Raw genomic sequence first — 72,089 nt, 5'->3', positions numbered from 1 at the left:
CAGGTAGCAGCAGAAAAAGGATCTGTCCAGGGTTTTGAACACCTGACCCCCTAACTATACTGTTTCTACTGGAACTTCTAAACTTCTGTACCAGCGCCTACAAGACTAATTCATCTCCGTGTGCCTGTCCCATCATAGGAGTCATCGCTACTGGGGAAGTGGATTATCCAGCATCACCTTCAGCCTGCCGACCCCTGCGAAGGAATACACCCTTGGGCTTTTGGTTCTGGACTCTGGACTCACATGAAACAATAATTCTTATTTTGTCTGTGGTCTTTGCCCTGTACCTCTTTCTTTCTCTTATCCCTCTTTTATTGCGTGAATGTACCAGGGCTACATAGCAACACCCCACCCACCCCCATTGGGAGTGTGTGTTAAAATAAATTAACCCTTTTAGTTCACCCTAACTCAAGTTTGCTGTGGGGTTTATCAATAGAGAATTGGATCACACCAGAACTGAGAAGTTGGGAAAAAATGTCACCACATACAAAAGAGGAAAATCAAAAATACTTTTCTGTTTTTGATGGGTGGGGTGAGATGAGAAATCAGGGCTGTTTAAATTAATCCTCCTCCGATCCATAATGGAAATTGGGAGCTCAAACCTGGGAAAATACAATTTGAATTTGACCAGAGGCCCAAGTTAAGAGAGGAACCAAATCTTATAAAAAATAGAGCCAATTAGAAGCTAAGAGAAACTCGGTGGCTGGGACAAATTTTGAAATGTAAGTAACTTATCACAAAATGGCAGCGTTTGATACCCAGATATTTGTTCAGTAAAAACAGTGAAACTCTGGTGGCCCTTAGCACTGAACAGTGGAAAGCTGTAGCTAAGGAGGTACAGTTAAAATTACCCAGAAACATCATTGGATGTGGATTGATCCAGTCGTTTGGATGGCTTGGATCTCATGTCACCGCGAAAGCAGTTAGCTGTAGAGCTCAATCCTGGCTCTGAATCCCCTCCCCCAGCCAATTTCCAGCTGGAAAAGTCCAGGTTATAGCTAGAATTTCAGGTGAGAGAAAAAGAGGGAGAGAGAAGCCCAGGAGAGGGAAAAATATAAGGGAAAGAGAAGCTCAGGAGAGGGAAAGAATGAGGGAGAGGGAAGCTCGGGAGGTAGAGAGAGAAAGAGATAGAGAGAACAAGGGGAAGAGAATTCCAGCTCCAAAAATTAGTAACGGAGCTAACAGCTCAGCAGGAGAGAGAGAGAGAGAGCAGACAATTGGAAGCTGTGAGGGAAAATCTCTCTCTCCCCAATAGCACCCCTACCCCTCTAACCCAGAACCACTCTCTGATTGCCCTTAAATTTGCCAGATCCATTCCCAAATTTGAAGGGAGCGACGCAGAGTCATTTTTTTGCCACTTTTGAGAAAGTAGCAGGAAAGCTAAAATGGCCTGGGCGATCTGGACATTTTTAATTCAAGGGCAGCTATCGGGGAGAGCCCAAGAGGTTTACTCCATGCTGCCTCCCAACGTGTCCATGAATTATGAGCAGACCAAGGCTGCCATCCTAACTGCCTATGAGTTAGTCCCACAGACATATCGCCAGCAATTCTGGAACACGCGTAAGAAGCCAATCCAAACCTTCATCGAGTTCGAATGGCTGAAGCAAATCGCGTTCAATTGATGGGTAAGATCCTTAAGAGTCCTACACACCTATGAGGGGTTGCGTGAGCTAGTATTGTTGGAGAAATTCAAAAATTTCTCACCCTCCAACCTGCGGATATACTTAGAGGAGCAGAGAATCCTCACAGCCAGGGATGCAGCAGTCACAATAGACAGCTATGATCTCACCCATAGGCCTGGAAACTCAGGCAGACCCTTTCCAGACCATTCCCATGAGCGTTGGAAGGAGAAGCAGGGTGATGTAACGAGGAAAGGGGCCCCCACCCGGTAAAGAAAGCACAAAAGAGGATGTGAGAGGCCCCCCTCCAGGCTGAAAGGAGAACTCCCGGAGGCCGGTGTGTTTACATTGCAGCAAAATCGGCCATTCCAGACCCGAATGCCGGAGGCTGCGAGGCAAGCTAGTTGGCCTAGGAGGGCTTCACATGAGTAGCCCCCCTCCCCAGTGGGTAGTGCAACAGAGCCTCTTGTTACAGAAACTTACCAATTGGCACGATGCGTGTCTGAGCTGGACAAACTCCCAGAGAGCTTCTGGAGTTGTGTCCCGTCAGGGACAGTGTCCCCCTGCCCGGCCCAAGATGTGGGCAAGTCCAAGGTGCTGCTCCAGGACACAGGGGCCAGCCAGTCCTTCATGTTAGAGGGAAACTTAAACCCCACCCCCGAGTCCTCCCTGAAGACCAAAGCCCTGATCAGTGGAGTGGGAGGAGAATCTGTGTTTTCATCCCTTCATAAGGTCCACCTAGAGTGTGACCTTGTCTCAGGCCCTGTGACAGTCAGAACTGTCCCTACGTTAACAGCAGCAGGAATCGGTTTCCTCCTTGGGAACCATTTGGCTGGCACCCAGGCGCTAGCCAGCGAACAAAAAGAGACCAACGCCAATCAGCAGAAATCTGCAGAAGATCCCGAGGCCCCAAAAGGTGAACTAGCACCCACAGACCTCGAGCAAGAGCTGCTCGAAGATAGCAAGGCCAAAGCCAGGCCGGTAAAATTAAAAGAGGTCCAGAAAAGGCCACAAGAACCTAAAATAGATCCCCCCAAGTGTCACAGAATTAAATAGGGACCAGAGTAATCCTAGAGCTGGGAAAGAAATAGTGAGGGTGATGCCCCATATAGTCAAAGAGCCTGAGGGAAGGTAGGTTATTAAGCCGGGAAAGGAAGAGGGTAAGGACTTGCCCAAAGTATGACTAGCAGGAACCTTCTTTCCAACACTAAGTAGGTACAAAGGGATTCCCCAAACAGGTGAGCAGATAGGGAGCAAAATGCCTCCCCCAGTCGAAAAACCACAAAGGGAGTTTTGCTGAGGCTGTACCTCAACTGAAGGGCAGAGGTTTTCAAAGGGACATGGAACAAGTTAGGAGAGTGCTCACTCCCAAGCTAAAGGCCCCAGCTAGGAAGTCATTGGTTGGTCTGGCCAGTAGCTTTATGGCAAATTTAAATGTGGACCAGAAAAGTTCCCAAATTGGCCCAGAAAGAGGTGATGCCTTACTTAGTTGAAAATCCACCAGGAGGTACAGCATGAGCTGCTCATCCACCAGAGGGCAGTCGTGTCACAAAAGGCACAGAACATAACACACAGCTGACCAGCAGAGGGACCTCAACCAGGCTGACCTCTGGCTCACCCACCATAATACAGAACCACAAGGTAACCAGACAGAGTTAACCGCCTGCTTTAGAATGATCCGTAACCACCCCCCCCCGCCCACCCCCCCACCACCCCACCTCCTCACCAGGCTACTGCACTGTAGCCATGTCCGGCATGGGTGCAGGAGAGACCCCTGCCTGAAGGCCACTTTCCTGTCACCCAAGAACAAAGAGACTGGTCCTTCCTTGGGGATCACCCAGAGCAGCGTGACCATCACTCACCCCCTGAAATCTAACCACCCGGAAAAACCCACAGGCTCTTTTGAGGAAAATTAATCGGGAGGCTGGAATGTCTGATCCCCAACAGAAAGAATTTAGACCTCTAGCCCCAAATCAACTCCCCCAAACAGATGAATTTCGAATCCTCCCAAGTCAGTTAACCAGAATCACAGGAGGCGGCCATTCAGCCCATCGTGTCTCCACCGGCTCTCCAAATGAGCATTATGGCCCAGTGCCATTGTCCTGCCTCTTCCCTGTACCCCTGCACATAGTTTCTATTCAAGTAATCATCGAATGCCCTCTTGAATGCCTCGATTGAACCTGTCTCCCCCACACTTCCAGGCAGTGCATTCCAGACCCGAACCACTCGTTGTGTGAGAAAGTTTTTTCTCATGTTACATTTGCTGCTTTTGCAAATCACTTTAAATCTGTGCCCTCTCGTTCTTGATCCTTTTACGAGTGGGAACAGCTTCTCCCTATTTACTCTGTCCAGCCCCCTCATGATTTTGAACATCCATATCAAATCTCATCTGAGCCTACTCCTCTCCCAGGAGAACAGTCCCAACCTCTCCAATCTATCCTCATAACTGAAGTTTCTCATCCCTGGAACGATTCTTGTAAACCTCTTCTGCACTCTCTCCAATGTGTTCACATCCTTCCTATAATGTGGCACCCAGAACTGTACACAATACTCCAGCTGAAGTGTAATGACCATCTTATATAAATGCAGCATAACCTCCCTGCTCTTGTACTCTATGCCCCTATTAATAAAGCCCAGGATACTATATGCTTCATTAACTGCTCTCTCCACCTGTCCTGCCACCTTCAATGATCTATGCACATATACACCCAGGTCTTTCTGCTCCTGCACCCTCTTCAAAATTTCACCCCTTACTTTATATTGTCTGTCCATGTTCTTCCTACCAAAATGCATCACCTCACACTTCTCCGCATTGAACTTCATCTGCCACCTATCTGCCCACTCCACCAAGATGTCTATGTCCTCCTCACAGTTTACAACACTCCCAATCTTTGTATTGTCCGCAAACTTTGAAATTGTCCCCTGCACACCAAGATCTAGATCATTAATATATATCAGGAAAAGTAAGGGTCCCAATACCGACCCCTGGGGAACTCCACTACAAACTTTCCTCCAGCCTGAAAAATATCCACTGACCATTACTCTCTACTTCCTATTACTCAGCCAATTTTGAATCCACATTACTATTGTCCTTTTTATTCTGTGAGCAATAAATTTTCTCACAAGTCTGTTGTGTGGCACTGTGTTAAATGCCTTTTCAAAGTCCATGTACACCACATCAACAGTATTACCCTCATCGACCTTTTCTGTTACCTCTTCAAAAAACTCCAGCAAGTTAGTTAAACACGATTTCCCCTTTAGAAATCCATGCTGGCTCTTCCTTATCAATCCATATTTTCCCATGTGATTGCTAATTCTATCCCGAATAATTGTTTCTAGATTCTTGTCCACCACTGAAGTTAAACTGACCGCTCTGTAATTGCTGGGCTTATCCTTACAACCTTTTTTGAACAAAGGCGTAATGTTTGCAATTCTCAACCCTTCAAAACAATTGAAAAATGCAGCAGGGGAACTGCCATTGCCCCTGTTAGCTGTGTACCACTGTCAATGAGAGAATGCATGGATACTTCTTCACTCCCTATTCTTCCTTCATAAGACCATATTTTAAAAAATGAAATAGACTCATTTTTCCCCCCTCCAAGGTGGCAAGGGGTACCAGGGGACTAATTGATAAAACTGGACAAAGGCTTTAGACGGACTGAAGCCATGGCTGGCAGTGACTCACACAAAAGGATTGTCTGGCCTTCCAAACAACAGCGACCTCGTTATCTCTAAGGAGGCGCTATTGCCCCTGTGACTGCAGAGATCAAATCCAAAGAAGCTGTACTAAGACCATTTACATTTCTAAGGCCAGGCTCTGGGCCAATGGAGGATAAAGCTTCTTTATTTTTTTTGAAACTCTTAATGATGAAACATTAACCATAACAAGAATCTGGACAAGGAATATGCGTCCTTTGTCCACCCAGAGGTGGAGAAGTGAGGGTCATGTCACATGACGCTGTCTCCAAGCTGCTAGAACCTGCCTTGTGGAACTGAGAAAAGGCAGATTGCCATTGGCTATGTAGCAACACCCCCCTCCCCCCAACCTGTGTGTAAAAAATAAACTAACCCTTTTAGCTCAGCTTACCTCGAGTTTGCTGTGTGGCTGTTGATAGAGAATTGGATCGCACCAAAACTGAGCGGCTGGGAAAATACGGCAACACATAAATAAGGGGAAATCAAAAATCAAACGCACCTTTCTGTTTACGGACAGGGACAGGGAGCTGAGAGGAAAAAATCAGGGCTGTTTAAATCATACCGCCTCCTCCCTGTAACAATAGGAACAGAGGAACATAGGAACAGGAGTAGGCCATTCAGCCCATCGAGCCTGTTCCACCATTCAATTAGATCATGGCTGATCATCCACCTCAATGCCATTTTCCCCCGTGCTATCCCCATATCCCTTGATGTCATTAGTCTCCAGAAATCTATCGATCTCTGTCTTGAACGTGCTCAGTGGGGTACAGAATTCCAAAGATTCACCACCCCCTGAGTGAAGAAATTCCCCCTCATCTCGATCTTAAATGGCCTAGCCTTTATTCTGAGGCTGCGTCCCCTGGTTTTAGACTCACCAGCCAGTAGAAGCATCTTATCCACATCCACCCCGTCACTGACCTGTAGGAATTTTCTAAGTTACAATGAGGTCACCCCTCACTCTGATAAAAAGCAAAATACTGCGGGTGCTGGAAATCAGAAACAAAAACAGAAAATGCTGGAAAATCTCAGCAGGTCTGGCAGCGTCTGTGGAGAGAGAAACAGAGTTAACGTTTCGAGTCTGTGTGACCGCTCTGAAGGAGGGATATACGGACTCGAAACGTTAACTGTTTCTCTCTCCACAGATGCTGCCAGACCTGCTGAGTTTTTCCAGCATTTTCTGATTCCGTTCCACATTGTCCCCGGCCGGGATTTTCCGTGCTCGCTGGTGTTGAGCGCGTTTGGTGGCGTGTGCGGACAATATGGCGCGATCGGTTTCACGACGGCGTGAAATCAGTTTGCGATCGTCCGCTCAGCCCTCCAAGGGCGGGACTGCCTTTCTCCCCATCGGACATTGGGAGCCTCATTGTAATATGTAGGGTATCATTATCAGGCCAGCCCACCAGAATCGTCTCCCCTGGCTGCATCATCCACTCACGTCAGCGGGAAAGCGCGTCAGTGTACGCCACAACAGCGTATAAAAGGCGTGTGCTTGGCGGGCTGCACTTTGAGGGGAACACAGAGGCTGGTGCACAGCAACAATGTGCAGCACTCACCAGGGTCACCTGTTGGACTTCAAGCTTGAGGCACGATTTTGGGGGGTGGGGTGGTCAAGGGCTGCCCTGCACTTCAGGTGACTTGGCGGGGGCGGGGTCAGCTGCCTTTCGGTTGAGGTAACTCGGTGGGGGGGGGGGGCGGGGTCAAGGGCTGCCCTGTGGTTGAAGGTGGCGCACAAGCACGTGAGTGGCTGGGGGTGGGAGTGGGCGAGGGAAGCGGCCACTCATTAGGGAAACCTTGTATAAAGTGACCATTGCTCTGCAGCTGAAACAGTTCAGGCGCAGCCACATTGATATGATTGGAGCCTCTAGCTTCTCTGCCCACTCAAGCAACACAGAGGCATCAAAGTGGACCAAGTGTTCCAGACGTTTTCACCCTTTGGGCACAGACTGAAAACTAATGAGCATTTTAGTGGACTGCAGAACAGTTGGACGACTGAGCACATTGTACAATCCCCTTGCTAAAGCTGGCCATGGACCAGGCACTGGTAGAAGGGCTCACAGCCCCTTGCAATGTCATCATCCCGGTTTGGACCAGTCTCCCCATGGTTCAAGCTAACAGGGCAGCCTTGCAGGGTGGGTTAGGAGAATGCCTGTGCCTGAGCTGAGAGCACAACATGCAGTCCAATGGATAAAGCTACCACCAATCGGTCGGGTGGAGTGGGACAGAGATGGGTGGGGTCTCGGGCAGCCAAGCAGCGCACTAAACTCTGGTCATCCAAGTGGTGGTCAGCACTCTACGGGATGCATTAAGGGACCTTCAGAATTAACCAAGGCAGGTTCTTAGTACACCCATGCTAACCCAAGCTCTCTTTCATCCTGCAGGAGGAGTGCATCAGGATCATGGAGCCTGGTGACCTAGCTGTGTGCCTCGTGGCTTACAGAGAGTGAAGACGATGGGGAAGAGAGCGACGGAGGTGCCTGGCTGCGCAGAGGGAGGAGCAGCACCCTCTGGAAGAAGGGGCAGCTGGGGCTCCCGTACATGCCACCTAAGAGCCACAGACAGCCATTGTTGGTCAGTGCCTAGTTAGACCTAGGGTCTATAGACACCGCCTTTCATTCCTGCGGTTGACCGAGAACCAGTGTCGCCAAAGACTAGGCATGTCTAAGAAACTGGTCAATCACATCTGTCAGCTCCTGCAGGATTTGGCGCCACGGGGACAGGGAGGGTATCCACTGCCAGTGACTGTGGTGCTCAATTCTACACGAGTGACTCTTTTCAGGGCTCCACAGGTAACCTCTGTGGGATCTCACAAGCCACAACCTACAAATGCATCCACGAGGTCACGGACGCCATCTTCACGAGGGCAACACAACTTTGTGCATTTCGCCTGGGACCAGACAGCTAGGATACAGCAGCAAGTGGGTTTGCCCAGATCTCAGGTACATGGTGCCATTGACTGCACTCACTCAGATCTCCATCACAACACACGGTGACTACATCAGCTCCAAATGATTCCATTGGCTGAATGTGCAGCTGGTGTGTAGTCACCAGAAACACATCCTGCAGGTCTGCGCATGGTTTCCAGGGGGTGTGCACAACACCTACATCCTCAGTCGGTCACAGATCCCTGAAATCTTCCAGGGTCCACAGAGGCTGCAGGGTTGGCTCCTCAGGGACAAGGGCTCCCCACAGAGGCCGTGGCTGATGACACCCGTGCAGCAGCCTCAGACTGCAGCAGAGCGACGCTATAATGAGGCTCATCCTGCAGCTCACAACTTGGTGCAGCAGACCATCGGGATGCTGAAAATGGGGTACCAGTGCCTGGACCGGTCTGGTGGGGCCCTGCAATACAGTCCGCAGAGGGTGTCATGCATCATCGTCACCTGCTGCCCCCTTTACAACCTGGCGCTGCGATGGGGAGAGGAGTTGGCTGAGGAGGAGTTGGAGGAGCTGGAGGTCTCCTCCAATGAGGAGGATGCCGATGGGGATGAGGGTAAGGAGGTCCTCGAAGGTGACAATGACGGGGATGAGGCCCTCGCACTGGCCAGACGAGGCAGGTGTGCTTGGGAGGCCCTCATAGCTGCTAGATTTGTGGAGGATGACGACGACATGCAGTGAGAAGAAACCGTAGATCCTCACATTGCATCTGTGAATGTTTGACTCCAGTCTGGCTTATGACAGTGCACATGCCCTCTGTGATAATGCTCCTGTCATGGAGACGCAGTGGAGGCCCTAATACTCGCTCGATTGCCGGAGGATGATGATGACATGCAGTGAGGACACTCCATAGATCTTCACATAGCCTCTGAGAATGTCTGACTCCTGTCTGGCCGAGGGCAGCTTGCTTGCACTCTGTGATCAGGGTCATATCATAGAGACACAGCCATGAAACTTTAAAAGCATTTAATCCTTTGTCCACCTTCAGCACCTGTTCCCTTCAGGAGCACAGTGTCACTGGTCACAGATGCTGAAGAGATGGGGGCCAGTCCCACCTTAAAGGTGCTGAGTGCACACAGAGAGAATGAGGGAACTCTGTGGTGCCTGCCCACAACATTCTGACAGCAATGACCAGCACTGCCGAGGTACAGACATTGGTAATGTGTCCAGGGAATGAGAGGCTGGACCGTCACTTTGGTCTGAAGGCTGCACAGACACAGGGAAGAGGCCCTGGACTGAGACACCTGCCTTTATCTTGTGCAGAAAGGTTTCACATCTGAGTGACATGAACACTGCTCATCAGAACAAGGAGCCATAGGCAGGAAGACATTCTTGGGAGTTTATTGACAATACTGAACATTGTGTACAAGTGATTAACCTGTCTGTGATGACCTTGGCGGGCATTCTCTGGAGGGCCTAAACCTTGAGGGCCCCGGCCTGCTTTCAGGGTCCTGCTGTGTGGCAGTGACACCCTCCTCGGCCTGTGGAGCTGGAGCTGCTAAGGTTACAGTAAGAGGGGCTTTGGATGGGCCGGACACTCCCAGAGTCACCTGGGTGGATGACCCTGGGGGGTGCACCTGCTGATCCTTCTCCCTCTGGGTGCCCGAGGACCCCTGGCTGACTCCATGAGGAGCAGGGGAAGCTGGAGTGAGATCGATCTGCCCAGCACCCGTCTCGCGTACACACTGTTGGAGGCCAACTATGGCATCAGTGATGGAGCCCAGCCCACGCAGCAGTGCTGGAGTGACGTCTGGACCAAGGTCTCCATGGCAACCACCATCCTACCAGTGTTGACCTCGTTGTGTTGCCATGCCAGCGCTATCACCTCAGACTGAAGGCGGACGGACTCCTCCATCGTGCCTTGCAATCTGAGGAGTGCAGCGGACATCCCTTCCTGATGTTCCCGAGCTTGTCTTTGCAGCTCCAGCAACTGTGACATGACCGAATCCAGAGGCTCATCATCTGACTCGGACTCAGCAACGTTCTGGCCTTCAGCAGCTCCTCCGAGTGCCGGGGACCTGGGAAGTCCCTGCCTCCACCTGCTGTGAATCAGACAGTGCGATGTGCTCACCAGAATGTAATCCCGAGGTTATTCTAAAGCTAGGTCTCACCTAGTGTGTCTTTGCGCTGGTGGGGGGTGTGGGTGAGCGCTATGATGGGACTTCAGGGAAGGTGCCTTCAGATTCCTCTTCAGAGGTTTCTTCGGAGTTTGATTGGAGGTCCTGGGTCATGGACTCTGTCGGGTGTTTGGCAGGTGTGCCTGTGGAAGCGAGGGGAGATAATTGGTGCATGGCAGTAGCCTGTGAAACAGGACACATCACTCACAGCATGGTTATCTGATGGATGTTGCACTGCTGGATCCTCACTTGGTAGAGCAGCGCTGACCTCACCGTCAGCACAGGACCGGTCCAGATCCTCACCAACCAGCTGGATGGCTCTGTTTTCAAAGTCCATGAGGACCTTGATTTCGGGCACTCCACCAGCCTGCGATCTCTCCCTGTTGTTGTGTGCCAGCTTGTCCTACATGGATAGAGATGGAGAGAGTGTAAGCAGGACGCCTGCCAGGCCAGATGGTAAGTATGCCTGGACTGTGTGGGCGGTGAGTGGTCCCATGGACGGGATGAGGACAAAGACAGTGTGTGTGAGAGAGCGAATGGTGATGCTCCTTGAACTGGCAGTGAGTGAGGGCCCTGTGGGTGTGTGATGGGTTTGTGAGTGTATGAGTTGAGAGTGATGAGAAGAGTGACTTACCCTGGTGGAACACTGGAGATTATTAATCCTCTTGTGGCACTGGGTGGCTGTCCTCTTTTGAAGGGCATTGGTGCTGACCACCACTGCCACCGCCTCTCAAGCCGGGTTGGTGATGCCGCTGCCCATCCTGCAGCCAGAGCCGGGGTAGGGGACATCGTGGCGAGCCTCCACAGCATCCAAAAGGTGTTCTGGTGACACATCGCTAAACCTAGGGGCTGCAGCCTTCTTGCCTTTCGAGGCCATCTTCCCTGCAGTAACTGTGGGCTGGAAGCACTGAGAGGTGTACATGGGGCTGCACTTTAAATATGGCGCCCAGCGTGAGGAAGCAAAGAGGTGAAGGTGGGAGGGTGAATGAGAGCCTGCCCACCATGGAAGTGTGTGTTTCCCGGGAATGCAGAGGTAATGTGACGGGTTTGGGAAGATACGATGTGAAAACCGCCCATCAAGGCCGGCGGGTGAAATATCGTTTTACCTGCCCGCTACCACACTTAGTGCAAATCTGGAACAATTCCGCCCACAGTCTCCCCAGTCTCCCCAGTCTCTCCTCATAAAACAATCCCGCAATCCCAGGGATTAGTCTGGTGAACCTCCGTTGCACTCCCTCAATGGCAAGTATACCGTTCTTTAGATAAGGAGATCAACACTGCACAATTCTCCAGGTGAGGTCTCACCAAGGCTCTATACAACTGCAGCAAGACATCTTTACTCCTGTACTCAAATCCCCTTGTGATAAAGACCAACATACCATTTGCCTTCCTAATTGCTTACTGCTCCTGCATGCTAGCTTTCTGTGCCTCATGAACAAGGAGACCCAGGTCCCTTTGTACATCAACACTTCCCAATCTCTCTCCATTTAAGAAATATTCTGCCTTTCTGTTTTTTTCTACCAAAATGAATAACTTCACACTTATTCACGTTATACAAGGCACTAGTTAGACCACACCTAGAATACTGTGAAGAGTTTTGGTCCCCTTATCTAAGGAAAGATATACTGGCATTGGAGGCAGTCCAGAGATGCTTCACTAGGTTGGTCCCGGGTATGGAGGGATTTTCTTATGAGGAGAGGTTGAGTAGGTTGGGCCTGTACTCATTCGAATTTAGAAGAATGAGAGGTGACCTTATTGAAACATATAAGATTCTTAGGGGGTTTGACAGGGGAGATGCTGAGAGGTTGTTTCCCCTTGTGGGAGAGTCTAGGACCAGAGGGCATAATCTCAGAGTAAGGGGTTGCCCCTTTAAGACAGAGATGAGGAGGAATTTCTTCTCTCAGAGGGTAGTGAATCTGTGGAATTCTTTACCGCAGAGGGCTGTAGAGGCTGGGTCATTAAGTATATTCAAGGCTGAGATAGACAGATTTTTAATCAGTAAGGGAATCAAGGATTATGGGGAAAAGGCAGGAAAGTGGAGTTGAGGATTATCAGATCAACCATGATCTCATTGAATGGCGGAGAGGACTCGATGGGCCGAGTGGCCTACTTCTGCTCCTATGCCTTATAGTCTTAAATTCTAGCCCATTCACTTAGCCTGCCTAAGTCCCCTTGAAGCCTCCTTGCATCCTCCTCACAATTTACATTTCCACCCAGTTTGGTGTCATCAGCAAATTTGGAAATATTACAATTGGTCCCCACATTCAAATCATTTATATAGATTGTGAACAGCTGTGGACCCAGCACTGATCCTTGCAGTACCCCACTGGTAACAGCCTGCCATCCTGAGAATGGTCCGTTTATTATTACTCTCTGCTTTCTGTCTGTTATCCAATTCTCAATCCATACTAGTATATTTTCCCCAATCCCATTCGCTCTAATTTTATTTACTAAGCTCCTGCGAAGGACCTTATCAAAATACTTCTGAAACCCTAATACAACATATCCACTGGTTCTCCCTTATCAATGCCACAAGCAAAATCCTCAAAAAACTCCAACAAGTTTGTCAAACATGATCTCCATTTCATAAATCCATGTTGACTCTGCCCAATTTTACCATTCTTTTCTAAATGTTCAGTTATCACATCCTTTATTATAGATTTTAACATTTTCCCTACAAGTGATGGCAAGCTAAGAGGCCTGCAGTTCTCTATTTTCTCTCTCCCTCCCATCTTAAATAGTGAGGTCACACTTGCTACTTTCCAGTCCACAAAAACCTTTCTAGAATCTATCGAATTTTGAAAGATATCCACCAATGCATCCATTATCTCACTAGCTACCTCCTTCAACACTCTGAAATCTTGGGTCTTTTGCATCTTGGGATGTTTGATTATGTTAAAGGTGCTATGTAAATAAATTGCACAATCTTCAGCACCATTCGCAACTCCTCAGATACTGAGATAAAAACAAAAAACTGCGGATGCTGGAAATCCAAAACAAAAACAGAAATACCTGGAAAAACTCAGCAGGACTGGCAGCATCGGCGAAGAGCAAAGTTGACGTTTCAAGTCCTGGACTCGAAACGTTAACTTTGCTCTTCTCCGCCGATTCTGCCAGACCTGCTGAGTTTTTCCAGGTATTTCTGTTTTTGCCTCAGATACTGAAGCAGCCCATGTCCAAACGCAGTAAGACCTGGACAATATCCAGGCTTGGGCTGTCAAGTGGCAAGTAACATTCGCGCCACACAAGTGCCAGGCAATGGCCATCTCCAACAAGAGAGAATCTAACAGTCGCCCCTTTACATTCAATGGTAGCACCACCACTGAATCCCCCACTATCACCATCCTGGGGGTTACCATTGACCAGAAATTGAACTGGACTAGCCATATAAATACCATAGCTACAAGAGCAGGTCAAAGGCTAGGAATCCTACAGCGAGTAACTCACCTCCTGACTCCCCAAAGTCTGTCCACTATCTACAAGGCCCAAGTCAGGAGTGTGTTGGAATACTCTCCACTTGCCTGGATGAGTGCAGCTCCCACAACACTCAAAAGGCTTGACACCATCCAGAACAAAGCAGCCCGTTTGATTGGCACCTCATCCACAAACATTCACTCCCTCCACCACCGACGCACAGTAGCAGCAGTGTGTACCATCTACAAGATGCACTGCAGGAACTCACCAAGGCTCCTTAGACTGCACCTTCCAAACCCACGACCACTACCACCTAGAAGGACAAGGGCAGCAGATAGATGGGAACACCAGCACCTGGAACTTCCCCTCCAAGCCACATACCATCTTGACTTGGAAATTTATCACCGTTCCTTCACTGTCACTGGGTCAAAGTCCTGGAACTCCCTCCCTAACAGCACTGTGGGAGTACCTACACCACATGAACTGCAGCGGTTCAAGAAGGCAGCTCACCACCACCTTCTCAAGGACAATTATGGATGGGCAATAAATGCTGGCCTAGCCAGCGGTGCCTGTATCCCATGAATGAATAGAAATAAATAAATATATGTTGTTGTTGGATGAGTGTAATGAGCACAGCATTTATACAGGAACTCATTGGGGCAGTATGTTGTATAATCACATTATCAGCTTTTGAGTAATTACTCTCACACTCTCCTCCAGACAACCTTGTGTTGTTTTATGCTCCATTAGTATTTACAGTGCGTAAGGAGGATATTTGGTCCCTGTGTCTGCTGGCTCTACATACATTGCCCTGATCTCTCCCCATCTTTCTTTACTTGAAGTATTTATCTGTTTTTCCATTAAAACTGCAAAGGTCTCAGTTACGACCTCTGATAAAACATTCCCATGCACTAACAACTCTTGTAAAGAACACACCCAAGCCTCTCTGTCCCTACACCCCTTTAGAATTGTACCATCCTCTCCTTGTTCTTCCTACCAAGATGTATTGCTTCACATTTCACGTGGGAGAATCTAGAACTAGGGTCGCAGTTTAAAAATAAGGGATCACCCATTTAGGACAGAGATGGGGAGAAATATTTTTAAGAGGGAGCTGGATAGATTCTTGATAAGCAAGGGGGTGAAACTGATCGCGGGTAGGCAAGGGCGGGATTTCCTGGTCCCATTGCCCATGGGGGATGGGAAAATTTGGAGAGCTCGTGTGGTACCTTATCAAAAGCCTTTTGAAAATCCAAATATACCACATCCATTGGTTCCCCTTTATCAATGCTACAAGTAATGTCCTCAAATAACTCCAACAATTTTGTTAAGTATGATCTCTCTTTCATGAATCCATGTTGACTCTGCCCAATTTTACCATTCCTTTCTAAATGTCAAGTTATCACATCCTTTATAATAGATTCTAACATTTTCCCCACTACTGACGTCTAACTGACAAGTCTTTAGTCCTGAGAATATCCCAGCCATGGAGTTGAGGTTACAATCAGATCAGCCATGATCTTATTGAATGGTGGAGCAGGCTCGAGGGGCTGAGTGGCCTACTCCTGCTCCTAATTTGTATGTTCATAGGTTCTTTGCATTAATTGCATCTTCAACCAACCTGACTATGCCCCCTTGAAGTCTATCACTATCCTCACTGTTCACAATACTTCCAAGTTTTGTCTCCTCTAGGAGAGATGGTGGTGCAGTGGTAATGTCACTGAACTAGTAATCGTGAGGATAATGTCCTGGGCATAAGGGTTCAAATCCCACCATAACAGCTGCTAGAATTTGAATTCAATTGATAATCTGGAATTAAAAAACAAGTCTCAGTAATGATGACCATGAAATCATTGATAAATGTTGTAAAAACCCATCTGGATCATTAATGTCCTTTAGGGAAGGAAATCTGCTGTCCTTACCTGGTCTGGCCTACATGTGACTCCAGACCCACAGCAATGTGGTTGACTCTTAATTGCCCTCTGAAATGGTGTAGCAAGCCACTCAGTTCAAGAGCAACTAGGGATGGGCAACAAATGCTGGACTTGTCAATGACACCCACATCCCATGAAAGAATATTATTTGAAATTGTGACCTTGACACCCAAGCCTAGATCATTAATATAGAAAAACAGTGGTCTTAATACCAACTTCTGGGCAACCCCATTGTATACCTTCCTCCAGTTTGAAAACCAACCCTTCACCACTCCTTCCTTTTTCCTGTCCCTCAGTTAACTTCATATCCATGCTGCCACTGGTTCTTTATTCCATGAACTTTGGAGGCACTATTGTGTGGCACTTTGTCAAATGCCATTTGGAAGTCCACGTACACCACTTTAACCACATTACCCTCATCAACCCTCTCTCCCTGTTACCTCATCAAAAAACTCAATCAGATTAGTTAAACGTGATCTACCTTTAACAAATCTGTGCTGGTTTTCCTTAATTAATCTTCTTATTACTCTTCTAAACTCAAGTGGATTCAAGCCAAGTCTGTCCAAGTTTTTCTCATAAGACAACCTGGTATTAGTCTAGTAAACCTTCTCTGAACTGCTTCCAACGTATTTACATCTTTCTTTAAATAAGGAGACCAGTATTGTACATGATACTCCAGATGTGGTCTCACCAGTGCCCTGTACAACTGAAGCATAACCTCCCTGCTTTTGCAACCAATTCCCCTCACAATAAATGTTAACATTCTATTAGCTTTCCTAATTAATTGTTGTACCTACATACTAACCTTTTGTGATTCATGCACTAGGACACCCTGTTCCCTCTGAATATCAGAGTTCTGTAATCTCTCACCATTCAGATAATATGCTTCTTTTTTATTCTTCCTATCAAAATGGACAAATTCACATTTTCCCACATTACAATCCATTTGCCAGGTCTTTGCCCACTCACTTAACCTATTTATGTCACTTTGTAACCTCCTGTTATGCCACAGCAATTGGTAAAGGCTGAGTTATTTAAAATCCCAGAGGGAAACTTTAAATAACTGTCATAACCTATATTTTTAAGTGGTATGTTTGAGATGCAGCTCTGAATTCAGGAATAAAACCACCAGTTCTCGAGAGGTTTTTATATCAAACTAAATGAGACATTTATTAATGTACAACAGATTAAACATATACACAAATTACTACTATCATAACTTTTCAGCAAATTCCCAAACTAATCTCCACTAAGGCATTAACAACTCAAAGACTTTAAGCAGACACCAGGCAAAGCATTTTCACCTTACAAATTCCAAATGAGGTTCCTTTCACTTTGGTTCCTGTACAGACAGTTGTAGGCTTACAGCTGCTTTGATGTTACATTGCCTCTGCCCTGCACACACAAAACTCCTTCTGTTATACCCAGCACTTCTCTTTGAATGTAAATTCTCATTATATCATCAGGCCCTTTGAACTCCACCTCTTCTAACAATAAAACCCCTTTCATAGTGCCAATCTTATTAGTAATATAAACATTGATTGGTGTCTCCTAGCTAGGTGCAAGGCTTTGAATGCGCTATTCAACAAAATGCAAATGTCCTCTACCTCTGTGTTTACATCCCAAAACTACAATAATCAAAGCACCCAGACTAGCTGGCTATAATCCAGTTAAAACACTTACAGACACAGCCACAGACTAAACCGCTATTTAAAAAATATATAATTCCAATAACCTTATATACATTAATAGCTTCATGACACCTCCTTACATCCTCTTCGCAACTTACTTTCCTACCTATCTTTATGTAGTCAGCAAATTTAGCAACCATACCATCTGTCCCTTTATCCAAGTAATTTATATAAATTGTAAAAGGTTGAGGCCCCAGCACTGATCCCTGTGGCACACCACTCGTCACATCCTGCCAACCAGAAAAAGACCCATTTATGGCGCGCTCAGGTTCCTGTTAGCTGTCCAATCTTTTATCCATGCCAATATATTACTCACTATACCATGAGCTTTTATTTTCCGCAATAACTTTTGATGAGACACTTTATCAAACGCATTCTGGAAATCTAAGTACAGTACATCCACTGGTTCTTCTTTATCCACAGCACATGTGACTCCTTCAAAGAACTCCAATAAATTGGTTAAACATGATTTTCTCTTTCACAAAACCATGCTGACTCTGGCTGTTTGCCTTAAACTTTTCCAAGTGCTCTGCTATAACATCCTTAATAATAACTTATAACATTTTCCCAATGACAGATGTTAGGCTAACTGGCCTATAGTTTCCTGCTTTCTGTCTCCCTCCCTTTTTGAATAAAGGAGTTACATTTGCTATTTTCCAATCTAATGGAACATTCCCCGGATGTAGGGAATTTTGGAAAATTAAGATCAACACATCGACCATTTCACTAGCCACTTCTTTCAAGACCCTAGGATGAAGTCCCTCAAGACCTGGGGATTTGTCAGCCCGCAGCTTCAACAATTTGCTCAATATCATTTCTCTGGTGATTATAATTTTCCCGAGTTCCCCTCTCCATTCCATTTCCTGATTAACAGCTACTTCTGAGATATTACTTGTATGCTCTACAGTGAAAAACGATGCAAAATACTTGATCAATTCATCTGGCATCTCCTGTTTTCCTTTATTAATTCCCCAGACTCACTCTCTAAGGACTAATGCTCACTTTTATAAAAACTCTTTTTTTATTTAAATATCTATAGAAACTCTTACTATCTGGCTTTATATTTCCAGCTAGCTTTCTCTCAGACCCAATTTTTCCCTCCTTACTAATCTTTTGGTCATTCTTTGCTGTTTTTACATTCTGTCCAATCTTCAGACCTGCCATCTATCTTTGCGTAATTATATGCTTTTTCTTTAAGTTTGATATTGTCTTGAAATTTTTTAGTTAACCACGGATAGTGGGTTCTCCCCTTGGAAGTTTTCTTTCTCATTGGAATGTATCTATTCTGTGTATTCTGAAATATCCCTTTAAATGTCTGCCATTGCATCTCTATGGACCTATCCCTTAACCTCATTTTCCAGTTCACTCTAGCTAGCTCTGCTTTCATGCCCTCATAATTGCCCTAATTCAAGTTTAAAATACTAGTCTTGGACCCACTCTTCTCCCCCTCAAACTGAATGTAAAATTCAATCATCTTATGCTCACTGCTACCTAGGGGTGCCTTCACTATGAGGTTATCAATTAATCCCATCTCATTGCACAGTACCAGGTCTAGTATACCCACTCTCAGGTTGGCTCCAGAATGTGCTGTTCCAAGAAACTATCCCAAAAACAATTTATGAACTCCTCACCCAGGCTAGCTTTGCCTATCTGATTTTCCCAGTCTATCTTAGATTAAAATGCCCCATGTTTATCACTGTACCTTTCTGACAAGCTTCCTTCATACTCTGTCCTATCATGTCGTTACAATTATGGGGCCTGTACAGCACTCCCACAAGTGACTTTATGCCTTTATCATTTCTCATCTCAACCCAAACTGCTTCTACATTCTGGTTTCCTGAACCTAGGTCATCTCTCTCTAATGCCCCAATACCATCATTAATTAACAGAACCTCCCCTCCATCTTTTCCTCGCTTCCTGTCCTTCTGAAATGTCACATACCCTTCAATATTCAGGTTCTAATCTATGTCATCCTACAGCCATGTCTCTGCAATGGCTATCAGATTGTACTTATTAATTTCTATTTGCGCTATCAGTTCATCTGTCTTGTTTCAAATGGTATGTGCATATAGATACAGAGCTTTTAACTTTGTCCTTTTATTATTTTGTAATGTCTGGCTTATCAGCTGATTTACTCTTAGATTTGTACTCTCTGTCCTTCCCTGTCATAGTCTGTTTATCATTTCCCATATTAATACCTTTCTCTTGGGTTTATCATTTCCCATATTAATACCTTCTACTCTTTGGTTTACCACATCTTCCTAAATTTGATCCCACTCACCACCTAAAAAAGCTGCCATTGCTTCTTTAGCCAATCACATTAAGTGAGTTTCCTCTGCTTCTTGACCTTTCTACCAGTGGGAACAGTTTCCCCCTCTCTACTCTGTCCAGCATTATGTCACTGGACTTCTGTCCAATTTTTGCTGGCTCTATTTATTTGCAACGCTGAATGTCAATCTAACTCAGTGTAAATTCTAAACAACAGAAGGGGGCTGCTTCAATAGACATACCAGTTTAAGAAATATTCCACTTTAAGAGACATATCAGTTTAAGAGACATTCCACTTTAAGAGACATACCAGTTTAAGAGACATACCAGTTTAAGAAATATTCCACTTTAAGAGACATATCAGTTTAAGAGACATTCCACTTTAAGAGACATACCAGTTTAAGAGACATACCACTTTAAGAGACATTGCACTTTAAGAGACATACCAGTTTAAGAGACATACCACTTTAAGAGACATTGCACTTTAAGAGACATACCACTTTAAGAGACATACCACTTTAAGAGACATTGCACTTTAAGAGACATACCAGTTTAAGAGACATATCAGTTTAAGAGACATTCCAGTTTATGAGACTTACCAGTTTGAGACATACCACTTTAAGAGACATTGCACTTTAAGAGACATACCAGTTTAAGAGACATATCAGTTTAAGAGACATACCACTTTAAGAGACATTGCACTTTAAGAAACATTCTCGTTTAAGACCCTTAGCACGTGACTCAGCTGCCCTCGTGATCCCTCTGCCACGTTCAAGAATGACGTCAGGCCAATTTGTGCCTCAAACAAACGTGCTGCAGTGGCCCCGCCTCCTGGCTGCCCCTATTGGCCGGCCGGCACGTGGAGGCGGGTGAGATGGGGAGACGAGCGCTGCTATTGGACGGGGTGGCTGTTTGTCAGGTTAAAGGGGCGGGGAGGGAGGAGGGGGGGGTGGTGGTGGTGAAGGACAAACTTGAGTTGAGCCGCTGAGTCTCCCGGTCGATCAGCTGGAGACTGGCTCCCTCTGAGCCGCCATCTTTAATCCATGGTAACATTGTAGCTGCAGTGGTAGCAGCGTCGGGTTACATTGTATCCGGGGAGATTGTTACCGCCTGGGACCAGGACAGGACAGGAGAGACAACCTTGCAGCCTATAAACCCCTCTCAAAGAAGCTTTTATCCCTCTGAAATGTCAGCCATGAATCCCGAATAGTAAGTACTGGGGCTGGGGACAGGTGGAAGTCACTGCCTTGGTGCAGCTCTGTCAAAACTCCTCCTTGACTTAAAACAAGACTTGCTAATGTTCCCTTTGTCCAGCAGCCCCCTTATTTTTCCTATTGATTCCTGTGTGTGTCTGTGTGTCTGGTGGGGGTGAAACGTTTTAATTAGTGTTTACATCTGGTTTACATTTAAAATGGTACCTGGGTTGAGGTGTATCTAGTTTCTGCTGTGAAGCAGGTTGTTGGGAGAGGGGGGGGGTGTAACTCTTGTGGGCTCACAGGCTTTGTTTTGGGGACATTTTTTGCTGTCGATGTAAAGTATTCAAAGATATTCAGTGCAAAACTGTTCCTTGCAGTTTATAAGTGGTGGTTTTGGGGCCTTTTGAGATCTTTTTAAAAGGGGTGGGGGGAAACTTGGTGTCCCCATGTTGTTATTTCTGGACATTTGGGGATTCAGAGTGGGGCTGTACAGTGATCATTGTAGCACTGACCTGGGGTAAGGTGCATTGCCAGCTCCTCCTGAGGATGTGATCTGGCGATTAACCACACCCCATCTCATCAACCATTCATCGGGGCCCCACTGAGCTTTTCAAACTCCTCTGTTTTTCTGTAGACCAATTTACTTGGGAGCTGTAACAATGAACCATCCAGGCAAAATATAGTCTTTCATTTATGGCATTTTTTAAACTAGAAAATGCTTTCATGGGAGACATCGTTTGGAGAAATTATCCAGTTTTTATCACCTTTTTCCAAACCACTGGGCCTCTGTTCTGGTTGATCTTGTAATTTGGGAATATTTTTGTGTTTTGGGTGTGATTTTTTATTTTACTGTCACAAACCTTTGGCATGTGGCATTTTTTTTTTTGCTTATCCTGGTCCAGTTCAACATGGGCTTTGTCCTCTGGATATTGGGGGTGGGTGGGGGGGAAATGGGAACTGTTTGCAGTAGCTTAATACATACAATCCTGCTAGTTCCATTTCAGTAATGGGTATCAAGGAACAGTATAGCTGCAGGAATGGAATTGCCTTGGAGGGAGGGAGGGAGGGGGGGTTGTTCCCTAAGAACAGTGCAAAATAAAAATTTTGTATTCAATTTTATATTCCAATATGACAACAAGAAGTCACTGGGAATTTGGAGTACATTAGTCTGTTTACAATGTGTAGCACTGGTGCCTACCCCTCCAAGTGAGTTTGCTATTGATGATAAACTTTCAGTTACTAGTTCACTGTTTGTCATTGTGCTGCAGCAATACTAAATATATTAAAATTTGACATTTGAGTTTTTTTTACCTTTTTTTTTCCCCTGTGCTGAATAAAACCAGCAGACTTGGCTCACTGGTGCCAGTAGTTGAGAAGAGGAGCTTTCATTTGATCTTTGCACAATGAAATCTGTTACTGTCCATTACCTGTAACAATTGCTACTTGAGCACCCCCCAAGGTCTGGTGGAATGTATCAGTCCATGTGAACTCCTCCCATTTCAATGCTCACCATTGTATTGCCAATGCTACTATCTGCTCCAACCTGGAATTGCTAATGTCTTTGTCAGGATAGAATGCTTTTAAAACAAACAATTACCAAACTAATCTTGATAATTGGGGCTGGGTTGCATTTTAAAAATTAAATTGATCTGTCTTTAATTAAAACTTGATCAACATGATAGCGTTCAATAATGTGGGAGTTTTTCTTCCATATGGAGACTTGTACCCTGGGGGCTTGTGTGTAGTTGAGTGTGTGCTTGTTACTCCTTGCTGATGAGTTTGGAGTGAGATTCTCCAATATCCATGAGAGGCTCTAATTGGGTTGGTGTGGGTCCCTGCCCATGGGATCTCTGTAGGAGAGAAGACTTTTCAAATCTCCTCCAAATAAAGCCCATGTGTTTAAAACTATTTTAGTAGTGACTGTTTTCCCCATTCGCACTAACAAAACTGCACCTTGTGCTCTATTTTATTCTGGGTAGAAGCTGCCTTTATGCATCAGCTTCCACTTCATCAAGGTGCTGAATCCCAAGAGTCTATCTTGTCTGAGACAAATTGGCTTCATTTTCAGAGGCTATTCTCCGGTTAATCTAGAGATCCTCGGATATTGCTTTGTCCAGGGATGACCTCCCAGAGCAAACAGCATGGCTAAAACATCACCTGATAGCTGACTTTAAACAAGTGATGGGGGAGGAAGGGAAGACCCACTCAGCATTGATCAGTGTCGATTCCCTTCTGTTATCAGTTACAATTGACTTTTTCTAATGTTTCATTTGTGGGGAACTATTTTCTGAAGGCAAATTTTACGAAGTGCATACAGTCAAGGCCGTTTAAATAGATAAAATGCTTAACCTCTACACAAATCCCCTTTGCAATTTTTCCAATGACAGCTGTCCCTGTTAAATTATTACGAAATGTCTCATTATTCATGTTCTGTGTCTAGTCATTTTTATTACCAATTAATGAAGTAATTTTTTTTTACCTGCAACGCTTTGTGCAAATCACCAAGTCGATAAACTGTGACCAGCTGAGCATCTCTCCATGGAGAGAGTTAACGTTCTAGGCTGTCTACCTCCATGAACTTTGAATTTCACTATTGGATGCTAAGTCTCCAAAACTTTGGCAAATGTTGCAGTTTATCCATAACAACTTGAGCAGTTTTTTTCAGTCTTGTAATCTTTTGCATTTCTTTGCTCTCATGCCGGACTTGTGCAACAGTCAAAATAATTAGGAAGTTACTCCAGAAAAAGCAGAATTTGTTTTTAACTAAATTCAACCTTGCACTGCAGCCTAGGAAACAGGAAGGATGGTTTAGAGAAGATTTAAGGATGAGGTGAGGTCTCGTTCCAAAGTTGGCTTAAAAGGCTGAAGGTCCACTTGCGAGGGGTAGTAATCAAGCCAAGGCCAAAAGTTGTACATGAGTAATTTAATGGAAGGTGACTTGCCTCTATATAGTGCCTGTAACATGATCCATGTGCTTCAGAGCTTTGTCAAACAAAATGGCTGACATCAGGAAATAAGGCAGGTAAGTTTGTTTTTTTAAGGGTGGTGTTAACAAGGTAAAGAATTAAAAGTTAGGGAGGAAATTCTAGAGCTTCAGGCCCCAGCAGCTGAATGGATGGCCACCAGTGTGATACAATTTAAGATTGTTTTAGGACTGTCGTTAATTTGAGGTATGAAGGGTCATGTGACCCTTTTCTGAAGCCTGCTCGACTTTGTTTGATAGACTTTTAATTTTTTTTTGCTTACATGAGATGTGGGTATGGCTGGAAAGGCCAGTATTTGTTGCCCATCCCTAATTGCCCTTGAGCTGAGGTGGCTTGCTAGGCCATTTCAGAGGGCAGTCAAGAGTCAACCACATTGTTGTGGGTCTGGAGTCACATGTAGGCCCGACCAGGTAAGGATGGCAGATTTCCTTCCCCAAAGGGACATTGTGAAAACCCATCTGGTTTGCAAACAATTAATCGTTTCGTTGTCACTAATATTCCAGATTTGAGTTTAAACTCCACCACTGCCATGGTGGGATTTGAACCTGTGACCCTAGAGCATTAGCCTGGACCTCCTAGGTTACTAGTCCAGTGACATTATCACAACATCACTTTCCTTGCAAAGGGACCCAGCTTGTTTTACTGGGAAGAAGGTGCAAGGTGTCTTACACCTTGGCAACAACCTGTGTGCAGACAGTGGATAGGCTGAGCCTTTGAGTTCCCGGCAAGTGAGGTTGTTGGATTGTATATAATTGTGCTTTAAACTGTCCGTGACTTCCAAGGGGAAAGCTGGGGGTCTCAGACAGCTAATTGAAATTTCTACACGGTAGAAGTAGGCCTAAGTGATTCACCTGGTATGGAGCTGGGCTTTGAGCAGGTAAGGGTTTTTAAGTTATCCCTGAAATACTCGGACAAGAGTAGTCTGCCAGGGTCTGGGAGAGAGACAGCATGACACTGGTTTGCCACACAATGTGGGTGGGAGCTTGTGCTGAGATTAGAAGGACCAAATTTGAGTTGAAACAAGATTGGAAGATTCACTTAGCTTGTGCTAGAGGAAAAAAATTCAGTGGTGGGGAAATCCTTACTGTGAAAGACAATTGAGATTAAAAGTTCCCAAGCTGAGATAGGGAAAGAATAGATGTAAACCCTTGGGATCTAAGAATTGCCTTAAATTGACTCGGGGTAAAGGACAGTGTAAATCTGCAGCGCTTTCAATTGTGCTAAAAGAGAAGGAATATTGATGAAACAGTGCTTTTAGTCTCTTGTTACAGCTGAGTCTTAAAACATGAAATCTTGACCTGCCATTCTTTCAGACATTAACTTAAATAAATTTCAGTTATCAGTCTCTATGGAGATTGTAATTGTTGGAGTGATAAATTGGGATTGCAAAGGAACCAGAATTGAGTGCATGAGGATGTTGGGGTATGGAGGAGAAAGGCCATGGGGGAATTTAAACTAAGATGAGAATTTTAAAATTCATTAATTTACTGAGCACTTGTGCAATGTAGCTCAAGATCCCCAGACTTAATGTCTGTCCAGCATTAGCATCACTAGAGTAGCTGGAGCAATGCAATTGGCTTTACCCTGGTTTGATGAGTGACAACTACCAGGCTACCTGCTGATAACAATGTTGTACAGATGCTGGGTTAGATCATGAGAGTGCTTATGGAATATTTTATTAGCAGCATTGATGGACTTTGGTGGGGGGGAGGTGGTTGGTGACAAGTGGGTGGAAGTTTTTTAAAAAAAAACAAGCAGATTTTCCCCTCCCTTTCCCCAGTAAACTATAGTGGTTAATGTTGTTGCTTGACCAAATTAAAAAATGTCATTGGTTGCTCAATTATTTTGTTGCTAGAGCGAACTTTTCCCTGTAGCAATGCAATTCTCAGCTCGGTGGTTTTAAATGTGCATGTTTGGGGCAAAGTGCAATGTGCAGTATAGCTACCCATTAATGCCACTGTGCTGAGTTTTAACTGACTTAATATCACGCTGTCCTAGTTAGTGCAATCTGCTGCAGTGACTCCAAATGAAATGTCCTTGCACTCCTGGTGTGGAGAACTCCAAGTGCAGGTGCTCAAGAAGAAACCTTCTCTCTGCAGACTGAACATTGCTAAGGAATGATTGGAAGGTAGTAATTAATCAAGGTTCTGATTTGTGTTATCAAAACTTTTTAAAAGACGACATTCCCATAATCACTGGTGCCCAATAATTTCATTGGCCACTGAAGTCTACAACAGGTGGATGAACTTCAGGCTGTCCAAACATCAACAACCTGCACATGTATAGTAACTATTTTTTTAAAAACCACCCAAGACAGTGTGGCTTTCCCAACACTCCCACAGTCTGAACTGAGTTTATACATCAAAAAGTGGAGAAAATCTAATGCTCTTTTCCTCACTGATTATTTTTATTGCGTAATGGTTTTTACGTGACATGGAACAAAGGTTGATATTAAACTATAGATTAGCAATTATGTAATTGAATGGTGGAAGAAGCTTGGCTCACTCTTGTCCATGTTTCAGAAGTAGGCTTTAAGAGCCTAGGATGCAGTGGTGGGCTTAGGACCATGCAATCTCTCAGACCCAAGTGGCTCCAATGATTTTAATAATTTTGATTTGCCCAAATGGACCCTCCACATAAGGTAGGAGTACCAAGCAGTCAATATTTGTTGCTGGGTTCAGGGTTTGGAGTTCCAAAGCATGGTAGAAGCTAAGGGTAACAACGATGAGGTGGAGGGAAAGTACATAATCATAGGAGGAATAGAGGGTTTGGGGGTTGGGTTTGGAAGAGGTTAACAACAGGGACTGAGTTTATGAAAGGACATGGTGGTCTTAAGGATATTCCTGTGGTAACTCTTTTATTCATTAGCCTGGGGTACAGGTTATTTTTCAGCATGGTGGGCTAACTGTAGAGGAAAACCAATCCTGCTTGGAGTGCTGCCTTTTACTCCTACATCAGAACCTTTTGTGCTCTGGTAAGAGGGAATTTCTTCTGAGTTGAAGGACTAATTTGGATTAAAAGCAAAAAAACTGCAAGTGCAGAAAATCCAAAATAAAAATACCTGGAAAACCTCAGCAGGTCTGACAGCATCTGTGGAGAGGAGCACAGTTAACGTTTCGAGTCCGTATGACTCTTCAGCAGAACTAATTTGGATTAGCTTGCAGCAGCAAGTATTAGCAAGGCTCTTTACAGCAACAATGGTCACCTTCATTTACCATGGGCCTTTCTGGCACCCAGTTCGTGTTTTCTAAGCATCGGTGCTTAGTGACCATACTTCCATTTAACTCTGGTTCTGACACCTTAGCTGAGTCACCATACAGTTGTAACAATCACCTTGTGGTTTTTGTTGGGTACATCAATGCTGCAACGTCTTTCCCTCCCAGTTGGAGCTACTTCACTGCCCTACTCACTTTTTAAAAAAAAAGCTTATGCCTGGAAAGCCACGATTAAAAATACAATGAAATGAGGTCACTAATATAGAAAATGCAGCAAGGCCCCACTAACAGCAATATGATAATGATCAGGTTCTGTTTTAGTAATAAAAGCCATGCTAGAAATACTTGGGTCTGGCAGCATCTGTGGTGAGAAACTGTTAACATTTCAAGTCAAATGACCCTTCAGAATTGAAGGAAGATAGAAATGTGGTGTGTTTTATTTTGTTGGAAGATTGGGGGGAGGTGGGGGGGAAGAGGGACAGGACAAAGGGAAGATCTGGGATAGAGTAGAAGGTGAGAGATATTAAATGACACGGTGTCATGGAACAAAAGGCAAAGGGAAGTTTTTTTTAGATACTTTAGCCCTCAAATCAATACTAAATATTTACCAGGGCCTATCTAAAACTGGAAGAATTGGTTCTAATATTTCATTCCATCGTTTACTGACATACTGAGTGAATATCCTTGGGCTGAGAGTCTGTCTTAAATGTGGCTAACCACAGGAAATATCTCTTAGTGAGAGCTTAACTTCTGCCCTTCTAAGGGTGAGTTCAGTTCGCACTCCAGGGACTTTACTATCATCTATGATGACACTTGTACCATACTGGAGAGCTGCACTGTTTACACTTGTTAAATTAAGGCCCCCCATTCCATCCATTTAGATGGATGTAAAAGATCCCATTACATTGTTGAAGGGAGAACTCCCTGCTCTTTACATCCTTGCTAATATTTTTATCTCCCAACAACTCCTTGAACTGTAACTGGTAAACTTATCTCATTGTTTTGGTGCCATTGTTGAGAATGAGTTGCAGCATTTTCCTAATCTAAGTGGTTTGTGGGATTAAAGTAGAAACTGAAATGCCAAATGTAAATGTGGAATTTTTAACCTTCATCGGGGATGCCGCTTGTGGTGTTATGATCTTGGCGTTTTTAAAAAAAAAAACTAGTTCACACCTCGAGTGTAACCTTTTTTTTGAGGGATCCTGCAGCAAGACTCAGTTTGTCATTTGGGAGTACAGAACTTGAGCATTGCTGAGAAAAGACATTGTTGTTGAAGCTTTTTGTCTTGTTCTCATCAGGACATTTGCAGGAATACCAAATGTAAAGGGAGCAACAATTTTTACTTGAGTGCTGATTGGTTGGCAAGTGGACTCTGGTAGATCATTTGGTGCCTTGCCTGTTGCAAATGGCCAAAGGGACATGCTGTTTGATACAATCTGCCAGTCTTTGGGATTACAGCCTACAGAGTTGGCATCACACTAGCACTGGAATCCAGTTGTTTCCTTTAGCCTTGGTATTCTTGCATCTGTCCTAGTGAGTGCAAGGCAGTTTTAACAATTCTTTTTAAGCAAGACTTGGGGCTCAGGTCAAACAGTGGAAGTTCACTAAGATAAAAGCAAAAAACTGCGGATGCTGGAAATCCAAAACAAAAACAAAAATACCTGGAAAAACTCAGCAGGTCTGGCAGCATCTGTGGAGAGGAACACAGCCAACGCCTCGAGTCCGAATGACCCTTCAACAGAACAGTTCAGTGACTGCAATCAAGTATGAGGGACCTCCAAAAGCAAACATCTAGAGAAACACCATCACTGTTAGCAACTTTTGCATTTCCACGTTTAACTGAAACGTGCAGAAGTTGCTGTTGTTTCTAGGAGTAATGATGCCACACTGACAGTGGACTGGCACTTGGGCCTGAATTTTTCTAGGCTGAATCTGACAAATCAGCCCTTGATGTGTCTTATCTTTTTAGTGAGCTTCCATCAGCCAGGTTGGCACCAAAAGGGAAAGAAACGTCTGGGATTTTTTCATGCGTTCGTTTTGGTTGACAGGAGCAGTCTATTTCTTAAACTTTCATTGTGCTATTTAATCGTAAAAGATCCAATATTTTGATCCTAATAATCGGACTTTGGTGCGAGATCCTGAGGGGTTTTGACAGGATAGATGTTGAGAAGGTGTTTCCACTAGCGAGGGAAAATCGAACGAGGGGGCTTTGTTACAGAATAAGGGGACGCTCATTTAAAACTGAGATGCGAAGGAATTTCTTAGGGCACTACATGTCTAGAATTCTCTACCCCAGAGAGCTGTGGAGGCTGGATCACAACGTATTTAGAGGTAGATACATTTTTGAAATATCAGGGAGTTGAGGGCTGTGAGGAGCTGGCATGAAAGAGGAATTGAGGCCTGGGGCAGATCAGCCATGAGCTTATTGAATGTTGGGGCAGGTTTGAGGGGTCAAATGGCCTACTCCTGCTCCTAATTCTTACATTATATAAATGAGTAGCAAACTGACATTAAGGAGTGTGGCCATATAGGTTGTGCTTGTGTATCCTGAAGTTCATATGTCACAAAGGCATTAATTGCACTAAGGCAACAGGATGGTTAGATAAAGCGTATGGGATACTTTATTGGTTAAGGCACAGGATACAAGAGCAAGGTGGTTATACTAGAACTGGCTGTAGCTAGGTACTGGTCATCACTGAGGAAGGATGTGATCCCAGGTTAGATTAGATTTTGGGATGCTGCCAGGAATGGAAAATTTAAGGGGGAAGAAATAGGCTGGGGTTGTTTTCCTTCAGAAAGGAAGCTGAAGGGAGATTTAACTGGGAGGAGCCTAGATAGATAGGAAGGACCTATATTGTTTGAGGTCAATAACCAGGGAACATAAATTTTGTCAACTAGTTTAAAATCTCTCAACTCCCCCATCCAGTTGCTTCACCTGGAAGGTGGTGGTGTGGAACTTGATTGCCTGTAAGGATGGTAGATGCAGAAGCCCTGGATAGACACCTGAAGGATTCTACCAAGAGCCGAAACATGGAACTGGGGTGGATAGGTTTTGGCCTAGCATAGAGAAGATGGACTGAATGGCCGCATTCCATGCTGTAAATTTTAAATCCTCCCAAAACTTACTTTAAGACTTCCTTTTCTAAAACAAAAACACTCTCACTCTCTTCTAATACTAGCTTGAGTATTCATTTTAATGTCCCCTTGAAGAACTTTGGGATGCTTTTTCTGTTTAAAGGCACCTAATGCTCTGCAAAGTCATTGAAGCTGAGGCAGAAATTCCAGCTTTGTGAAAATGCTGAAGTCAACAAAGTGTGATTTTTGGCTAACGTCAGATGGAGAAAGGAAGTACATGTGACTTAATTATAAGCTTGTAGGAAGGGCTGATAGGGCTTTCAAAAGGGGGAACTTCAGAATTATTGACAATAGGGATAAAATATTTGTAGTGGGAGAGATGTTCCCCTACATTTGGTGAATTCTTTCCTCTTCAGAGTAAGACCTGGATTCTGATTAGCAGAAAGTAATTTGAATTTTGCACCATTGACCCATTGAGCAGCCTGTGTAAATAGCCAACAAAACCTTAGTTTAACCATAATATGTGAAACTATTTTACTTTGCACCATGTTGTAGTATAAATGCAGCCTAATTTCAGATCTAGAGCTTAACCCTCAACCTCCAGAACCAAGAGGCATAAATCTTGGAGGTATTGTTCTGTTCAAGTCCAACTGGATCATGACTTCCAAGTTTAGCTTAAATTTAATGTCTGTAAAACAAATTCCCTATTTCCTCATCTAATGAGTAAATAGTATGAATGCACTTGAGGTGAAGCTGGATAAACAAGGGAGAAAGCTGTGCTGACTGTTAGATGAAGTAAAATGGGAGGTGGTTCATGTAAAGCATAAGCACCAGAGAGTAGTTTGGACAGTGCACAGCACAAATAGGCCATTGTTAGTTGACAATCCCATTTGGCCAGTATGTGATCCTTCTGTGGAGGTGGTGGTGGGTGGGGTGAGGGGAAGGGATGTAGGAATGTTAATCTTCTAGGGTATTAGTGAATTTTTGGTTCAACAGGAGGTATCTTTTTTTTATTAGAATGCTTTTTAATCAACACTCCTAACTTTGTCAGTATATTGTTTGCAATTAAAATGCTGAAGTACAGCCAAAGCTGCTTACCTGGAGAGAGACATTCCTAACTTGATTAGTTTTCTGAGATTTGACCTTTGGTACTAGTGGAGATTCAAGATCCAGAACCAGAAATGCAAGTTTGAGGTGGAGCTTGCTGTTAGCCTGAGCCTGGGAGAAACTTAGTGCTAAAAGGAAAAGGGAATGAACATCAGTATAATCTGAAAGTTGCCAAAGTCCAGGGTTGCCAACCCTCCAGGATTGGCCAGGATGCCCCAGGACACTGCAGTCCTGGGGGGGGAAAGTTTTTTGGCATTGAGCATTTCTCTTTTACCAGATATAAAATCATTGAAAATAGTAAAAAGGCTGTTTGACTGACAGTCAAAGCAGCACCATCCAATTGGGTAATGAGTCTTTTTGCTTTCCAATTGGCGTAGGAAGGCGGTACATCACAAGGATGGACGTGTTGGCCGATTAATGGCTGGAGTGTTGGAGTAACTCATGCATTCCTGGAGGTTGTCACGTTTAATCACTGTTGACAAAAGTCAATGGTTCCAAAAACTGATTTGAGCTGAGTAACGATTGTTCTTTGCAGTTCCACTTAAATTCTGTAATTAAGTTGTTATAAACCGTTCTCTAATTGGGATGTTCCATGCACAAATGATCTGAAGCCCATACATGTGTCTAAGATTTTGGTTGGAATCGCTTGTGCATGTATGGAGTTAACAATTGCTTCCATAATAGTGCCTGAATGCTTCAGTCCCCAGGTGCTTCACAGGAGTATTGAGTTACAAGGGGATAGTAGCCAGAAGCTTGGCTGAATGAGGCAGAGGTTGGGGTGGTGGGAATTCTAGAGTTGGGTCTGCTTTAAAAAAAAAATGCAGCCACCAATGGTACTGCAAGAAAAATTAGAATTCTCGAATTGGAACACAGGCCTGAGGGTTGTAAGGCTGGAGGAGGCTACAGAAATGTAGATGCCATGAATGGATTTGGAAATGAGAACTTTCTACATATCATATTGCATAACCTGGTCTTAATCACATTTCTGTTTGTGCAATCTTGCTGTGTGTAAATTGACAACTGCTTGCATTGCAACAGTGACTGACTAGTGCTTTGGGAGGCCCTGTGGCTGTAAAAGGTGCAATATAAATGTAAGTCTTTTTTTCCATATGTCTTAGCCCCCAAAGAGCCTGAAATTCTGGTGTGACCTTGTTACTGTTGGTAATCTGGCAGTGGAGAGGTGGTGGGGAAGAAAGTGCAACTAGTTATGTTGGAGGAATGGAGTGTCCTAGGAAAAGGGAATGCAAGGGTGGGGATTGTATAGCAGGAGATGCAAGACCAGAAAGGGATTTGAAATAAATCAATATTTGAAATATAGTATGTTCTAACCCTGTAATCCCCTAAGAAAATGGCTTTCAAAGCCAAATGAGCCCTACTGTGGACAAAGTGGAAATGGCTTTTTAAATCCAGTCTCTTGTGTGCTGTTTCAGTGAATCTTTTTGCTTTCAACATGTGCTTTCCTCAAAAAGATGTTCAATAAACTAGTTCCCAAATCAATAAAACTTCCATTTTTGGTCTGTGGTGCATATTGAGGGTCAGAGTTCATACTGTTCATCTGTAGACCATTTGTCATTAATTCCATTGGTTGAATTTCTTGTGACTAGGTGGGGATGAGCAATCATCATATGATGAGACATCACCACAACCCTTGCCTGCAACTGCTTCAACTTTCAGTCAGATGCAAGTTTGTTTTTTTGCTCCAGTCAGTGTTCAATTTCTAAAACAGTCAACCTAGTGAACTAATTGTACTGACTCACTTTTTTGAATGCTGCTTTTATAGGTGGATGTTGCTGTGAGTTGAGTACTGCCTTGCTGCACCCTCTCCCAATGAGGGGAAAATGTTTTATCAACAGTTATGAAGGATGCATGATGAACTAGAGAATCTGCTATTGATGAATAGAAACACTGTTCCCACCCTGACATTTCATTGATACTTGGCTTAATGTTGTGTCCTTCATTAATTAAAAATTGAATCAAGCTACTAGGCTTGAAATTCACACACTGACTTCAACCACTCATACCCATCATTTGGGGCTGAGTCAATACCTGCTTGAGACAGCGATGACTTCAAATTTCATTCACTCGCACTTGTGAATTTTCTTTTGGTAAAATGTACAAGCTTGTGACTCAAGTGTTTGTGAAGTAACTTTTCGCCAGGGCACAGTAGCACTTTGTCTCCAGTGTCATTTTTCTCACTGAATTCCTTTGCAATGACCAGTGTGTAAGCAAATGCAACAGCCATTTTGCACACCAAGATTTCACAAGTAGTAGTGAGAGAATTTTGTAAAGTTGTAGTCTACCAGTTCAAATTGGATGCTACTGAAAGTACAATACAGCATGTGGCACTGAGGTGCCTTGATACAGTTGCAGTTACATGTGATATTTATGATATACATTCTGTTAAGAAACCCGTACCTAGTTCGAAGTTCAGAGGTCAGGAGTTCTATTTCCAGCTAACCGCGGGCCTCCTGCGCATGCGCCAGCCGGGAAATGGCCACATATACACAGTTCAGAGTACTTAACGTTCTTCAGGCCAGGGGCTACCCCTGCACAGAAGGGAAGAGAACCAACCTGCCTCTTTAGGCTGATGACCTGATGCGGACTGCCATTGTAGTGGGGGTGTCCCAGGGAACAGGACACAAGAAGGGGACAGGGAGGGGGGACAAAGAGTTCCCAGGTAAGGGATGAAGACAGGTACAGGAATAGGTCCTAGTTCCAAAGTAGAGAGCTGCAGGGAGCAGACTTTGAAGTGGGCATGAGAGAAGCCCTGAGGGTCCAAAAAGGCATCTGAAGGTTGACAACTCACTTTTGGGGCAAAACTACCCCTTTTGGGGCAGTGTTCTGCTCAGCATGGTCAAAGACCTGAGATTGTGCTTTGAAGATGAATCTTCTGTACTAACATCCAGGGGAAAAGAATCTCCAGGCAGGATTGAAACCCTGTGAGGTGGGTCATTGCTGAAGATAGACTCTCAGAACCTTTATGATGCAGAAGGAGGAGGCAATTCAGCCTGTTGAGCCTGCACTAGGATGCTACCTAGTCCCACTCTCTACCTTATCCCTGTAACCTTGCATGTTGTTTTTCAGATAGCAACCTGATTTCCTTTTGAATACCTCGATTAGACCTGCCTCCATGTTTTTTCCAGATTCCAACTGCCCTCTGGGTGGGAAAAGGTTCCTTCCCATCACATTTACTCCCTTGGCAATTATTTTGAATCAATTATTTTGCCCTCTAGTTCTTGATGCTCTCTGGATTGGGAGCAGTTTCTCTTTTTCCTGTCCACACTCCTCTCAGGTGCCTTTTTCCCAAGAAAAATAGTCCCAACCTCTCATCAATCCTCATAGTTACAGTTCTTTATCCTGAGAATCATTCTTGTGAATCTCCTCTACTCTTTTCAATGCCTTCACACCTTTCCTCAGTATGGTGTCCAGAACTGGACGCAGTACTCCAGATGAGGCCTAACTATTATCTTGTACAAAGTCACCATGACCTCCTTATTCTTGTACTCAATGCCCCATTCATAAAGCCTAAGACACTATATGGGCTTTTAACTGCTCAACATGCCCTGCTAACTTCAATTACTTATGTATGTAAACATTGAGGCCTCTGTTTCTGCACCTCCTTTGGAGTTTCTCCTTTTATATTGTCTCTCCATGCTCTTCCTGCCAAAATGAATCACCTCACACCTCTCTGCATTGAACTTCATCTGCCACTGGTCTGCCTACCAATATGTCTGTCCTCTTGAAGTTTAAGACTATCCTCATCACAGAAGTTAGCAATGTTTCCAATCTTTGCATCGCTTGCAAATTTAGAAATCATGCCCTGAACACAGTCTAGGTCATTAAATACCAGGAAGATCAAGGGTCCCAATGTCCCAAGTGGGAGCAACTTGGAAGAGAATTCCAAAATTAGATCTCCAAATGTGGGGATTGGAAACCTTTGAGTTAGTGAGAATGGTTGGTTCAATGTGACAAACATCTGGGTGGGTTGTTGAGAAACACTTGGAATCTAGTTTGGTTGCATCTGCCACCTATTGGGTGGTGTCTGACCACAGTTTACCTGTTAATTCACATATACCTGTACTTGCCCTGAGTGTTAGAATATAAGATATTGTAAATTGTTTTTCTGAATGTGTAGTTTATTTTTGTTCAAAACCCATGGAATCTTATGATTTTATTCGCATGGTAAATATCTACCTACCATGTGAATACCATAAAGTTCTACCTTTAAACAAGACATTATTGGTCCCTAACTGGATCTTCCACCCACCCCCCTCACAAACCCAGGATCCGGTCAAGGATCATAATTTTAATTGTTCATGTGGGTGTTGCTAGCTAGGCCAGCATTTGTTGCCCATCCCTAATTGCTCTTGAACTGAGTGGCTTGCTTGGGCCATTTCAGAGGGCAGATAAGAGTCAACCACATTGCTGTGTGTCTGGAGTTGCATGTAGGCCAGACCAGGTAAGGACAGCAGATTTCCTTAAGGGTCATTAGTGAACCAGATGGGTTTTTACAATCGGCAATGGTTTCATGGTCATCAGACTTTTAATTCCAGATTTTTTTTATTGAATTTAAACTTTGCCACCTGCCGTGGTGGGATTCAAACCCGGGTCCCCAGAGCCCCCCGGGTCTCTGGAATACTGTTCCAGGGACAATGCCACTGCCAAATCCTTAATTCCTGACAGCACCTGAGGGGCTTCAGTTTACAGCCTCTCTGTATACAATGACAGGCGATCCTCAGATGGTGGCCTTGCTCCTTTGAGCTGCTGCAAGCTTTAGTGTGCTCTCGGCACACACCTGGACCTTGGAATGTGCCAATTGGCAACATTCAGTCATGGTCTTCCAGTGAAAAGAGTTGTTTCAGTTTCTGGCAGACCAAGTGTCACTGAATTGATGCCCCTCCAACAGGCGTTGGTTTATTTTTGTGCCCCCGCCCCCAGGAACAGCCTGAAGAGCAGAGTTCTGTGTTCCATAGCTGCTCAAGATGAACCTTGGCAAAAACCACTGCATCTTTCTCTTTGCATGAGTGAATTTGTCCACTGGAGCAGAATGCTAGCTAATGCATGAAAGAAATCCTGTGCTTTAATGGTGTTGGGAACCTTTTTTTTTAGATTTCCCTATTGAGGAGTATCCAGGATGAGAGCTTTGGTTAATATTTGAATGCAGCACAAGTGACTGTAGCACAGCTAAAGTTCCTGCCCTAGGTTGCAAATGCAGCCTGGATTAATATGCAAATCCTGGGTAGTGTTTAAACTAATCTTGCTTGGTGATTGAGTGCTACCTACTGAGCCAAGATGATTTGCATTCTTAAAGTCGGGCGAGGGGGGGGTTCTTTTGACCCACTACACAAATATTGGAAGTCAATCTTTGAGCCATTTATGGAACTGGATTACATCTTGGTTTTTTGTGTATATAGTAAGGGTCACTAGCTGCTTAAAAGTAGACCTGAACATTGAAGAGAAGGATGGGTTAAGTGAGATTACTGAACTGGAAGCATGACTGAAAAGCTATGGTTTTAGGAAGTTTATGAAAACATGGAGAGATGCTGAGGACTTTGGGGATGGAGCTTGATTTGGATGTTTTTACAGATTATAGGGAGATGTGCAGTATGATAGAAGGTACAAAGGAGGGCACCTAACTCCGAACTAAGTTGCCGAAGTGTTGAAGTAAGATTGAATGGACATGTAGGTTAGTTTAAAATTCTTCTTCCTGAGCCAGACTTGGTGAGCGGAGTTTTGATTTTTGTGCAAGGTGACATTTAATAGGATGCATTTATTTCCAAGCAAGACTCCAATGGGTGATGGAAGTGGGAACAGTAAGGCAGTGACCTGCAATGTTGTGTTTTTGAAGCTGTGAATGAGTAAATGGCCCATTGGGGTTCCTGATTCACTCTTGCAGTTGAATAGAAGTGGCTTTTACTCAATTTGGATAGTGCACCTTCCTAAATGTTAAGGTCGTGGTTTGGACCCCACTCCAGGCACTGGTACATGAGCTAGACTGACAGTTCACTGAAGCACTCATTCAGTGCTGTACGATGGTAGGCGATGTCTTCTCCGCTAAACAGACTCTATCCAATGTCGTGTCTAAGCTGCATAGTAACTGGAAGTTTCCATGAGGCTGAGCCCCAGTCTCGAGTTTGTGCAAAAAAAAGTCCCCAAACATGAATGAATCAGCTGCGCACACATAGTAAACTTTGCCCCATCCACCCTCAAGGCAATTTAAGAAATTTCCATCATAAAGAGGGGAATTCTCCTGGTATTTTAACCAATATCAATCACTCAAACAGATCAAAGCAAAATACTGCGGATGATGGAAATCTAGAACAAAAACAAAAATACCTGGAAAAACTCAGCAGGTCTGACAGCATCTGCGGAGAGGAGCACAGTTAACATTTCGAGTCCGAATGACCTTTCATCAGAACAGATCATCTGGTTATTGTTGGTTGAGAGACTTTGCATTTTCTGCATTGCAACCTAAACTGCTTTTCTTTCTTTTGTCTATACAGGACTTTGATGTTCTGAGATTGAAAATCACTATGCATGTTCAAGTTGTCCACTCGTGTCAGTGGTGGGAGTTGTATCGATGTCATTTTTGGAATTTTCATGTCTAAAATGTTAAATTGAGCCTAAAATCTGCATAAATGCAAGACTCTGTTCTGAGCAACCATTTAGGTTCTAAATCTTCATGACCTGGAAACTTCCTAATCTCTGCACAGCCCTTGCCAAACACCAATTAACCTCTTGTCTAAACTACTATGCTGCTACAGAGATAAAGTATGTTAAAGACAGATCCACTTTAGGAGCAGACTAATTGCATTTTTGTATTTATTCTCATGGTGTGGACATCACTGGCTAAGCCAGCATTTAGTGCTTCTCCCTAATTGTCCTTTGAAAGTGGTGAGCTGCTGCAGTCCATGTGGTTCAGGTGCTGAACCAATGCTGTTGGGGAGTGAGTTCCTGGATTTTGACCCAGCAACAGTGAAGGAATGGCAATCTAGTTCCAAGTTAGAATGATGAGTGGCTTGGAGGGGAACTTGCAGATGTTCCCATGCACCTGCTAACCTTGTCTTTCTAGGTGGTCAAGGTTGTATGTTTAGGAGGTGTTGTCAAAGGAGCCTTGGTGAGTTGCTACAGTGCATCTTGTAGATGGTCCACAACTGATGCCGATGACAGTGGTGGAGGGAGTGCCAATCAAGCAGGTTGCTTTGTCCTGGAAGGTATCACACTTGTGTTGTTGGAACTGCATTTAACCAGGCAAAGGAGAGCATTCCATCACACCTGATTTGTGCCTTTTGTAGATGGTGGACAGGCTTTGGGGAATCAGGCAGTGAGTTACCCACTGCAGGATTCCTAGCCTCTGACCTGACCTGTTCTTGTAGCCACAGGATTTATGACTGGTCTGGTTTCTGGTCATTGGGACCCCAGGATATTAGTGGGGGATTTGGTCACACCAAGGGGAGATGATTAGAATCTTGGAGATGGTCATTGCCTGGCACTTTTGTAACATGAATGTTACTGGCCATTATCAGCCCAAGCTTGAATGTTGTCCAGACCTTGCTGCATTTAGGCATGGACTGCTTCAGTAGCTGAGTCATCACAAATGGTGCTGAACATTGTGCAATCATCTGTGAACATCCCCACTTCTGACCACCTGATGGAGGGAAAGCTATTGATGGTTGGGCCTTGGACGCTACCATGAGCACTCCTACAGTGATGTCCTGGGACTGAGATGATTGACCTCCAACAGCTACATTATCTTCTGTTGTGCTAGGTATGACTCCAACCAGTGGAGAATTCCTCTGATTCCCATTGAACTTCAAGTTTGCTGGGGCTCCTTGATGCCAAAATAAGTCACTCTCACCTCCTCTTTGGTCCATATTTGGACCAAAGCTGTAATGAGGTCAGGAGCTGAGTGGCCCTGGCAGAACCCAAACTGAGCATCAGTGAGTAGGTTTTTGCTGAGTATGTGTTGCTTGACAGCACTGATGACCCCTTCCATCACTTGCTGGTGATTGAGCAGACTGGGGCAGTAATTGGCTAAGTTGGATTTGTCCTGCTTTTTGTGGACAGGACATACCTGGGCAATTTTCCATTGGCAGGTAGATGCCAGTGTTGTATCTGTACTGGAACAGCTTGGCTAGGGGTGTGACTAGTTCTGAAGTACAAGTCCCCAGTACGACTCGGGGCCCATAACCTTTTGTGGTATCCAATGCCTTCAGCCCATTTCAATTCCCCATGGAGTGAATCAAATTGGCTGAAGTCTGGCATCTATGATGATGGGAACCTTGAGAGGAGGCCAAGATGGATCATCCACTTGTTGCAGATTCTTTATCTTTGTCTTTTGCATTGTGCTAGGCTCCCCAATCATTGAGGATTGGGATACTTGTAGAGCTATTGCCTCCAGTGTGTTATTTAATTGCCCACCATTGGATGTGGCAGGGCTGTAGAGCTTAGATCTGAGCTATTGGGTGTGGGATTGTGTGGCTCTCACATGTTGCTTCCACTCCCTGGCATGCAAGTAGTTGTGTTGTACGTTCAGGGTTTATACATTTTTAGGTATGCCTGGTGTCTCTCCTGGCGTGTTCTCCTGCACTCTTTGAACCAGGGTTGATCTCTGGCTTGGTGACATGCTAGGCCATGAGGTTAGATTTGTTGAATGAAATTCTGTGATGGCTCACTTGTACACCACAGATGTCCAGTCTTGAGCTGCTTGACCTGTTCTAAATCTATCCCATTTTAGCATGGTGGTAGTGCCACACAGTTGAGGGTCCCATCAATGTGAAGATGGGACTTTGTCTCCTCAAGGACTGTGTGCAGTGGTCACTCCTACCAATAGTCATGGACAGATGCATCTGGAAAAAGTGAATGAGGTCAAGTAGGGTTTTTTCCCTCTTAGTCTGAGGCAGAGGGTGAGGGAACCCAGCAGCCATGTCCTTTAGGACTTGGCCAGTTCAGTTGGGAGTGGTGCTACTGAGCTGCTCTTATTGATGGACATTGAAGTTCTCTTTCCCTCCCCCACCCAGAGTACATTTTACCCTTGCCACCCTCGATGCTGTTTCCAAGTGGTTTTCAACAGCATCATTAACTTCCCAAAAGGTGTTTGGTATAGTGCTGCACAACAAACTTGTGAGCAGAGTTGCAAAGTTATAGCACGTGGAATAAAATGGACAGCAACATGGATGCAAAATTGATTGACGGGAAGCAGTCATGATGGATATTTTTCAGGCTGGAGGAGGGTTTGTAGTGGAATTCCACAGGGGTCAGTGTTGGGACCCTTGCTTTTCCAGATGTAGGGGGCACAGGAGCAGAAGGACCTGGGTGTATGTGTGCATGAGTCATTGAAGATGGCAGGAAAAGTTTTGGAGAGTGGTTTGGTTGCATACAGTGTCCTGGGCTTGGTTATACAGGGCCATAGAATACAAGAGCAAGGAGGTTATGTTGAACTTGTATAAAAGCACCTAGTTTGGCACCAGCTGGAGTATAGAAAGGATGTGAAGGCATTAGAATGCAGAAAAGATTCACTGATTCAGGGATGAGAAACTTCAGTTATAAAGATCAGAAGTTAGGACTGTTTTCTATTGACTTTCTATTAATCCTGAGGGCACTGGACAGAGTAGATGGGGAGAAACTGTTCCCACTCAAGATTAAACGGGATAAGAGGGGTGAAATTGGCAAAGAAGCAATGGTGACATAGCCACTCACTGAGGGGGTGGAGTGTATGGAGGTGGCAGGAGAATGCACTGCCTGAATGTGGTGGAGGAAGGTTCATTTGAGGGAATTGAGACTTGCCTGACAAATGAAGAATGCAGGGTTACAGGGAGAAAGAGGAATGGTGCTGGGTGAATTATTCATCTGCAGAGCTGGTGCAGACAAGGAGGCCATTTGGCCCATCCTCCGCACTGTAACAATAGCATCAAGCCACCCCTTCAGCTATGTTACAAGTCAAATGTGGGCAAGGAAACCTGTTGATTACCACCTATAACTTGTAAGTTGCTGTAATGCTACAGGAGATCAAGTAAAGCTGCCTTTGAAGCTATTTTAGACCAGTATTCGAGCCATTGTTGTGCCTCCATTGTGAAATTGGATTTCAAAGATTAATGAGCCTGACTATAGAACATAACTGCAGTTTAATTATGCTAGATATCTGCAAGTTCAACAGGGCTTGATCAAATTTAACTAGTGTGAAATATTGGTTGAGGTGACTGCTAGCCAGAAAGGTAATGACTTTGGCCATCTCCAAAACCAGCAACACTAACATTTTACAGTTTCATTTGTTAGAAGTAAATTGGTTGGTCATATTTGCTGACTGGAGTTTGTTTCTCAAATTGGCCCCTATTTCACATTGTTTTCATAACCAATGAAGCTAGTTTATGACCTTGTATTATAGCTGTTAACCTTTTTATTGTGTTGGTACTAATGTGAAATTTAAAAATATGCAGGAAAGATGGTCATGCAGCAACTGCAAAGATAAATAGTTAACATGTCGGCCTGGTGACCTTTTTGTCAATACTGAAGTGTGCCTGGATCGGCACTTGGGGCAGTCACTTGCTGCATGTGTGCAATCGGACTTCAAACTGGTCTTTACTTTCCAACTTGGATGTTGCAAAAAAACGTATTTCAATTATGCAATTAGTGAGCTCACTCCGCTGGTTTTTTTATTTAGTTCTAAACCCTCCACTAAAATTGGAACTGCAGCAAGTGTGCAGCCTTTGGGGAAAACAAACCACTTCAATCACTTTGGGACAGGAGGATAAAGGGGCAAATGATTTAGCCAGTTTCCCCAAAACACCCAAACAAATGTTTTAAAATGTTTGCAGTTCTCTTAAGCTCCCACAAACAAGGGACCTAATGACGACAAGTATGAAGGTGCACCATTTTTGCATCATGCAATGAACACTCCACTCCATTATAAAGTGTTGGCCAGAACCATGGTGTACTAATTCAGCCTTGCTGCTTATTCTGATCTCGGATGTGCCACTTGTTATCTTGGGTTATGCTGTTCACTTTACATTCAGGCAGGTGATGTATTCAGTGGTAATGTCAATAAATACTGTAGTTGGGAGTGTACAATACAATAGACCAGTAAGGTGTGTGTGTGTGGAACAAAAACAAAATGCTGGAAAAACTTAGGTCTAACAGCATCTGGAGAGAAAAACAATTAATGTGTCGAATCTGTATGACTACTTCAGAGCTAAAGAGAAGTAAAATGTGATTAAATTTATACTGTTACGGGAGGTGGTGCAGGTGAAGCTGGATAGAAGGCCAATGATAGGTGGGGGCAAAGGAGAGATTGACAAATGTCATGGACAAAGGGGTGTTAATGGTAGAGGTACTGGCTAAAGGAGGTGCTGATGGTGGCATTACGGTAAGAAAGCATGTGATAATAGGACAAGGGAAAGCACTCAAAAGAACATGAGCAAGCGACATGGGTGGGGGGAGGGGATGGTTGTGGGGGAGAAGATCAAAAATAGGAAAAACAAATGAAAGTAGGAGGATTAAAATTAATTTTGGATGGAGGTGAGTTCATGGTCTGAAGCTGTCCAGAAGGCTGTAAAAGTGCCTAATCAGAAGATGAGGTACTGTTCCTTCAGTTTGCGTTGGCCTGCTGCAATATTCCAGCAAAGCCCAAGGATAGACATGTGGGCATGAGAGCAGGATGGGATGTTGAAATGGCAAGTGACAGCAAGGCCTGGGTCATGCTTGCGGACAGACTGAAGATGTTCCGCAAAGCAGTCACCCAGTCTGCGTTTGGTGCCTTCAATGTAGAGGAGAGCGCATTGGGAGCAGCAAATGCAGACTGAATTGAAGGAGGTGCAAGTGAAGCACTGCTTCACCTAAAAGGAGCATTTGGGCCCTTGGACAATGAGGAGGGAAGAGGTAAAGAGGCAGGTGTTACACCTTCTGTGATTGCATGGGAAGGTATTGGGGGTGATGGAGTGGACCAGGGTGTCCTGGAGGGAACAGTCCCTATTGAATGACAACAGGGATTGAAGGGAAGGTGTTTGGTGGCATCATGGTGGAGGATGATCCTTTTGAATGCAGAGGCTGGTGGGGTGAAAAGTGAGGACAATGGGGACCCTATCATGGTTCTGGGAGGGAGAGGAAGATGTGAGGGCAGAGGTGTGGGAGATGGATCAGATATGGTTGAGGGCTAGGGCCTGTCACTTAGTGGGTGAGAAACCCCGATTTAAGGAAGACACGTTGGAAGTGCTATTTTGGAAAGTGGCATTGTCAGAACAGATGTGATGGAGGCGAAAGAACTGAGAATGGGATGGAGTCCTTACAGGAAGCAGGGTGTGAGGAGCTGTAGTCGAGGTGGCTGTGGGAGTCAGGGCTTGTAATGTCTATCCCCAGAAATTGAGACGGGTCAAGGAAGGGAGATGGGCCATGTGGAGGAGTGGAAATTGGAAGCCAATTTTTTTTCCGGGGCTCTGCTGGTTCCTTGCTGTTTGGCATATCAATGACTTGGAATTTAAATGTGAAGACTTGAATGTCAGGAGGACTGATTAAGAAATATCCAGATGGTTCAAAAGTTGGCCATGTGGTTGAGGAGGAAAGCTGTTGACTTTCAGAAGACACCAATGGACTGGTCAGGTGAGCAGAAAAGTGGCAAATGGAATTCAACCTGATGTAAGAATACATTAGGGAGAGCAAAGGAATACACAAATGGTGGGGTATAGTGTAGAGGGACTTGAGTGCTTGACCCATCCTGCAAGGATCTGTGGACCAGGTGAGACTGAGTATGAGCAAGGGGATTAAGCTTGTACTGCATAAAACACTAGTTACATAAGATATAGGATATTTAGCCCAACCAGTTCATGCTGATGTCTATGCTCTGCTTGGTGGCTGCTGCTCCTCCCATCTTTCCTCATCTAAATAGATCAGCATTACCCTCTTCCTATCTAGCTTTCCCTTAAGTGGATCTATACATGCTCAACCACTCCCAGTACTAGTGAGTGGAATGAAGAGTTTCTGTTTTGAGGGAAAAGTTGAGCAGGTTGGGACTATACTCATTGGAGCTTAAGAGGTGATTTTACTGAAATACCAATTTTGGGAGGCTTTGTGTGGTAAATGCTGATAGCATTTGATTCCCCATGTCAGGGAATAGAGAACTAGGGGGCACAGTTTTAAAAATGGGGAACCTCCCATTTTAAGGTGATGCATTTCTTTCTACATTCTTTGAGTAATATTTTTTCTCAATTCCTGATTGGAAAATCTATCTTTATATTAATGGCCTCTTATACTCTTCCCCCAGAAGAGGAAACATTCTCTCTGGTATCCACTCATCATTTTAAAAGACTCTTGGGTCCCCCTCCAGTGCCTTTTTTGTTTCTGAGGAGGCCCAGCCTGTCAATCTTGTCCTGATGTGTATACCCATGCATTTCTGGTATTATCCTTGTGAAATCCTTAAATCTTCTCTGAACCCTCCCTCCAATGTCCCTCTAAGTGAGACTTTCCTCCAAGTTTCTCCCCTTCACTTGAGTTGGGAGGTGGCTTTAATTTCAGAGTTTCTAATTGCCATGGTGGGATTTGAACTCTGATTGATTATATCACATGCTCAGACCTCTGCATCTCCAGCCCAAAGACATAACCACTATGCTATTCTCCCTGTGCTCTCTGTTTAAACTACAGCAAGAGTATGGTATGCAATTCTGGTCATGGCATTACAGGAAGGATGTGATTGCACTAAAGAGCATACAAAGGAGATTTAACATTGTTATGTCACAAATGGAGAATCTTAGCTAAGAGGAAGAGTTGGATCAACTGTGGTTTTCTACATTGGACCAGAGGAGGATTTGATGGGGGTCAGTAGCCAGTAAGCAAGGCAGAACGATTAGAGGGGAGTTGGTGTTTTTAACCCTGAAAGAATGGTAAAGGCATAAACCCATGTCTCACTTTTTAAAAACAAGTAATAATAAAAATGCTTGTGTCATAACTTTGCTGTAGATTGAGATGGACAGTGGCATTTGGCTGGATATCTTTCAACTGGCAGAGATGCAATGGGCCAAGTGACCTGTGCTGTAAACTGTTTGTGTACAAATCTGTCATGACCCTTCCCAGTTGTGTTCCCTCTACCTGGCATTTTGTTTTTGTATCCTTACGTAATGCAGGTTAGGTCTCAGCAACATAACTGCAGGATTAAGCTGATCTTTACCACTCTCTTGCAGTGATTTTTAAATTAGTCTGACTACATCAATAGTTGTATTCCCTGGAGAATTCGGGTTTGTGATGTCTGTACATCCTGAGTAACTGAAATCTTTGTTTTGTAAGGCTGTTGTGGGTTAGACTTCCCAAGAAGGGAAAAAGCTTCCTGCAGTAAGTGCTGGCTGGTTGTTATTGGACAGGCTCCAATTCAGCCTCCCATAGATCACCTATCTGGAGTAATCATACTGCCAGCTCACATAAGCGTAAAATAACCTGTGTTCTCTGCTTCCCCCCAACATCTCCACTGGGGCATCAACTGTCCTGTCCTGTCCTATGCTGTGCTGAACTGAGGGAGGGGGTTCAACCTGCAAATCTAACTTGAACTGTTGTGCAGAATGTTCCCCAAATCACACAACCCACTGGCCTTCACTGCATGAGGGATGATTGATTGGTCTCATTACCAGACAGCCTAGTGGTTATGGGGCAGGTCCCCAGTTTAAATCTGCTTGACATGAGGAAAGTGTGTGCAGATCAGAGACTGCTCATCCACTCAATGAAGCACTTGTTTGCCTTTAAACTTGCAAGTTTTTGTGCTGATCATTTGCATCCATTGTAAATGTTTTATTTTGTTAGTGTGCTAGAGCGGTATTTTGAGTCTTCCAGTGAGAAGTCACCACTTGGGTAGTGGGAAGGGGCACAAGTCTATTCATGGATTACCTTTTGCAGCTGAATTTTTGCTGTAATTGTATATTTATCAATAACTATTTCTCTTTCTAATCCAAAGTGACTACTTGTTCAAGCTGCTCCTCATTGGTGACTCTGGTGTGGGCAAGTCTTGTCTGCTGCTCCGGTTTGCTGTAAGTCCCCCTGTGTATATAATCTTCTTTGCACTTATGAATAACGAGGCTGGCCTCTTATTTCCCAACGCTGGGAAGTTGCATTATAAAGCTGTGACCTTCCTCTCTTTTGAAATGGTTTAAAAAGTTAGTGACAAAACGAGGTAGCCACACACGACAAGGACTATTTCTTTCTGAGTGTATCAACAACCTTTCTTCCCAAGACATCTCACAATGGAACAGGCTGCTAAAGAAAATATTCACACACCCCACCCTGCCCATCACTCAATCTGCAAGTCACATCTTTAAATTGTTTCCCGTTATAATTTCTCACTGTCAAGACTACATCTCAGCTGGTCATGCCTGGTTTAGCTCGCACTACCCATATAAATGTTAGAGGAATATGGGTATAAGTCTGTAACGTGACACAACTAAACCTGAAGTTTGGACAGCTTTTGTGTAATTCTTTATTCACTGTTTCCCTCTGCCTGCTATTTGACTCTAGCATATTTGCTGGTCTCATTGGATTGACTTCTGTGCTTTTAAGTGCAAATCAGCTGACTTAAACAATTGCTGAATTGATCTTTGGCTTGTCTGCTACAATAGTGACCTGGCCTGCATGTCACCCTTTAACATTAGAAAGACATCAAAAACAATAAAGCCAGAGATGGAATAGTTAAGGTGATCGAATGGTTGGTCATAGGTGGATTTTTCAAGGAGTGGAAGGTGGACAGGCCCAAGGAAGGAATTGCAGAACTTCGGACTGGACCTAGAAAGTACTTGCATTGCTAAAGTGTCTGTCACACATTCCACCTGCAGTAGAGTTCTTAATGTTAAACCCAGCAGTTCAAAAACTGCAGTCTATTACGAAGGAGTGTTGTTGATTTTCAAAGAGCTTCGCTGCCCCAATTTGGTCAGAGCTTTGTAAATTTCCATAAAATGGCCAATGTGGCATGGTGACTTCCCTTCCTTATACAGATTTCGCAGCTGCCTTGCTTTGATACTTGCACCTTCTGCAGTTTCAGTATGACTCTGGACAATGTTTGGCAACGATGTCTAGAACTCTCATAAGAACAGAAAAAGGAGCAACAGCAGGCCATTCTGCCCCTCGAGCTTTCCCTGCCATTCAATAAGATCAAGGCTGATCTGCCCCAGCCCTCAGCTCCTCATAGCCCTCAACTCCCTGATATTTCAAAAATCTATCTACCTCTTTAGATACTCTGATTTAGCCTCCACAACTCCCTGGGGGTAGAGAATTCCAGACATTCATTCTTCCCTGAGAAGAAATTCCTTCGCATCTCAGTTTTTAAAATTCTGTGACTGTCCCCTAGTTTGAGATTTCCCCCACCAGTGGGAACATCTTAACATCTACCCTGTTAATCCCCCTCAATCTTGTACGTTTCAATAAGTTCACCCCTCATTCTTAACTCTAATGAATAAAGGCCTAACCTGTTTAGCTGTTCTTGATGAGTCAACCCCTTTTATCCCAGGAATCAGCCTGGTGTATCCCTTTTGAACTGCCTCCAATACCAGTATACCTTAAAAACAGAGACCAAAACTGTACACAGTACTCCAGGTGCAGCCTCACCAACACCCTGTACAGTTGTAACAAGACTTACCTATTTTTAAACTCCAACCCCCTAGCAATACAGGCCAAAATTCCATTTGCTGCTTTGCTGCACCTGCATGCTAACCTTTGTTTCATGCACAAGAACTCCGATCCCTCAGTGCTGTACTTTTTTGGAGTCTCCCTCCATTTAAATCTGCCTTTTGATTCTTCCTACCGTAGTGCATGACCTCACACTTTCCTATATTAAACTCCATCCAAGTGTTTTCCTACTCACTCAACCTATCTATAATCCCCTTGCAGATTCCTTATGTCCTCATCAAAACATGCACTCTCCTATTTTTTTGTATCATCAGCAAATTTGGGTACATTACACTCTGCCCCCTCCTCTAAGTCATTAATATAGTAAATGATTGAGGCCCTAGTATTGATCCTTGTGGCACTCCACTCGTTATGCCTCTCCAACCTGAGACCCATTAATCCTGACTGTCTGTTAACCAATCCTCAATCCATGCTAATACATTACTCCCAATTCCGTGAGCTCCTATCTTGTGCGTTTATGTGGCACCTTATCAAATGCCTTCTGGAAATCCAAATAGACTACATCTACCAGTTCCCCTTTATTAACTCTGTTAAATCCTCAAAGAACTTTAGAAAATTTGTCAACATGATTTCCCTTTCACAAAACCATGTTGACTGTGTTAAGCTTTTATGTCCTGCTATTTCTTCCTTTTAATAATGGACGCTAGCATTTTCCCAATGACAGACTGGCTGGCCTATAGTTTCCTGTCTTTTTGCTCCTTCCCTTCATGAACAGGGGCGTCACATTAGTGGTTTTCCAATCTGCTGGGACCCACCCAGAGTCCAGTGAGTTCTGGAATATCTCTCTCAAAGCCTCCACTATCTCTGCAGCCAATTCCATTTAAAACTCTTGGATGCAGGTCATCAGGTCCTGGTGACTTGTCTGCCTTTATTCCCATTAGTTTGTTAAATACTTTGTCCCTCATGATAGAGACTGTTACAAGATCTTTCCTCCCATTAGCTCTTTGCTTATCTGATTTTTGGGGATGTTTATAGTGTTCTCCACTGTGAAGACCGATGCAAAATATTGGGTTAAATTATCTGCTGGCTCCCTGTTATCAATTCTCCAGTCACATCCTGCAAGGGTCCCATGCTCACTTTAGCTGCTCTTTTTTTATATATCTATAGAAGCTCTGGCTGTTTTTTCATATTTCCTGCCAACTTACTTTCATCAATTTTATCCTTTTTTATTAGCTTTTTAGTCATCTGCTGATCCAAAAAAAACCAATCCTCTGGCTTACCACTGGTTTTCACTGCTTTGTATGCCTTAGTTTTTGATTGGATACTCCCCTTCACTGCCTTTGTTAACCACGGGTGGTTCATCCTTCTCGTTGGGTCCTCTTTGACCAGGATACATTTTTGCTGAGTGTTATGAAATATCTGCTTAAATGTCTGCCGCTGCTCATCCACTGACCTTCCCCTTAGCCTATTTACCCAGCCTGCTTTACACAACTTTCTTCATACCTCTAATTGCCCTTAAGTTGAGGATACTGGTCTGAGACCTGAGTTGCTTGCCCTTGAACTGAATTTGAAATTCTACCATGTTGTGATTGCTACCCCACCCCCCCCACCAGAGGATCCTTAACTACAATATCTCTTATCTCACCAAATTACATATTACTAGATCTAAAATAGCCTGTTTCCAGGTAGGTTCTGCAATGTATTGCTCTAAGCAACAATTCCTGATGCATTCTACAAATTCGTGTTCCATGTTACCCCTGACAATCTGATTTCTGTCAATATACAAATTAAAATCACAAGACTATTGTAGCGCCCTTCTTGCATGCCTCCATTATTTCCCAATTTATACTTTGTCCTCCAGTGAGGCAACTCCCACCCATGATTTATTTCCCTTGCTCTTACTTTATTTCCATCCAAACTGATTCCACATCACGATCTATTGCACCTATATCACTCCTCACCACCACACTGATGCCTACCTTTACTGATAAAGCTACTCCACCTCCTTTTCCTTTTTTGCCTATTTTTCCAGAATGTCGAACACCCTTGAATATTGAGTTCCCAGTCTTGGTCACCCTGCAACCACATCTCTGTAATAGCTATCAAGTCCATATTCATTTATTTCTATTTGTGCTGTCAACTCCTGTATCTTGTTACAAATGCTGCATGCATTCAGATAGAGCTTTTAAGCTTTGACTTTTTACCATTATTACTCATTCTGGTTCTAATTTCTACTGCACTCTTCTGCTTATTTTGTGCCCCTTCCTGTCTCTCTCTTTGATTATTGTTCACTATCTTGGCTCTCATTTATCTTTTTTTAAACTGTTCCCTCTTTTCTCCACACCACCCCCCCCCCCTCCACTAATTAGTTTAAAGCCCTGTCTACAGCCCTAGTTATACAATTCATCAGGATACTAGTCCCAGCATGGTTCAAATGAAGCCCATCCCAATGGAACAGCACTCTCCTTGCCCACTATTGGTGCCAGTGCCCCATGAATCAGAACCCGTTTTTCCCAAACCAATCTTTGAGCCACACATTTACCTCATCTTATTTACCCTATGCCAACTTGCACATAGCTCAGGTAGTAAGGATTCCACTTTTACTCCTACCTGTCACAATTTGGGTACAGATTCAGCACTTAATTATAAAATAAACTGGAAATGCTGGAAAAGCTCCACAGGCCTGGCAGTATGTGTTGAGTCCAAATGACTCTTCTGCTCTGAAGAGAGGTATGGTCTAAATGTTAACTTTCTCTCTCCACAGACACTGCTACACCTGAGATCTTCCAGCATTTGTTTTACTGTAGATGCTGGAAATCTGAAATATTTTGATTTTATTTTAGCATTTAATTACCTAATATGTATATTGGATATAATGCAAACTTTATTCCCCTCATAGACTCCTTGGAAGGGACAGGATCTCATGCAGCAGTTTTTAATATGCTGTCTCCAATTATTTATGAAAGAGAATCTATCCCTGGTTGTGGTGGTAAACTCTTGACTGTGGGGGCAGGTGGGAAATGCCATCCCATTCTAACATTTTGCAGCAACAAAACCGACCATTTGGTTCAGCAGGTCTCTGCCAGTGGCTATACTCCATACCAGCCTCCTCCCCCCCTCATTTCACCTCTCCCTTCATTCCCATTCCTTTCCCCCTTTTTTGTATTTAAGGGGAAGCTAACTAAGTCCATCCATCCTGCTCACCTTTTGTAAAGGAGTTCTTCCAGATAATGAGGTGTCTCTTGAATTCCTTTATTGGGTTTAGTGTCTCTTGCGTTTATACTTGGTTTGGGGCTTCCCCACAAACGGAAGCATCTTTTTTTCCTCAAGAATCCCAAGTCTGTTTGTTTATCTTTTCCTTTGGTAGCTGTATTATCTCTGTTCTGGTATCATCCTTAACTTTTCAGTGTTTTCCTATCATTTAGTCTGAGCCTGTAGACTATTAAAGGCATTTCCCTGATCTAGCAGCTGCCATGTTTTTCATTATGGCACGTGGGGTTTGCTGCCAAAACCAACACTTATTACCCTCGGGTGGTGGTGAGCTTACCACTGAAAGTGAGGTACCCTGTCCCTTTTTTAAGAGAATGCAAGTGTACTGATCATGTGACAGCACTGACAAATCACTGCACAGCATGGAACGCAGTCTAGTTTGGAGGCTTGAGTGAGCATGTATGATCTGGTGCTCTGCCCTATGTCTCAGTACCCGTCACTGTTTATTCTTATGTCAGTCTCTCCCCCTGTTATTAATTACACGTAGCAATTGATGAGAACATAGGAAGGCGTGCAGTTAGTTTGGTTGGCCAGTGAACTCATTTACCCAAGACACTAAACTGCCTTGATTCAACTAAGCTTGCTAGGCCATTTTAGTGGGTGGCTCTGGAGTCATTAAGGGTTCAAAAATACAAATACATGCAGCAAGAAAGTTCAATCTCTCAAACCAGAGACTGGGAGGGAAAAAATTAAAGAAAGGTTGCCCCCATACAATATTGTGTTAAGGCTCCTCTGTAGTCCAAACAGTACTGAACAATTGCAGACGTCTTGTTGGGAGTGTGGCAAAGAATGCAGTGTTTGATTTGAAGGAGCAGTGAGTGTGGGAGAGACAGGAGAATGGAAGAAAAAATAACCCCCCCGCCCCCCCCACCCTCACTGAGTTGGAGAGTGTTTATCTCTGGAACACATTCTCAAACTTGGTATCAGTCAATAGTTGGTGCCTTTGGAATTACTTTTTTTTTGATCCTTTTTTGTTTTGGGGGGATTGTTCTGGAAGCTGCAGGTGCACTGAGGGGTCTTTTCTTTTGTTTTCTAAAACAGTCCTGTCCTCACCCCTCCCAGTTACAATGTGCCCTCCCCCATTTCAATGTAAGAGAATTAAGACCTTGGCACTGCCATCAGTGGATCTGGATGGCTTTTTTGGGGAGAAGGCCTTTCAGGGCAAGGGGGTCACGGGTAACAAGGCATTGCTTACTTTCATACTTGCAGTGTATTTGATTTCCCAACTTCTTTCCAAAAAAATCTTTTTCCCTTATAAAGTAGCCCCCACCTCCAGCAGGCCTGGCTTGCAAACTATTGTTGGAACAATACTCAATCCTTTCCAAATGGTTTTCTTCCTCCCTTCATATTTTTCTAATTTTGAGATTTTTCTTCCCTTTAGGGCTTTTCTTGCTATGCAAGTACCTGTCTGTATCCAAACTTTATCTGAAGTCGTTACCTGTCTTTAAAAGAATTGGCAGTCTAGAAGAGCCTAACCTTCCAGGCCTTGAGTTTGCTTTAATATCAGCCACGTGAGGGTGGGGAGTAATGAAGGGAAACTGTTTAATTGTTGGTTTCTTGACCACCTGCTCAATGTCAAATCTTTCTCCACCTTGAGGAGGTGGAGCAAGTTGCACATTCCTGCTTCAAGAACAGTTCAGTTTCTAATCTAAATTTTTCAATGTGCCTTACTTTCAAGGAGCCCTGTAAAACCAAAACGTAGCCCTCAAATCCCAGCCCTAAAAAATCCACCAGAATGGACCAGGTGGTTTATAATGACATCCAGTAGTTTCATGGCCACTATTACTGATGCTGGTTCATATTTCATAAATATAAGTACCCTAAATTAAATTCCAGAGGGTTCTGAACTCTTGCAGCTCATCCACCCAGGCTCCTAGAGTACTATCCAGAAATGCAACCACTTAAATGTATTAAAGATTGTCATCAATCAAGTTTGATTCTGCCTGATCTCTCAGGCAGTGAAATGATTATTGATGGGTAGGATGCAGTTGGATGTTGGCACTGCCCCTCCCTCTTTCCATCACTAATTTGGTTTCTTTTCCAGGATGATACATACACAGAAAGCTACATCAGTACCATTGGTGTCGACTTCAAAATCAGAACCATAGAACTAGAGGGCAAAACCATTAAACTACAGATTGTAAGTGTGTCTAGAATCTAGATTCTACTTTATTGTCTGCTTCCAAATTCTGCAATTGCATAATTTTAATGGCTGTTAAAGGAAAAGTTACCAATTTCATTTGCTTTGTACTAAGTTTTGATGTGGTGAATCTTAATTTGTACCTGATGGCAGTATCATAGGTCAAAGGTTTAGTTCTCTAAACTTAATCGCTCCATAGAGCTTGAAGAAACTGAGTCATAGACTTGAATTCTGAAATTGCCAATTTCCAATCAGTCTTGAGATCTAGTGTGGGTGAGGTTACTTTGGCTGGAGGTATAAGAATATTTGTGTCCTGTTTGTGTGTGTGTGTCTCTGCTCATAGGGTAGATTGCTAACTGTTTGCATTTGAGTTGGGTAACAGTACGCAGCGGAACTATTACATGGTTGTTCAAATGCTGAGGGTACATTGGGGGAAGAATGAGACCTCTTTATTCTGATTGGAATGTTTCTGCTGATCGAGACAAATGAGTCTGGACTGGAGAAATCTCAATCAGGCACTTGCATTGTGCAGAGAATAATTGGGAGGGAGAGATTTTAAAATGGAGCACAATTGCAGAGATTTTTATATTCTACTATAGCATTGCCCATGATGGAGCAGATTCCAGGGGACCCTTCTAAACATCAACACTTAGAACTTGGAGCAAGGAGGTGCTCAGACTGTCAAAGTGTCACTGCAGCAAACATTTTTTCCAAGGCAACAGGAGTTATGTCAGTAAATACAAAGATTCCCTCTTGGTGGCGAGCATGTTTATATTCTTTCCTTGGAGATTGGAGCAATTCTCCGGTTCTTGCCTGCTATTACAGTTCAACCTCCCTGGGAAGGGATCCCCATGTAACAGGATTATGTTTGCTACCCCAGACTGCCTGACCACTGATGTAGCTTATAAAAAGTTACAAGGAAGAAACGAAACGCTAGCTGAAACTGCTTTTGACATCTCCTTTTACACTTGTATTTCTTAGGCTGGTTGGGATTATCTCTAGAACAGGACAAACCAAGGAGATGTTTTTAAATTTAAGGAACAGGTTATGCAGGACTGTGCTGGTGTCAGAAATGTATGTGGGGAAGGTGAAAAGACCAACCTGAAATATCAGTCCTGAAGTAACAGTTTAGAAAAACTCCCTCCTGGACGTTTGGGCTAATTGTTCAGCTGCATAAATGTATTAACTGTTAAATTCTTCAATTGACTCGGTGTCTTTCAAATTGGCAGACCAGGGCCTGTGACTATTGGGAAAGGAACATATTTGTTTGAATTACATTTTGTCTTGAGGACAAGGTGAACACTTGGTCAAACAGTTTGGAATAAGGGGTAGAATGGGAATGTAGCCGAGACAACCCAATAGATGGTCTCCAACTTGGTGACAAATCCATGAGCCCTTGAGGATGGTGGGGAGGGGGGTGGTTGGTTAATTTATATAATTGCAAAAAATAGTGAACCTAACACCCCTTGGGGAATATCACTGTCTACAACCCTCCAGTCTGAAAAACACCAGCTATCATGACTTAAACAAAAACAGAATTACCTGGAAAAACTCAGCAGGTCTGGCAGCATCGGTGGAGAAGAAAATAGTCGACGTTTCGAGTCCACATGACCCTTCAACAGAACTATCATGACTTGCTGCTTTGTCATTTAAACTAGTTTTTATACAATTGGGGAGTGTGGCTGGATTATCTAGCATAGTAGAAGCAATTAAATAGGGTGACAATTAAAAGGGAGGAGATGCTGGCTTTGCTTAAGGTTAGATAAATTGCCTGACCTGGATGGCTTGCAGCCTAGGGTGCCAAAGGAATTGGGGGTGGAGTTAATGGGCTGGCTGTAATCTTCCCTAATACCGGGAAGTTCCTGGGGATTGGAGCATGGCAAATGTGGACAGCCTTAGCAACTATAGGCCTTCTGTGTCTAACATCTGTGGTGGGTAAGGTTTTGGAATCCTTAACTGGGGGAAAATAATATAAACAGACACTTGGTTTGAGTGAGTTAAGGATAGCCAGCACAGGTTTCTTTGGGAATGCAGATGTTGTCCAAATGGATTTTGTTTGACAAGATACCACAAGGTTGGGTTAACAAAATTTGAGGCTTATGGAATAGGAGGGTCAGTGGCCAATTGTATAAAAAATTAGCTTAAATGACAAAGCCAGTCATGGTAGTTGTTTTTCAGACTGGAGGATTGTAGACAATGATATTCCCCAAGGGGTGTTGGGTTCACTTTGCAATTATTATATAGATGATTTGGATCTTGGAATACAGATTCGAACCTGTTCTGATTTGAAAAATTTGCCAAACTTGGAGTGGCAAACAGCAAGGATGATTCAAATCACCTGCTATGTTATATAAACAAGTAGAATGCACAGGCAAATGGAATGTAACATAGGGAATGGAGGTGTGATGCATATTGGCTGAAGAGATGGGGAGACACTGTAGACTTAATAGCACAGTTCTAAAGTGTGTAGGAACAGAGGGACCTGCAAGTGAATGTACATAATCACTGATGGTGAGATTTTACTTAAAGGTTAGGTTGGAGAAGCTGGGGCTGTTCTCTTGGAGCAAAGGAGGTTGAGGGGTGTTTTTATAGGTTATGACCAGTTTGGATAAGGTAGGCAAAAGCTGTTCCCAGTAGCTGATGGTAAAAGGACCAGGGGACACGGATTTACGGTTTTGGACAAGAAATGGAGGGGCTGGGGTAAATTTTTACGAGTGGTATGATCTGGAACTTGCTGCCCCTAAGGGTGATGGAAGCAGAATCAATGATTTCAAAAGGAAATTGGGTGGGCACTTGAAGGAAATGTAAAAAAAAAACTGCAGGGCTATGGTGGTAGTGAAGGAATGGGACTGACTGTATTGTTCTGCAGGGAGCTGGCATGGGCTCTGGCTGCCTTCTCAGCTGTAATGACTCACTCACTCCAGGGTAACCCTGGAGTAGTGAGGTTTTGAACAGACTTTGCAGGTCAATGTGCTCTAGACAGATCGAGACTTGCTGTACCAAGCACTCACTAGTTTTACCCATTGTACTTCAGGGAATGAAGATGGAGGACATAACGAGGGAATGATCATGATGAGGGTATATATAAGGGCCAAGGAGTGGTTTAGTTAAGTCTATTGCATATAGGGAGGGGCAGGTGGGAATGTCTAATGTACATTTTGGACTTGAATTTGGTATTCCTAGGATGATATCATGAAAATCAGCTTCATTTTCCCCTTGGTCATCTATTCAATGCGTTATTTGTACAACTACTTCTGAAACACTAATGCTGTTGCTGCACTAATAAACCATCTGATTTCAGTTCGAGAGTTTATTAACTTGAGCTGTCATTTAATGTGATTTAACATGTGGTGTTTCTCTTCAGTGGGATACAGCAGGACAGGAACGGTTCAGGACCATCACTTCCAGTTACTACAGAGGAGCACATGGGATTATTATTGTGTATGATGTTACAGATCAGGTATGAGTGGCATAAATCTACATTTTTGTGTGGCACTGTGGAGAATGGAAAGAGCATTTGTATCGCTTCCATTCAGCATTCTTCTAAGGGAATGGGAAGGAATGTTACCCTGTAGTAATATCCATTCTATCCTCTAGTTTATGATGGATGCACTTTTTTTTAAATTGAGTAGGAGAAAAGCCAGTTGCCTTTGGCAGGCATTGTAACAGTCACTGTAATTGTCCCAAGTGCAGAGTCTCAAGACCAGATGGTCACTGCTTTTTCAGGAAGCAACTTGAGGACAGTCTCATTTTGTTTATTAACCACCAATGTCTGAAGACTGCCTTTTGGGAGCTAATGCTTACTAACTAATGTAAATTAGAAGTTAATGAACCTTCAAAACACTGCCACATGAAATAACCTAATGAGGTACTATATTGCCAAGAATGAACAAAATATAGTTGCTGCCATCTTTTAGTCCATCTACATTTTAACTGTCTGCACGCATACATTATCCATTCCGTTATTGAATAGTGCTTAATGCAGAAGTAAAATCTCAATGCAAATCCTGCTCAGAGGCTCCAGTCATTATTGTAAGTGTTGCCTTGTTTTTAGTCCTGATCCTGAGTCCCAGATTTGATTCCTGCTCTTTGCTCAGGATGACAGTCAAGACCGTAATTAACCATAAATAAAAACAATGCTGGAAAAACTCAGGTCCGACAGCATCTGGAGGGAGAAACTGCTAATGTTTCGAGTCTGTATGACCTTCAGGAGTAAATAGAAGTAGAAATGTAGTGGAAATTTCCACTGCTTAAGGGGGGTGCAGGGAGGGTGGGAGTGAAGCAGATGAAGTTGAATTGAAGGTCAGTGATCAGTGAGGGCTAAGATTGACAAAAATGTCATGGAAAAAGTGTTAATGGTAGTGGTAAGGTCTAAAGGTAAGGAAGCAGAATGTGATAACAGAACAAGGGTAAGCACTCTGTTCCATGTTCTTTGACAAGTAACAGATGGCCCTATTGGGGGTGAAGGATGGAAAAAGGGATAAACAATGAGTAAATTAAAAATAAGTGGACTAAAGGGGTGAAGATGGAGAGTTCATGGTCTGAAGCTGTTGAACTCAATGTCAAGGCTGGAAAGTGCCTAATGGAGGATGAGGTGCTATTCTCCAGTTTGCGTTGAGCTTCACTGAAACATTGCAGCAGGCCAAGGACAGGCATGTGGGCATGAGAGCAGGTTGGAGTGTTGAAATGGCAAGCGACAGGAAGGTCTGGTCATGCTTGTGAACAGACCGAAGGTGTTCTGCAAATTGGTCACCCTGTCTGCATTTGGCCTCTCTGATATAGAGGAGACCACATTGGGAGCAGTGAATGCATTAGACCACATTAAAGGAGGTGAAAGTGAAATGCTGCTTTACCTGAAAGGAGTGTTTGGGCCCTTGGACAGTGAGGAGGTAAAGGGGCAGGTGTTGCACCTTCTGTGATTGCATGGGAAGGAGATGAGGTGTTGAGGGTGATGGAGTGGACCAGGGTGTCCTGGAGGGAACAGTTCTTACAGAATGCTGATGTGGGGTGAGGGGAAGATGTTTGGTAGTGGCATCATGCTGGGGTTGGTGGAAATGGTGGAGGATGATCCTTTGAATGCAGAGGCTGGCGGGGTGAAAAGTGAGGACAAGGGGGACACCATGGTTCTGGGAGGGAGGGGAAAGTGAGGGAAGAGGTACAGGAGATGGGTCAGGCACAGTTGAGGGCCCTGTCAACCACAGTGGGTAGGAAACTTGAAGGAAGACATGTCAAGTGCAGTTTTCGAAGGTGACATCTGAACAGATGCTACAGAGGCAAAGGAACTGAGAATGGGATGGAGTCCTTGCAGGAAGCAGTGAGAAGCTGCAGTCAAGGTAGCTGTGAAGGCCAGTGATCAGTGAGGGCGAAGATTGACAAAAATGTCATGGAAAAAGTGTTAATGGTAGTGATAAGGTCTAAAGGTAAGAAAGCAGAATGTGATAACAGAACAAGGTAAGCACTCTGTTCCATGTTCTTTGACAAGTAACAGATGGCGCTATTGTGGGTGAAGGATTCCCACCCACTGTTGTTGACAGGGCCCTCAACTGTGCCTGACCCATCTCCTGCACCTCTTCCCTCACTTTCCCCGCCCTCCCAGAACCATGGTGTCCCCCTTGTCCTCACTTTTTTTACTCCGCCAGCCTCTGCATTCAAAGGATCATCCTCCACCATTTCCACCAACCCCAGCATGATGCCACTACCAAACATCTTCCCCTCACCCCACATCAGCATTCTGTAAGGACTGTTCCCTCCAGGACACCCTGGTCCACTCCATCACCCTCAACACCTCATCACTTTATACATTAATGATCTAGATGAAGGAACTGAGGGCATTCTGGCTAAGTTTGCAGATGATACAAAGATAAGTGGAGGGACAGGTAGTATTGAGGCAGGGAGGCTGCAGAAGGATTTGGACAGGTTAGGTGAATGGGCAAAGAAGTGGCAGATGGAATATAATGTGGGGAAGTGTGAGGTCATGCAATTTGGTAGAAAGAATAGAGGCATAGACTATTTTCTAAATGGGGAGAGAATTCAGAAATCTGGAGTGCAAAGGGACTTGGGAGTCCTAGTCCAGGATTCTCTTAAGGTTAACTTGCAGTTTGAGTTGGTAGTTAGGAAGGCAAATGCAATGTTGGCATTTATTTTGAGAGGACTAGAATATAAAAGCAGGAATGTGCTGCTGAGGCTTCACAAGGCTCTGGTCAGACCACATTTAGAATATTGAGTAATTTTGGGCCCCGTATCTCAGGAAGGATGTGCTGGCCCTGGAGAGGGCCCAGAGGAGGTTCACGAGAACGATCTCAGGAATGAAAGGCTTAGCATATGAGGAATGTTTGATGACTCTGGGTCTATACTCGATGGAGTTTAGAAGGATGAGGGGGGATCTGATTGAAACTTACAGAATACTGAAAGGCCTGGATAGAGTGGACGTGGGGAAGATGTTTCCATTAGTAGGAGAGACTAGGACCCGAGGGCACAGCCTCAGAGTAAAGGGAAGACCTTTTAGAACAGAGATGAGGAGAAACTTCTTTAGCCAGAGAGTGGTGAATCTATGGAATTCATTGCCACAGAAGGCTGTGGAGGCCAGGTCATTGAGTGTATTTAAGACCGAGATAGATAGGTTTTTGATTGGTAAGGGGATCAAAGGTTACGGGGAGAAGGCGGGAGAATGGGGTTGAGAAACTTATCAGCCATGATTGAATGGCAGAGCAGACTCGATGGGCCGAATGGCCTAATTTCTGCTCCTATGTCTTATGGGAGTTGGTGGGCTTGTAATGAATATTGGTGGACAGTGTCTCCAGAAATGGAGATTCAGGGATGTCAGATGGACCATATGAAAGTGATGGAGGGGTGGAAACTGGAAGCAAAACATTTTTTTTTCCCAGGTCCAGATGAAAGCATGAGGTGGCACTGAAAGTCATCTTGTGGGAGGGGTGTCTGAGTATGACTGGAACAAGGAATGTTCCACATACTCCATAGAGATGTGCATAACTGGGCCCATGCAGGTACCCATAGCCACAACTTTTATTTGGAGGAAGTGAAGGAGAAACTGTTCAGTGAGAGGACAAGTTCAGCCAAATGGAGGCAAGTGGTGGATGGTGATTTGTTCAGGCCTCTCCAAAGAAGTGGAGAGCCCTCACACCATCCTGGTGGGGGATGGAGGTGTAGAGGGATTGGATGTCCATGGTGAAGATGTAGTGGTTAGGGCCAGGGAACTAGAAATTATGATGTAGGGCATCAGGAATTGTGGTTATAGGTGGGGAGAGAATGGAGTCAAGATGAGAAATGAGTTCTGTGGGGCAGGAACAGGCTGACATGATTGGTCTACCAGGACAGTCCTCTTTGTGGATTTTGGGAAGGTTAGTTGGCCTTGCCTTGTGGACAAAGAATGTACCAAACGTTGCTGATTGCTGTGCAGTATGTGGACAAAGATTACAATGGGCTCTGCTAAAGTAATCCATGTTCATATTTATTTATTCTCTTCGATCAATATGATTATCCAAATTCCATGCCCCTCTTTCCTTTAGTCGCCCATTAAACTAATTAAATGTAAGACCATACCAGTAATTGACTTTAGTGTATTGCAAAGGTTCCCGACCCTAAGTTTCTCCTGTTTGTCTTAAATCATCATTTTTTAAAAATTCCTTCCTTACTCTAACCCTTCAATCCCAATCCCGGGTCCCTCTAGACCAGTAAGGACAATATATGACTGTTAATGACTTGAGCATCTCAAGTTGCTGACAAGTTACCAAAACCTTTTCACCTGATGCATTTGTTTATTTGTCAATGGTTCTGTAAAATTGTGGCTTTGATTTTTATATAGAATATCCAGTAAGGCCAGGCCAGTGTTTAGGCTCCATTTGAGCCTCCTTTTTATCCTCCTCCCTAATCCAGCAATTGGTATTGCCTTTTTCTATGATTATCTTGCCTTCCCCTTAAATACCTCGGTGCTATTTGCTGTTACCACTCCGACTGTTTTCGTTCCTTTGAGTTCTATTTGGTTTCTCAGGAACTATCTTGTATTGATGACCTCTATTTGCAAAACCTTCATTTTGTTTTTAATATAAAAAGGTCTCTATTAGGCCAGCACTTGTCTTCCCTTTATCAAGAGAAATGAAGTTTTGTAACATGTATTTACTAGCCCACTGGTGTTTCCCTAGTAGGGATCGCTTAGTGATGTGATGTGTCTAATGCCAACATTGCCTACCGCTAAAACCATCAGGATAGAACATGCTAACATCCTGAAAGTTATGAGCTGCTTGCACTATAGCTGACTTGTACTTGTTGCTGCTATTGTGATAATGTCATACCTGGCTAAACTTTCAACCTTTTTTGTTTTTGCCCTCTTCCCACTTTTTTGCAGGATTCTTTCAATAATGTTAAGCAGTGGTTGGAGGAAATAGCTCGCTATGCCAGTGAGAATGTGAACAAATTACTAGTAGGAAACAAATGTGACTTGACTACTAAAAAGGTAGTGGATTATACTACAGCTAAGGTATGTAAATTGCCTCAATTGTCTGAGTGGTTTGGTGCTTTGTAATCACTTGGCGCAAATGCAAGATTTCATTGGTTTTGTAGAATATTTATCAACTGTTTAGTTCTTGATCACTTACAATAAAGAATGCTTCAAAATTATGATTTTACATACAATCCAAAAGCTAACTCACTTCTAATTCCAGAGACCAGAAATTGATTTTGCTCTGGCCATTCAGTGATTTACCTGTTTGAGCATAAATGCTATCCCCCCTTTCCCCCCCCCCGCCACCACCTCCACATGAGAACCCAAGCCTGCCTTCTAGCAGAGAAAGCTTTTACAATGGAAATGCATGTTGGTTGAAGATGAGGTGGGAAACAAGTATTAAGTGGGGGAAAGTTGGTGTCTGCACAATCCTTGTGCAGCAGAACCAGCCCTGTCTGCTTCTGTGACTATGGTCAGTGTGTCTGATTCTTTGTGCATGTCCTTTCAAATCGGAATCCGAAAATTAAACTGTTGATCTGACTGGGGTGCAGCACTGGCGTTAAAGTAATGTGCAATCTGGAATTAGGAGTCACTCTTGAAAGAATAAGGGGTCACCCATTTTAAAACCAATGAGGCAAATTTTTTTCACTCAGGATTGTGTGTTTGGAACACTCTCTTCCTGAAAAGGTGGTGGGAGCAGAGCCTTTGAATATTTTTAAAGCCAAGGTGGATAGATTCTTGGTAAGTAAGGGGGGGGGTGATAGGTTATTGGCAGTAGGTAGGATACAGATTTCAGGTTACTATCAGATCAGCCATGATTTTGTTTATTGGTGGAGCAGACTTGAGGGGCTGAATGGCCTACTCCTGCTCCTTGCCCATACCCATTCTGGCACAAGCAGCCAGTTTGACTTGTAACATAGGAAGTCCTAGTCCCTTCAAGCTATCCAGAGTTAGCTTTACCTTTTTAACGTAAAAGCAAAATACTGTGGACGCTGGAAATCTGAAACGAACAAAATGCTGGAAAAACATTCTGTGGAGAGAGAGAGAAACAGTTAACATTTCTAGTCCGTCTGACCCTTCAGAGCTCCGAAGAAGGGCCACACGGACTCGAATGTTAACAGATGCTGCTGGACCTGTTGGGTTTTTCCAGCATTTTCTGTTTTTGTTTTAGCTTTACCTTAGATTTGCACTGAAATGAGGGGAAAAAGTGTCCAATTCCTAGTGGTGAATAGTTGGCTGTGTGGGGAATTCAAAAATACTTGGTTTATTTCCAGGTAGCAGGTAACATAGAGAATTGTGGTAGTGACTAATGTAACAAACACTCACTTGGCAAAGATTGCTACTAAGGGATGGTAATTTATAAAAGCATGCATAAATTTTCTTGTGACCACTTCTGAACAAACTTGTTTGTTTGGGGGGTGAGTGGGGTGCCTCAGTCTGCCCTAGATTTGTTGTAAAATAAATTAAATTCTAGTTGATTCTGTTCTAAATCATTAAAAATTACAGGTGGGATATTGAAGGTATTTTTTCAATGCAATGAGTTGATGTCTTGCTCCTAAGACGACTAAGGGTTTTTAAACTGAGCAGCAAAGAATTAAATTAGAATCACTAATGCCCCGTTGTTACTGGACACCATAACTGGTGCTGGATATGCCACAGGCCAGATTTTGCAACAATAGATGTAATTGTCTACCTTTTTTTGACCAGTATTACAAAAATGCAAGCCAAGTATTCTGTTTCAAACTTGCTGTTGAATTTGGCAACTTTCTACCCCAATCCTGAAGCCAGTAATCATTTTCTGCCATTTGAGATTAACTCCACAAACAACAAATCAAATCTCCCACTTCCCTGGGTCTGTGGAGTTGAGCTTCGCTGCTCCCCCTGAATAGACTCGAGTCTCTTCTTATGGAGCTCTGCTAAACTTAATGGGCAAATTTTCTCCTAACAAAAGATCCACGTTCATGGGAGCAGAGTGTGCTCGGCATCTATTGACCTTTTTTTTTTATTTTTGTCATTGATGTCGAAATGGTGTTAACAGTTTGTTTTGTGGAAATGAGCGGAAGCTTGCTCTTATCTGGTGTGTATGGTCCAGTATGGTTAAAGAACCCATTTCTTCCCCTGCTGAGATACCAGCCCCTAAAACCAGGAAGTGTAAATTAATGTTAAAAAAAGCCAAATAAACCTGGCGACAAATGTGAAGAAATCAGTGAAAACTGTAAATCTCTTATCTTCTGAAAATTAGACTCCTCTCACTTGTAAATCTAAAATGTTGGGGCAAAAAGTTGTTTGGCAGTAATTATGCTGCTAACTCTCATGCTCTTGAATGCAATAACTCTAACTGATCATGAAGGGTGAAGAGCTTAATACGTAGAGCACTGAAATTGCAATTAATCACAACTAAAAACGCAGAATTCCGATTTCTGCTTGCAGTACATAACTTTAGGCTAGACAATGGTACTGACTAAATCAAAAGCACTAGTTCCGTTTGATTACCTAGGACCTGACTGCTCAAGTTCTCCATTGTAAGAGTCAACAAGTGTTGTAGATTTTGGACCATACTTGTGATTTGAATAAGCTCTGGGGTGGCCATCTAAAGGTGGCGCTCGACTAATGCTCTTGTACCATCCTCTCGTAGGAGTATGCTGACTCTCTCCAAATTCCATTCTTGGAAACCAGTGCAAAAAATGCCACCAACGTTGAACAGGCATTTGTGACAATGGCTGCAGAGATCAAGAACCGTATGGGCACAGGTCCTACACACAATGATGAAAAATCGAATATCCGAATCCAGAGCACTCCATTAAAGCAAGGCAGTGGTGGAGGTGGCTGCTGCTAAGGGCATGAGTCCAGCAGAGACAGACCTGTTCCTGTTGCACAGTACATTTAAACTTCTACAGCATTCGTCTCCTGACCAATAATGGTTTTAACATAATGGCCTGTTGATTTGTGACAATTTTTTTGGCAGACCCTTTTCTGCCCAAATAGACTTGAGAACCAATTGGAAACTCCAGGAAAAATTGTCTTCATACAGTTAACTTTTGTCTTGAAAGGTCTTGTGTACTGCTGCTTGAAACACTTGGATTGTAAGATATTTTGTAATGGTCCATTTCTTATCACTTTTTTTTCTGTCTCCAACACCACTCCTCCACCCTCCCACCTCCCACCTCCACAAAGGTTTTTTGTGTTGCATTGGGGTCAAAACTAACTAGAGCATCTGAAAGCTGGGTTTATGGTTCAGCTACACTATAAATATTGCATTAGCAATAATATTTACTCCATCTCTTTATTGGGAATGGTGGAGTTGGGTGAAGGAAGTCACAATTTGTAAAACCTTTCTTAAATTGATCAAACCTTGGAAGTTCTAGTAAAGTATCTCCTTAACCTTTTCTAACTACCCTTATTTAATATAGAATGGAATCTGATTTAAAACTTAAACTGAAGTCTGAAATTTTACCCTTGCCCACTTAAATTTCTAGTCTTGCTCTAATTGTTGAACCTCAATTTTCAATACTTTTGTTTTGGCTGCATACTATCAACTGTTGAAACCCTACACTATTAGGTTGACACTCATTGTTAATGGGAGTAGCCAGGCAGTACATGCTGCACCAAGCTGACCTTGACATTTGAGTGGTTGCCAGTCGATTGAATAAGCACTGTCCCCCTCTGACTCTATTTACTCCAATTTGGATGTCCAATGCATTTAGTCTGCCCATTCCCTGATATCACTAATCTTGTTGATTTTTGACCCCTTTTTTAGGGTTAGAGTGAGATGGTAAACCTAAAAATATTCACTGTTCATTGGTTGTCCAAGATGCATTTTGAAGCTCATCTGGGTTATATGATCTTGTAGACTAAATATAATTGACCACAATTTGAGTACATTGTGCAGACAAAAGCAACAGACTGAATTGGCAAGTGGACCAAGTGCTGTGTGAGCTTGAATAAGCACTAAAATGAGTTGCACTTGGATACCATGGGCTGAATGTGATTTAACAGCATGTGATTAAGTTTGTGAAATAACCAGTATTAAGGAGATGAATGGATATCTTTGAGTGTTTGCTCTGCTTGATAGCTGTATGCTGGAAAACTGGTTGAAAATAACTAATTGATGCAATTTCTTGAAGGCCATCAGTGGATAACAGCCCAGTTGGTTTGCGTGGCTTTCATAGTTTAATTTGCTTCAGCCATTGGACCTCAAAACTAAACTAATTGACCAAGCTTGTCCTGATCTTTACTGTTTAATTTGAATTTCAATTAACAGCCCAAAGTGGAATTGGTATTACCTCTGAATGTAAAATTGTTTAGGTATTTCTGCCCAGATGGGTTAGTCAATGATTAGAACACCGTCCTGTGTGCCCTATAATGGCCAGAATTGTTGTTGGAATGAGCATTTCCTTGCATTTGTGAAGGGATTATTGAACTTTAGTCCTCCTGAAGGACAAGCTTTTGTGCAGAAGTGAAATGGTGCAAGAATCTAATTTGTAAGTTCTGAACACTGGGGAGATAGTTGCCCAGTGCACATTCTAATGCAAATCATAGGCTTAAACATCCTAACTCATGCAAAAAGAAACTGTTCATCTGCATAGATATGGCCTTGCACAACAGTTGTCTGCACACCTAGAATCAGTTACTATGAGCATTACTGGTTATATAAAGTAGCTTTCAGTACTCAGAATTTATCTGGGCCATAAATAAAGCTACAATAATGTATACCCAACACTTTTTTTAAAACCACAAGGTAACTAATTAAATGTATTGATTTTTGGGCAGCTGACATGTTAAGTGATTTTTTTTCTTTTGGTTGAGGCTCTGCATTCTCCACCCCTCCCAATACCCCCTTTCTGTCTTGAGCATCTCTAGTTCTGCACTCGTGCAGATGAATTAATTCCTTGTGTGGCAATATGCTGCTTTGCTTGGTAAGTGTAAATCTTGTAAACACTGGAAGCACAAGTAGTTTGGCTGGTCAGTCCTTGTTGTATGGGATTGGTTAAGTGTTGTTTTTTCCCCCCCCAAGCCCTCATGTGCTGCCTTTATTTCAATCAAAACAGCAAATTTGCTTTAAATGCAACTGAAAATTTGATGCTCGGAATTAGTATTTCCAATTGCTGCAACCTGTGCTGTTTGTTATACGTCAGGACACTTGTGCAATCTTTTTTTCTTTCTGCAGAAGAGGTCTCCATTTTTGCTCTTGGCATTTTACACACACATATACTTCACATTCACTTGTCCAATGCCATCACTTTTTTTTAATTGTCATTTCCAAGCTTTATCTAGTATGATGACCTTTTTTTGTTTCTTTAGCAAGCAGACTATTTGAAGCCCTCAATTGCATTGTTTTTGTATGAGGTTTATACAAGGGCTAAGCCTCCATCCCAAATTAACATCCTGGTTTGATTTTAGTTTGGGAACTTGAATTCTGAAGCTCTTTAACAGGGCACTGAAGTGCATGAGTCCTTACAGATTATGCATGTGATTTTTTTTGTGTGTGTGTGTGTATTTTTAGTTTCTGATATAAGCCAACCATTCTGGGGCTTGACCACAGCCTTGGGTCAGTGAACTGACCACTTCACGTTTAATCACATTATTACTCAATCACATGCTCTGTAGTCATCTTTTAAACCACTTTCAGAAACTACACTTTATGCACGTGTTTCTAGAGTATTGATCGCTTTAGTTGGCTGTTATGATTGAGTTTATTAGTAAATATCTGATTTTGCTTTTAAAGTGTTTTTAAAATTGCAGCTCCAGGTTGATTTTCCTGTGATGACAGACCCTTGAATTTCAAGCCTAAGGCCAAATCTTTTACTCCATTTGTAAAAGGGCAAAAGAATTCAATTTTTTGGGGATTTGCATGTAGTTCTGATCACTTATTGCACAGATTTAACCAGATTAGCAACGAATGGCCTGTGTTTTGGGAACCTTTTTTTTTCCCTTTCTAGCCCTTGTTGGTTTTGACCCTTGCTTTCACTACATTTGTCTTGTTATGAATACTATTTAATCACGAATGCATTCTAGTTAAAATGTTTAAATATTAAAACTTGCTGTACTCTAATAGGTAGCACCTTTTTTAATCAGACAGATGTTAGGTCAGTTCCTGCACTACCACTTAACATTCTATACTGTAATCTGAACAGTCATTTTTGGAGTCCAGTATTAGGAATGATACCCAAGGTGGAATACCTCAAACTATTCTTCCCAGTCCTGAGTTGACTGATACTGGCTGTCCTTGCATTACATTTTCTTTCCACCAGTATTTTCCAGAGCGCATATCATTCTAACCCAAACTCTAGCAATGTACCCTACATTGCATTTCCTTTTAAAACCATGGGCATAATCAGCACTGCAAGAACTGTATGTGCAAGTCATTTGAGAAAGCGACAGTAATCTTGGCTGTAAACGCTGCTTCAGCTGGAACAGGCATTAAACAATGATGCTAGCATGTTCAAGTTCCCTATCTTAGCTTCTATAGCTAAGAGTTAAATGATAAACATCAAACAACTGTGGAAAGGACTGTCATTTTGTAGACACCTTTTTTTTGAATTGGTATTTAGGGGACCAAGTATCCAGTAGTTAACACATCCCAAATGCCTGCACTGAAATAAAAATCTCTACGTGCTCTGGAAAATTTTCATACAAATCAGCTCCAATCTTCTAAGGCTCCAGTTCTTGTACTGATTTTTGCTGTGATGTTCGTGGCTGAATAACATATATTTTATATTCTGACCCCCACATATAACCTGGGTGCGAATGCATAACCAAAATCAGTTACCAAAGCATTAAATATACAGAATAAAATTTCAGTAGTTGACTAGGGATGGTCTCTTCTGGTTGGTTTAGGATAGCCCAAACCACTTGCTGGTAGTGAACTTAACCAAGGGGGAAAAACATGGAAGTTCAGTAAATTTTTCCCTCCCAGCAGTTGTAGATTTTTTTCAGTGGTAGAATTTTTCAGTGACTGGCATGTTTAACTGATTTTCAGAGCTACAGTGGGCACACATTTGACGCACTCCTGTCCCCCAGCCCTTGCAATCTCCTCCTTTCCCACTACCAAAAGTAGTTGGGACATGATCAATCTGAAGTGGTATTCTGTTGTACTTCCAGTGATCTGTAAATGACTTGTTCTGAAATTGCGTAAGATGGAGACCAGCTTTCTTGGATTTCTTGTTGTTGTGGCTGTCTGGAGAAAAATAAAGTCAACTTCCCTCCTCTTATTGTCTTTTTGTGCAACAAAACTTCCTCAGCTGCTTTGATCATAATGAGGACTAACATTCACCAGCCTCGTAACTATGGTAGCCGTGGATAGAAAAACAACGGCAGTATCAACCTAGGGACTGTTTACAAATGTTAATTCACTTATTTTCCACTACTGGGTTTTCCAACATGTCCTGAACTTGTGCTTTGTTTTAAAGTTCAGATTGCAATCTTGGCTCTTTCAAAGATTATTGAAATCCATTTTGGGGACAGATCAAAATGGCTTAGATTTAATCTGGACTAGGGCTATAGGAAATAAAAGCCAAAGTAGACCATTCAGCCCCTCAAGCCTGCTCTGCCATTGTACTAGATCATTGCTGAATCTTTTTACACTCTCCATATACCATTTCCACACACTATCCCTATTGTTATTGATCTTTACCTTGAACATACTCCGTGACACAGACTTCAGAGTTAGAGAATTCCAAAGGTTCACCACCCTCTGAAGAAATTCCTCATTTTGGTCCTGAATGGCCTAACTCTCTTTCATTCTGATACTGTTCCCTGGTTCTAGACCCCCTGCAGCCAGGGGCAACATTCCTCCTGCATCTACCCCGTTCAGCCCTGTAAGAATTTTGTGCGTCAATTTAGACTGCCTTTTGGTCCTTGCCCCACTAACAATTGACTAGAATGTTGGTATCAGTCAAATCCCATGGCTCATTAGCATTAGCCAATTAGGGGAGGCAATGGCCTAGTGCTATTGTTGGACTAATAATCAGGGTAATGCTCTGGGGACCCAGGTTTGAATTGCACTGTGGCAGATGGTGGAATTTGAATTCAATAAAAATCTTGAATTGAAAGTCTAATGACCATGAAACCATTGTCGATTGTTGTTTTTAAAAACCCATTTGGTTCACTAATTTTCTTTAGGGAAGGAAATCTGTCATCCTTACCTGACCTACATGTGACTCTAGAACCACAGCAATGTGGTTGACTCTTTAAATGCCCTCTGAACAAGGGCAATTAGGGATGGGTAACAAATGCCAGCCTATCCAGTGATGCCCACATCCCATGAACGAGCAAAACAAATTTGCACACTCCTAATGAAAACATTGTCTGCACCTCTTCTCTCTTTCTCCCCACCCACCTCTCCTTTCCTATTTAAATTTGTTTATTCTCTTTCTAAATAAGATTTGGTTTAAACTAAAACAGGAAATCAAACTTTAAGTGAATTAATAATGCAGAGAAGCTTCAGGCTAAGTATAGGTTGCATGAGTGCAAGAGAATTTTAGAATTTGCAGGGGGGTAAGAGGTGCTTTATATTTTTTAATGTGTATATAAATAAAAGTAATAGGGATAAATTAGGACTTAAGTTGAATAAATTAAACAAGGCTATTACCCAGATTGAAACCTCATAGAAAATGAGAAACTTTAATTAAAATACAATGGCAGGGCAGGTGCTGTTGAAGTTGGATATGGGATATTGGTGGATATATGGGAGTTGGTGGAGACCAGTGTGACCCAGGACACCCATCTTTCAGCTTCAGTTCAAAGTTGATTAGCTGGAGTCCAAGCTTCGGCCACTGTGGGTCATCAGGAGCGAGAGTTACGTGGACGTTGTGTACTTCAAGTTTGGCCTGTGGTCAGGGATAGGAAGGTGTAGCTTAGTGAGGCAAGTATGTGATGTCAAGGGTGGTGATGGAGGAGCCTCTGCCTTTGCACTTGTTCAACATGTTCAAGGTTCCTGCAGCTTGTGGATGTAAGCAGGGATTTCTGGGTGGCTGAACAAACTAATAACCACCTCTGTGGGAGAGGGGGGCTCGTTCAAGTGAAAGTAAATGAATGTAATAATGGTAGGGAAAGTATAGTTAGGAGGATAGGTTACTGTTCTCTGCTGTCAATAGCATCCAGTTAAAACCTCTGGTGCCAGGATTAAGGACATTTCTAGGCTTCGAGGAACTTTGGGAGGGGAAGGATCCAGTTACTGTTATCCATGGGTACTGATGACCTCCAGAATTGGTTGAGTGGCAGGAATCAGAGGGTGATGGTCGGAGTGTTTTTGTGACAAATGCCTGTGTCCAGTGGGGGTCCACAGGGATCGGTGTTGGGTCCCTTGCTGTTTGTGGTGTGTATATATAAACGACTTAGACTTGAATGTAGGAGGGTTGATCAGTAAGTTTGCAGATGACACGAAAATTGATGGGGTGGTAAATAGTGAGGAGGATAGCCTTAGATTACAGGAGGATATAGATGGGCTGATCAGTGGCAAATGGAATTTTAATCTGGATAAGTGTGAGGTGATGCACTTGGACAGGACAAACAAGGCACGGGAATACACGATGAATGGTAGGACCCTGGGAAGTACTGAGGATCAGAGGGACCTTGGTGTGCATGTCCACCGGTCCCTTAAGGTAGGGGGACAGATAAGGTGGTTAAGAAGGCATATGGGATACTTGCCTTTATTAGCTGAGGCATAGAATACAAGAGCAGGGAGGTTATGCTGGAACTGTATGAAACGTTTTAATAATGAGAGATTGAATAGACTGGGGTTATTTTCCTTTGAGCAGAGGAGATTGAGGGGGGACATGATTGAGGAGCACAGATAAGGTAAACAGGAAGGAACTTTTCCCCTTGGTGGAGGGATCAATAACCAGGGGGCATAGATTTAAAGTAAGGAGCAGGAGGTTTAGAGGGAATGTGAGGAAGAATTTTTTTCACCCAGAGGGTGGTGTGAATCTGGAACTCTGCCTGAAAGAGTGGGAGAGACAGAAACCCTCATAGCATTTAAGAAGTATTTGGATGTGCACTTGCGATACCATGGCATACAAGGCTATGGGCCTAGTGCTGGAAAATGGGATTAGAATAGTTAGGTACTTGTTTGACCAGCACAGACGCAATAGGTCCTCTGACTCTTTGACCCTAACAGGCTCTGGAGTATGAGGAGCTAGGGGATGAATTTTAAAAAGCAGAGCCACAAAGGAGGTAATTTTTAGTATCTGAGTTAGGAGCAAATTGGCATAGAATAAATAAGATCAGATTGGAGAAATGACAAAGGGTACTTTGTGACATCGTTCCCCATCAGCCCCCTGACACTGCTTATATTGTAGAGTCAAGTACAAATCAAAATTATGGGGCCTTGTAAGAGTGTTACTGGGGTAAGTTTGAAAATGTATTTTTTCATGCAATGTGGGTGTTG

The 72,089-nt window shown here is 43.5% G+C and overlaps 1 protein-coding gene across 1 annotated transcript; it reads left to right on the top strand.

The window, feature by feature from the left end:
- Positions 1-20,617: 20,617 nt before the first annotated feature.
- Positions 20,618-68,910, top strand: LOC144671461 (ras-related protein ORAB-1-like). Its single transcript, XM_078533388.1, has 6 exons — positions 20,618-20,879; positions 46,174-46,246; positions 53,149-53,244; positions 56,609-56,704; positions 61,607-61,738; positions 64,338-68,910. Exons 1-6 carry the CDS (start codon positions 20,857-20,859, stop codon positions 64,536-64,538), a joined length of 621 nt encoding a protein of 206 aa, XP_078389514.1. The 5' UTR covers positions 20,618-20,856; the 3' UTR covers positions 64,539-68,910.
- Positions 68,911-72,089: the final 3,179 nt, after the last annotated feature.

Source organism: Cetorhinus maximus, chromosome 32 (assembly GCF_964194155.1).
Source record: "Cetorhinus maximus chromosome 32, sCetMax3.hap1.1, whole genome shotgun sequence".
Classification (NCBI taxonomy): domain Eukaryota; kingdom Metazoa; phylum Chordata; class Chondrichthyes; order Lamniformes; family Cetorhinidae; genus Cetorhinus; species Cetorhinus maximus.
The sequence above is the reverse complement of the archived record's forward strand: the minus strand, read 5'-3'. Positions and strand labels throughout refer to the sequence as shown.

Excerpts from the sequence above, each read along its gene's own strand:
- LOC144671461 (XM_078533388.1), top strand. The coding sequence starts at position 20,857 with ATGTCAGCCATGAATCCCGAATA. Across the intron at positions 53,245-56,608 it reads AAACCATTAAACTACAGATT|TGGGATACAGCAGGACAGGA; the intron begins GTAAGTGTGTCT and ends GTTTCTCTTCAG. Across the intron at positions 56,705-61,606 it reads TGTATGATGTTACAGATCAG|GATTCTTTCAATAATGTTAA; the intron begins GTATGAGTGGCA and ends ACTTTTTTGCAG.